Below are 72,089 nucleotides of genomic sequence, written 5' to 3' on the forward strand. Positions count from 1 at the left end.
AACAATCTACAAATTCTAACACTAGCAAAAAGTTAGAAATTCGATTTGGAATCTCATTCGAAAATTGATCAAACGGATTCGTAAAAAGCTGAAACTTGAAACATAACAAGTCTTTGATGTCTAAAATACAATAAAATAGGAATTTCAATATTTGGGTCAACTGGTCAAAAGTTATAACTTGTCAAATACAGCTTCCCAGAATTATGTGCAAAGTGCAAAAGCATGAAAACAGTAACTGACCAACTTTGACGGATTCAAAACCTAGTCAAATGGATTTAAAAAAACTTGAAATCTGAAACATAAGTTCTCAAGTATGGACACTAAAGACTCCCAAAGCGGTGAGTCATTAAAAATGACTGGGTGCGAGATATTGAGATGCAAACATAGCCTCTTGTCGCTATTTGACACTTAGGGTAAAATGCAGATTTGATAATTTCTCAAAACAAGACTTCACGATATGGCTCAAAATCTCAAATTATCATCATGAAACACTTAAATGAACTAAATGGAAGGTGTTAGAAACATTAGACACCTTAGGGGGTTAAAATGGACAGCCGGGTGCATATGCATTAAAAAGCGTTTATAGGCTTTAATTTCTTCAATGGTGCTCAAAATTGACCATGCAATTTTTAGCACCAACAACACCTCCATGAAGATTATTTCTCAAAATCTATCACATCATCCAAGAGGGGTATCCAATGTCCAACAATACAATTTTGCAAAAAACACCAATGTTGCAGAGGATATATCACCATATGCATCTAACCTTTCTCAGAATCCTTCAAATTTCATTGGAATGGTACAAAATTCTCAGGATGATCAGAAGGTTACAACAAATGGACAAATATTCCACCACCAAAAATGATTAGAGATAATTCTCTTGTAGTGCAAAGTTTTGTGACAACACAAAATGGGAGAAATTCTATACATAACAATGATACATTTGATCTGAAAGGGGAAAAGCCAGTGGTTTTTTATCAAGGGAAGGAGGAACCTGGACCTTTCCTAGTATCTGGTAGAATTTTTGGGAAAATGTTACATAATTGTTTAATTGACTCTAGTGCATCAAGCAATGTAATGTCTTTGGACACATGTAGAAAGTTGGGATTGATTCCACTTTAGACTGACAAGAAGGCTAAATAATTGGATAAAATAGAGGTCCTAGTTGTGGGAGAGTTGAATGATATTCACATGCAATTAGCCTCTGATCCACATGTTCATAGTTGTATTGACATATCTATTGTGGATATTCCTGAGGGATATGGCATGCTTCTCAGTAGAGATTGGGAAAGGAAATTGAGGGTTATATTGCACTAGACTTTTCACACATGTGGCTTCCATGGAAGGAAATTCCCAATCAGATAAGGATAGAGAGCACTCCAAGGCTTCAATTTTTGATTACTGAGTATGGTGAACATAATGAGATCTTATTCATGGAAACCACTTTGGGATCATATGTTCCCAAAACTAGAGAGGTTCTAATGTTGCAAGGTTACAATCAAGGGGGATGTCTTGAAGTGACTCCAACTTTCACTAAGGTACCTGTTATTGATGATTCAGAACCATCACTGAATGAAAGAATGTTTGAGAGTTTTAGGAAATTTTTCATAAAAATGATTAAGTAGGAAGTTGAGTTAGGAAAAGATGCATCCATTTAAAGTTTGTTGTTACCCAACTGGTGTAGAATACATAATGCTTTTCATTCTAAGATATCATGCACCATGTGCAAAGATGCAATTGTACAAGTATCCAAAATGGTTCCACAAGAATGGATAAAAAAAAATGTGGCCAAAGTGAACTCATCTTCTATAAAAAATTTAGAGCCACAGTAGGAAAGAATTCGGGAAGGTGAAATAGGTCAAGAGGAACATCATAAAGAATCCAAGGATTCAAAGGTAGAACCACCCACAAAATATGAAAAATGATCAAGTATGGACCCTATCCTTTGATGGGTCCAAATCAAAGAAAGGTAGTGGAGCTAGTGTTGAGCTCATTAGCCCAATTGGAGAAACTTATTTGGCATCACATATGTTGTAATTCCCATGTACTAACAATGTGGCTAAGTATGAATCATTAGTCATTGGATTGGTCCTCGCTATCCAAAAGGGGGCCAAAATGTTACATGTACACGGAGATTCAAACATAGTCATTGGGTAGGTACATAAGAAATATACATGCCATGATAAAAAATTGGGTCGTTATTGCAATAGAATTTGGGACCTAATTGAAAGCTTTTATGCTCTCAATATTAAAGGATGTCAAACAAGCAATCTAGTAGAAAACTCTTTGGCTTAATCTACAAGTTCATTGGAACCATTAGCCATGGATTGTGTGAAGAAATTCACAATTGAGCTAACTTCAGTGCCATTAGTTCTTGACAATGTCACAAATTTTCAAGTGTTTGAAGATGATAAGCATATCCTCAATTTTCTAACAAGCTTGAGGGTACTTGAAGCACAAGTCATAGATGAAAGAGAACAACAAGCTCAATTTGAAATTGATGAGATTATGAATTTAAGGAAAAGTACCATTCCAAGAGGAATTATTGAACTAGAGAGAATTTTTTATGCAGACAGACTAAGTTCCCTCAAGTACCAAAATACCGAAGGAGGGGAATGTGAATAGGTGAACTTAGGAATGAGAGAAAATGTCAAGAATGTATTTATTGGGAAATTTTGTACTCCCACAGAAAAGGAGGAAATATTGAAGCTTATGAAAGAATTCCCTGATGTGATTGCTTGGGGATATGAAGATCTGAAGACATATGATATGTCTCTCATCACACATACTATTCCATTCAAACCAAATAGGAAGCCATTTAGACAATGGCAAAGACCAATAAATCCTTTGTTAGAACCACTAATACACCAAGAAGCGAAGAAGTTATTGTCAAGAAAAATTGTATTCATATTTCAACACTCAATGTGGGTCACCAACCTTGTTCCTGTTAGAAAGAAGAATGAAGAGATAAGGTTGTGCTTGGATTTCATAAATCTCAATAGAGCTTTAGAGAAGGATAATTATCTGATGCCATCATTAGAAAAAGTGATACAAGTTGTTAATAGTTCTCAAATGATGTCAGTTTTAGATGGTTATTCTGGATATAATCAAGTGATGGTAGAAGAAGAAGATAGACTAACTACATGCACAACTATATGGGGTACATTTTCTTACAGAAGAATGCCTTTTAGTTTGATCAATGCAGGAGCCACTTTTCAAAGGGCCATGGATTATGCTTTTAGAGACTTGGTAAAGAAGTGCATAATCATGTACATGGATGATCTCATTGTGCTCTTTTGACATAGGGAAGATCATGTTAGTGATTTGAAGAGAATATTCCAAAGATGTAGAAGATATGGGATTTCCTTGAATCCAAAGAAATGCATGTTTTATGTCACTGAGGGGAAATTGTTAGGACATGTAATATTAGGATGAGGAATCTCAATTGATCCTTAGCACATCGAGGTAATATCAAAGATATGATTACTAGCTAGTCAGAAAGAATTAAAGTCATTCTTTGGGAAAATTAACTTCATAAGGAAGTTCATAACTAGATTTACAGAGATAGTAAGACCATTAAATGACATGTTAAAGAAAAAGGAAAGGATAGATTGGACTACACCAAGCCTTTATATATATAATCATATATAATGGATGCTCCTTTTTTGTTGAGTCAAGACTAAACCAAGCCTTTATATATATATATATATATATATATATATATATATATATATATATATATATATATATATATATATATATATATATATATATATATATATATATATATATATATATATATTCCTTTGCCTGAGAACATACCTATGTAGCTATGCTCACCTAGAAAGCAGATGATCAGAATGAAAATCCTATTGCATTCATGAGTTCACCCTTGAAAGACATAGAATTGAGATATCTAAATGTTGAAAAACAAGCTTACACTTTGGTAAAAGCAATTAAGAAATTTTGACATTACATCCTAAGAAGTAAGGAAAGTGGATGGAAATTATTCAAGAATATGAGATGGAGATACAACCAATGAAGTTGGTAAGAGGACAAGCTCTAGCTCAAACCCTGTCTACAACTGGTCCTAGGTAAGTACAAAAAATATATGTGTTAGAAGAAGTATCCCTGGATGAATGGTATGATGATATTGTTCATTGTACTTGTTGAACCATAAGTCTCCATCACACTTGAATTCTATTCAAAAGTGTTCATTAAGAATGAAGAGTCATGCTTCAAGAATCTATGCTATATAGAAAGAACCATGATGGGTTTTATTTAAGATGTGTTGGAAAGGAAGAGGCAAGACACATAATTGATCATTTTCATAGTAAATATGGAAACCGTCATGGAAGTGGTTTGGGTATGGCTTGTCAAATATCAAGAGCAGGTTACTATTGGACAACATTGTTTAAAGACACTTATGAACATGTGAAGACTTGTCACACATGTCAAATAACTACGACACATGAGAGAAATCCCACTATGCCACTACAACCTATTATCAAAGTAAAACCATTCACAAAATGGAGATTGGATTTCATTGGTCCCATCACTCTGCCATCTTCAAGACACCACCAGTATATCCTAATTGCTACAGACTATTGCACTAGATGAATTGAGGCTCAATCGGTAAAAAATTGGTCAATGGAGGTCATTATCAAATTTCTTGAAAAAAATATCAATATTAGGTTTGGATGTCCCCATGCATTTGTATGTGATAATGGGCCAAAATTTAAATCCCTGAAGTTCTCAAACTGGGCATCGGACTATGGGATCATATTGAAGTTTTCATCAAACCACTATCCACAAGGGAATATATTTGTAGAATCAAAAAACAAAAATCTATTGAGTGTAATGAAGAAGTTATTAGACAATAATCCTAGAGATTGGCATACATAGCTAAGATTCGCACTTTGGGCAGGTAGGATCAGAATAAAGAGATCTTTGGGGACATCTCCATATCATTTGGTCTATGGACAAGATCCAACTTTTCCTATCCAATTGAGGATTCCAAAACTACGATTCATCCGAGAGTTTATGGAAGGAGAAGATAGAGTGCAAACACATTTGACTCAATTATTGCACTTGAAGGAAAAGAGAGATGAAGCATTGGAAAAGTTTGCTAAACATCAAGGAGTTGTCAAGAGATGGTTTGACAAAATGGCAAAGGTGAAAATTTTTTGAATTTCAGATCTAGTACTTTGCTGGGACAAGGCACATGAAAAGAAAGGTGGACATGATAAGTTTGACAATTTGTGGCAAGGTCCTTATCAAATTTCTGAAATTTTGGGAGATAATGCATTCAAGATTAAGACTCTAATAGGAAAGGAAGTCCAATTTCCTATCAATGGGAAATTCCTCAAGCATTATTTCTACCCTTAGGTTTCCTTTGTGAAGCCTAACTTGTACATAGTTAGTTTATGTTTTTATTCATGGTGTGTTTTTTCTTTCCTTTTAGTTAAGTGAGGGTTTTGGTTTGTCTCCCCTCTCCTGTTTAGGAGTTTTGGCTTTGCATAGTTTACGTTTCTTTCCCTTGTTGTTGGGTTTTTGATTTCCTTGAGTTTTCTTCCTCGGGTGGTTTGTTTTTCTTTTGGTTTTGGTTTTAGTTTTGGCTTTTTCTAGGTAGTTCGTAGTTATGAGAATCTCTTTTTGCAAGTGGAGTAGTGTAATGATTTAGTTACTTCATCTAAAGATTTCACTGAGTTTTCTTTATTTCATTTCTTGGATAACTATTATGAAGAGCATTAGAATCTTGTCCATCCTTCATATATTTTCATTTGGTTAGAAAACATATTTGACTTGGAAGGTTAATCATAGTTTATGTCTTGACACCTAAACTTTGAGGTTCCAATATATTTCACACTCTTAACTATTGCTCTAAGTCCATTTATGTTTCTTGTGGAAAAGTCATGACTTGTGAAAATTTTAAAATCTTGCTTCAATTCCACTATAACTCCTAAACCCATGGTAAGCTTCATTGCTTACAAGCCAAGAGAAAAGAAAGAAATGAAATACCAACTCAAAAGGAATATAAAAGAGAAAAAGGAAAGGCGAAATATTAAGATTGGCTTTGGGGGCATGCAAAAATCTCCATAGGTGTTCGAAAGAATAATTTTCTAAAAGTGGAGCAATCTCCGTTGGTTTTACAATGACAACTCTATCAGGGCTATGGACACTTGACTGGTAGCGGGGCAATGTCTGAGATGCTTTTGAAGTCAAGAGGAACCAATAACTTGTCATGATCAATCTTAGGATTTCTAAGTGGTCTTGTTGAGCTAGAATTAATATATTTGCACACACTTAGGTTGTCATAGAGTAAATGTGTTTTGATCCAATGTATGATTATTCTCCCCTTTTGAGCTTGTTTTCTCTCTTATTGGTGACATAAGATTGAGAAACCAGAGATTCTAAGTTTGAATTAAGTTTTATCCTTGAAATGTTTGTAACATTTCACTTGTGGAGTCGCCAGATGTTGTAACCAAGAGTCACCATCGCCCATGCCTAGGACCCTCACTTTTCAAACTAGGCTAGCTGTTGATTTCCTTGTTCCACCGTGGATTGATTCCTGTAAATTTTAGAGTGCAATTCTTAACTCACAGAAAGTTGAATGCATTAAACATCACAACAACTTTGGATTTCTTAGGCATGCAAATAAATAGGGGAGAAACCCTACATCCATCAAAGCATAATGTATGTGGAATCCAATATAAGTGGAGGGTGTCCTAAAGCGGTAAAGTCTCTCATTATATGCAAAAGATGCTAAGGGAATAAGGCAAATGGTACAAAACCACTTTAAAATAGAAGAGTTGACAAGAGTATTCTATAGGAAATAGTGAAAAACACCTATTGTTAGACATCGCAGCAAGGATGGAGCCCTTGAATCACTAATGGCCCTTTGCTTATTTGTGCAAACTATTTTGCATGAGACAAGCCAAGCTAGAAGATGGGGCATGAGGAAGAAGACACCAAGTAAAAGGGTTTCAAAAGAACTTGTTCAAATACCCTAAAAGCAATGCTAGATCCGTTGAAGTAGAAATGATCCTCTGCAAAAAAGATGATACCAATCATGCCAATCTTTTGAAGCAAAGCCAAGCCTTCCCTCTTATCTCTTCCCCTTGGCTCTATAAGATGTTTTCACCACATATTCTTCTATCTATCATAATAGCCTGCAATTATTAGATATGGAAGTCGTGAGAAGCTTGTTGTGACCAAGCATGGATTTCCTTGTTTGGTGGAGCAGAAGTCAACCATCTGTAAGGAATGGTCAAATCGAAAATCCCTAACTACTATGAATGTGCACTTTCCACACTCCATGGAGCGGGAGTTTGTGATGGTGGGGAAATATTGTGTAAAGGATAAAATCCTTTGTTCAATGAAAACCTCGCTTCCCACAAATTCTAGAGCACACATTTGGGTTGCCCATGGAATGTCTACTGTGGAAAATTAATCCATTGTCATATTAAAACTACATTGAGTGCACTTTTCACATAATGGAGGATTCTTATTAACATATGAATTTGGAAAATCCTACTCCTTGAATATTTTGGAAGAAAATTTTGATTTTTTTTTGAATCCTTGACAAATAGGCGAGAAAAGTTTTGGAGAAATCAATAAAATTTGGAAAACTTGGAATAATTCTAAAATTCAAAAACATAATAATAATAATAGTAATAATAATAAATCATCCAAGTTTCCAAAAATTCAAAAAATTGAAAAATGTGAAAAATTGTTAAAATGTGGAAAGTGTGAAAATCCAAGATGTCCCCAAAATTCCAAAGGAAAGAAAAAAGAAGTTTAAAATCCAAAATCTGGCAGAAATTCAAAATTCTTGGGGATGAAAATCCAAAATCTCGCAAAAAATCCCAAAAGTATAAAAAATCACGAAAATTTGAAATATTGGAAAATTTGAGAAAAATCTCAAATTTGAGAAGAGAATCGATTAAAAGAAAAACAAACAAGAGGAAAAAGAATGGAAAATTCTTCATGAATGGAAAAGTTGGATTTGGGAAAGAAGAAAAAAATGATTTTCTTTCAAGGAGATTTTTTTGATTTACATGGAAAATTAAATATTAGTTTTATTGATATTTAATGTGGTTGCTTAAGCAATAATCCAAAAAATATATATTGGAGAAAAGTTGGAAAGAAATTTGACTTTTCATTAAAACATGGAAATTAAATAAATATTGATTTTCATCGATATTTAATTAATAATAATAAAATTTAAAAATCAAAATGTGATAAAGGAATACTTAGTTTCATCTTGAAGCTAAAAGCATCAATAATGGCAACTTTTTCAAACAAATAGTAAAAAGTGACAAGTGGCACAAAAGATGGAAACTTTGATGGCTAAGTAAAGAAACTACCTAATTTTAGCCTACAGGTTTAAAGACATCTTTTTTGAGGGATGATTTATATACGAAACCCTCTCATTCATTCCTTCTCAATAGGAATTTGAAGACAAAGTTGAGAATAGGAATGAAATTCAAAGAGTTCCAAAACAAGATTTTTGGGGAAATTTGTGAAATAATTGAGGAGTTTCCTTGAAATTTGTGATAGAGGATTTTGAATCTTATCAAAAAGGAACCTCTTCTTAGTGAGTTGTGGAAAATTGCATATTTCTCATGGAAATATTGAAAAGTGAATCTCGAGAGGAGTATGGAAATTTTGGCAAATATCCAAAATCTTTGTCTTATGGACAAGTTGTATCTATTTTTTTATGCTTTCAATGCATAGTCTTATGTGTGGACATTTTCTATTTTGCAGGAAAGGAGAATGGAAAAACCTAGGGGAATAGGAGAAATATGCAAACAATTGATAAAGAATGAAAGGAGAGGATTCTATCTTGAATCCAAAATTGTGTCATAGTGGGCAGAAATCAAAGATACAAGCCTCAACAGCCTCGATTTGAAAGATTTTAATCAGAGAATGCTTGGTTACAATGCCCATCACCCAACACAACTAGCTACAAGAATTGTGAGAAGTGGAATTGTTGTTGCAACTAGTTTCCCTCATTCTTTTTAGCATCCAATGTTAATTGTGAAATGTACTAAGCACTACAGTTCTAGGGATAGAACCATCAGGAATTCAAAATAAAATATTCTCGCAAATTTTTCTTTGGCATCCATTTTTGAAATGTTTGGAATTCCTTCTCACCCAAGGATGGTCACAGAAACATAGGAGCAAGCATTGAGAATCTACAACTCTGGAGTTCATTTTTGTGATGAAATAATCAATAGAATATGGTTGAAAAAGAATAGATCACATCATTCCAAGATTCCTAAGGAAATAGTATGGTTTCACTTGCAGAGGGAATATAGTGACATGATCATGATGTTGAGTCACATATTTGGCATGCCTCATTCTTATAGATTTGAATCTTGGATGTGGTATTTTGTTCAACAGGTGATGGAGGAATGCAACATAATAGATTGGGTTGGGCTCATAAGTGATAATTTGAATGAACGCTTGATGAACCTAGAACATACAAGAAAATTTTACATGAGCTCATATGTCATCTACATGCTAGCATAGAGAATGAATTATGATGGACTTTGATGCAATCGATCGATTGGAATTAGAACCCAACACCTCAAAGTTCATGAATGCTACTTGTCATTGCAGTTATATTCAAAGGATGATTACATGATGGTTAATGACATATTTTCCATGTGCATAGTAAGAACACTATGAAAGAGACTACATATGAGATTGTCAGTGGGTGTGATGAAGTTGGTTGAAGAATATGGCACCTACTTCATCCAGTTTCCCACCTTTTCATACATTCGAGTTCAAGGATTCTCCATGGAGCCATAAAAACTTCCCAGGTACCAAATGGAGAAAATGGTCATGTTAGAGCTTACTCAACAACTTACAACCTATGAAAAAAATTAGAAAGGGAAGAAGAAGTTGGGATTATAGTTCACAATTTCCGTAGGAGAAGGGAAACTTGATGTATGCCGATGCCTAAAGGCTGCAGAGTGATCGTCAGATGAGCTCCACTTCTTCCTTCTTCTGCTTTATCTGAAGAGGAATGATTTTGATTCTTACAACAAGATCTAATCAAGAGGAGGATCAAAGCACCAACACAAGGTTCACCTTGAAGACTTTTGGGAAAATGTAGCAGATGAGAATGAGATTAGAAAGAAGATGCATTCAAGATTACTATTGAACATTATTAGAACATGCAACATATTTAGGGTTCCTAATCAAATGGAGGACGACCCAAACATGATGCAAAAGGGATTCAATTTAGAAATGATAGCTCAACCATATGATTGGAACATGAAAGAAGTTATAGATCTAGAAGCTCTATCAAAGCTAGTCTTGGAGTTTACAAAGTGGTGTATTGAGCATAATCTTGAAAAATTAGTTGCAGCAACTAATGGATTCACATATAGGTTGCGTGGTCATAGACCAATTAGGGATGAAAGATCAGCATAAATATCTAAGGGGACTATTGAGGAAAGATGAACTCCATCTGAGGATGTAGGAACCAAGAAAGGGAAGGAGGTACCTCGAGAAAAGCATACTAGGATTGAGGAAGTCATCCAGGAACCTCACAATAAGAAGTAGAAACATGGAATTGCTCCCTCTTCTCCGAGTTGCACTCCAAGTGTTCAAGAGATAGAAACATTTGAAAGGCAAGATACAGGGACAAGTATAAGGAGATTTATGTGGGAAGAAAGTTTGAAGAGGGAGAGATCAAGTTATCACTATAAAGGAAAGTCTCGCTACAATCATAGAGTGGGAAATGATTAATGATGGACATGGTCCACTAGAGGAAGAAACTCCAGTAGTAGCTATGCATCCTCCAAATGTTGAAGCCCTAGTTCCTAAGGTTACAATGGATAGTCGAGGAGGTGACAAAGAGCTCAACATTTGAGTAGTCCAAAGGAAAGAGAAATTGGTGATTCTAGGAGACTAAAGTATACCCATTCCAGAATGGTTGAGGCAACGCATTCAATTGTGTCAACAAAGGGAGGTTGATCCAGCAATTGAATTATAGGAAATTTTGGACCAATCAAACCAATTGAAAGAACAAGGGAAAGAAAGAAGATATACTAAATTCATCAGAGGAGAATTAGGATCCAGAATCTTGCAGATTGCGACTCCCGTGGTTGACAAAGGCAAAAATTAGATTGCTCCATATGAATATCATGTTACAGAAATAAATCTTGGTCGGGCCTCCCAAGAGAAAATATTAGAGGAATTTGATGACTCTACACAGGCTTTGAAGGATAGGCTAAAGAAACTGGAAGAAGGGTACACAAAATAGAAAAGAGAAATTAGGGCCTTATGTCAGTACATCAATAACTTGCCTCATCTAGTAAGAGAGGAAGGTCCATCATTTGTCCCTCGAGTAGGTGTTTCCATTGAAGTGATGGGTGATATTGACAAAGTCAAGTACATTGCTCAAGGTGCAAAAGTTTGGGTCGAAGGAATCTAGGAGGTAGCCTTCAAACATGCAAAAGAATTAGTGCAAGTGCACAATAGGGCATTAGCTGCACTCTCCAAGATCTAGTGCATGGATGAATCATGGGTGGATGAATATACTTAATAAGAAGAAGTAATTGCCGATATTAAGAATCTGATGGAGACCCTAAAGCAAGAATTGATCGATAGTCAAGTTATCAGTGAAAGGGATGTCTATGATTTTATTCGATGGTATAGTGCAGTGATCATAGTTAAGGAAATGTTTGAGAGCTTCACCAAGGAATCCACTTGATGGAAGAAGATTGTTGACAACATCAAGCAAGGAATATCAAATGCAGTTGTATCCTTGTTATCGCAAAGATTCATGGATGAATAAATGACAACTAATAATTTGAAAGTCAATTTAGAGGAATTCTTTTAACTAAATGTCTATGAAAGAGATGATTTTGAGAACTTCTCCATCTTCTCGAATACAATGCACACTACTAAAGACTTACTACTAGATTGGGATGAAAGCTTGCGAAAAGCATAAAGAGCAATTGTTGGTCTAGAATTCAAACAAGAATCTACACCAAGCATCAGTACAGAGGAGTTGGAAATAGTGTTAGTTTGATTTTGGTCCTTTAGGTAGGGGAATCAAAGACAGATGCATTTAATTCATAGTGGGTGTTCTTAGAGATCATTTATTACACCCCACTCCTTCCTAAACAAGCATGCATAGTGGGCATTTATTATCCACTACAATATTGGATTCCTTGTTGCATTAAAGTAGATTCATTTCCTTTACCCTAACCCTAATTAGGGCTGATGTGGCACAATCTTGGCCATCGGTTACTATGATCATTTGGGCTACCTGTTGTAATCAAGGACCTATATAAAGGCCTCATTTCTCATTTGTAAGGGGAGATTTTTATTAGATTGTTTCTATGAGCTATTGAGATAATTAAATTTTCATTGGAGCTTAGTCAATACTTGATGTATCATAGTGCTTGCTTGTTCTCTTAAATTTCTTCAATTAGATTAAGTTTAGCCTAGTTAAGGTGAGGTGATTACAATGAAGAATATGATGGTGTATTAATGTATTCCTCTAGTTCATACTTTTGATGTTTTAGTGATTCTAAGTCATTGTGTAAAGTTAGCTTGGACTACTTTCATGCATATGCTTAATTTCTATTATTCGTATACATTGTTCTTTATGATGGCTTCTATGGTGATATGAAAATCTTTGGCATAACCCTTGAAGATTGCACCAGTTCATGCGTAGTTGTAGTATAACTTGGCAAAATAGAATTTGGTAAATTGAGGAATTTGTCCATTAGAGTACTATTTATTGTCATCACTACCCTTAAGATTAGAATAGAATTCATGAACCCTATCTTATTGAATTTTTACATATTTTGTGAAAATTCCAAAAAAATACTTCATTGAAAAACCTTAAGATAGCTCCCACATCTTGTATGGCTTGAAATGAATCTGAATAAACATGTAAGGCCCCTTGTGATCATCAACAAATCACATCAATCACCAATCTTATCTACAGTCAAGACCTAGCATTAAATGAACCTTGAAGTCATTGTATGATCTTCTAGCAATCTTAGCATACTCGAGACTTTATTCAAGAGAGGATAAGATATTTCGGTATTTCGTTCTACTGTTTGGTGGGTCATGAAACACACATCAACAGAAGTTTTCCTAAATGTAACCACATTCGATTTTATCATATATATTTTTTAAACAAAAGAAAAACAAGCTAATATATTAATATTCAAATGAAAAATTACATTATACTATTGTACATCAACTATTCCAGAGTCAAAATTGTCAAATGCCATATATATATATATATATATTCAAAATTTACTATTAGATTGACCATTTCAGCCAATACAACAAATTCATGTTACCACTGATATATCAAAGCCAAAACCTGTCAATGTTCAAAAATGAAAATGTGGCAAAGTCTAGAACAAACATGCAACCACCATAACAAAGACTCAGCTCTAACTTATGAACATATCTCCCAGACAGTAGAAAACATTCCATGGCAAACAATATCACCAGAACAACTAGTCATTCCTCGTCCATTATCTCCACATCAACATCCACGTTCATTGTGGCTTCCCCAAATTCATTAAAAGATGCCAAAACATTATCCAATTCAGAGCATCCACATAAGCTATTCAAAGAAACCTAACTCACTTGAAGAAAATTGGTGTTAAATATGTTAGGGATCAATACTTATAATTTAACCATTTTGATCTATAAATAGAAGAAAAGTGAGGGAATGGACCAAAGTTTCTTTTGACATATCTTCAAAAAGAAATGGCACCTTGAAGCTAAAGTGTAATTTTTGCAATAAAATACGACTAATGGATAATTTTCCTTTATTTCCTTCAAGGAAAAAGACGAATGGAGGATGAAATAAACCTGGCTGAGAATTTTTGACTAACAGAGATAGAAATACTTTTTTGTTTCATAAATTGGGCTTCAAACATAATAAAATGAACAATATTGATTTTCTTACTAAAAAAAAATAGACATTTATAGAAAAAGATAAAAAGGGGAATGGGTGGCCAACTATCTTACCCAAGCTTATATGGATAATGACAAATGAAATCATACTAAATCTAAGGAGGAGCTTCCCTTGTGGACCCTAGTACTATTGAGGAGGCTAAATATGTGTAGTTAATGAAAAAGTTGATAGAAGAGGAAGTAGGGAGGTGGATTTAACTATGAACTCCCATAAGATACATTAATTTGATAGTCTTTCCAATTTTTCTTCCAGGAATATTTAGAGGTGATATGTATGATGAAGAGCTTAAGGTAGCATGTGGCTTTGTGAGAAATGGAAAGCTACATAGTATTGTAAAAAATACCTTTTTTTTTCTTGTGTCTAAGACTTGAAAGCCTGAATTTTTGTAGGACTTTAGGTTCATATGTGCATGCAACACTATCTATAAAATTCTCATTAAGGTGGTGGTTAATAGATTCGTTTTGAATGGCGCCCAAAATAACTGTTTCTAAACCATGTGATAAAGTAACCTAGAACTTTCTCTTTCAAATTCTTACTAAACTAGAATATCATCCTAATTTCATAAGAGTAATACAATTCATCCTTATTTCATAAAAATAATACAAAACGAAAGTGGGTACCATACATTTCTCAATACTTGTGAATGGAACTCCTTAGAGTTTCTTCAAATTATAGGACGTTCATCTGAAAAACCTGTTCCTTTTTCCTTTTTCATATTAATGATGGTAGAAGTTCTTAATAGAAATATGTTGAAAATTAAAATTACTTGGAAAAATAAAAGGGATTAGAGCAACTACCTCACATCTCCTCAAGTGTTACATCAGTTTGTAGATGATAAAATTTTCTTTAGGATTTCATTGGTAATTGAGATAAGGAGCGGAAAAATCTCCTTTAAGAGTATGAGATTTCCCCTGCACCAAAAAAAACAAAGATTATGGTAAAAGTCCATTCTATCATCCCATATATCAATCCATTCCATCATTTCATAATCGTTCTATAAATCGAATGTTAATAGTTCGCATGATTGATATATTGTTCAAAATGTCATAAGTAAGAACTATGAAAGCGATACGTGATTACAACTTGATTCTGCCTTGTAGCGTCGGAGCAATATGGAGTATGCGCTCTGCTACGTATCCATATTTAGAAATTTTTTTTCACTCTTTTCAATGAAACCCTAATCCACAATAAAACAAAATAAATCTTCGATGAAAGTGAAAACAGGCTCACATTCCTGGATGCAAAGGAAATAAATCCAATGTTCTCATTTCAGACGGACGAACGGATGAATTCCTGCGAGCACCGCTATCCATATCCTCTTCCTGCATATCAGTACATACTAATCTGAAATCATATTCATACAACGAATATTCTAAGGCTGCATTTAAAAGAAATAAGTCCAATGTGAAGGAGGTGGATAGAGTGGATAAAAGACAAATATGAATGCAATGATAAACATTCAAATCAATAAGAAAAACACAAAGACATCAAGCTGTGCTACAGCACTTAATATATAAGTAAAATGTATTACAAGTCATTAGAAATCTTTAGAATGCTACAGCATTCTATCCACTCATGATCCCCAATGAAAAACCCAAAATGGGCTCTACTGATCCACCATGATCAGATAAACATCTGATACTCAAATCATTACATAATGCCTCTATTTATAGAGGTCTGAGAGCTCTCTAGAATATCAAACACATATATTGCATGACATATAATATTAATATAAATCAATTAATATATGCAACTACTGGTAGTTGAAAACTGATTCTGAAATGACTTTGGGCGGCTGTATGCGGCTGTTTGTTTGCTTTTAATGTGGACGGTGCTGGGTTGGGCTGCTGACAATAGTTGTTGGATAGAAATTAATTCTTCCAACACTCCCCCTTAATTTCTATCACTAATGCTACTGCATTTATATTGTTTTCCCTCATTATAATTACTTCGAGTTTTACGGCTTACCCCTAACCAATGCAATTCTGAAGTGGTTCCAAGCTCACCACGAACTTCACAAATATCACATAGATGGTTTCAAGATCACCATAAACTTTGCACTCCAATGGTTTACAAACCAAGCATTCACTGGTTCTATTGACCATGAATCATCACTATAGGGAAACTATCATCACTCTAAGCCTTTCTCTTTTGTATCTGCATCAAACTAATTATTGAGTCCATATAAAAAAAAATCCATCTACCGAGATACATGGGTGCCCAGCCGCTATACTCACCAGTTCTATAGGAATCCTTTTCAGATAGATGGTTCATCAATACATTCAGTCAAACTCTAGGGTGTCGGGTACAACCGATAATGCACCCCTTACAATAGATTATTAACAAGCAATTTTCATTCAATCTTCGTCACTTGATTGGGGGATATTGGGGGATATCAATTCAGCAATCTGCTATTACATGATCACATTTGATATGACAAAGCCTTAAACATTTTCTCATTCAGATTCCAACACTTAAACTCCAAATCAGCACACACAGAGACCTTTGCACTATGACAACAAGCTTTAGCACACCACCTCACCTTTTATTACACCTAAGATAACTAACTTAACTTTAACAACTAATGCATAACAACTAACACACATATTTCAAACAGAAACATAATAAAAAATTTCATGATCAATATCTTCCATGTCAGGTGTATGCATTCTTTGGCACTCCCGCTTGCACAAAGATGCTCCACATGCTTCTAACGCACACTTCAACTTTGGCTTCTTCTTTTTTTTTTCACAACTTTTTTGTTTCTCATAGCAATCTCTTGACTTGTTCTTCTCTTTATTCTTGCAGAAGATAACTTCAAATGCCATTGCTTGTTGGGCTACGATGCCACAACCTTAATGACAAATACTCAATGGCTAAAACTTTTCATTTGCCAAAAAACACTTCAAGATCATCGACCTCTCCATGATCTCCAAGATTATCTCCCATTAGCTCTGATACCACTTGAAGTTGGTGGATAGAGTGGATAAAAGACAAACATGAATGCAATGATAAACATTCAAATCAATAAGAAAAACACAAAGACATCAAGCTGTGCTACAGCACTTAATACATAAGTAAAATCTATTACAAGTCATTAGAAATCTTTAGAATGCTACAGCATTCTATCCACTCATGATCCCCAATGAAAAATCCAAAATGGGCTCTACTGATCCACCATGATCAGATAAACATCTGATACTCAAATCATTACATAATGCCTCTATTTATAGAGGTCTGGGAACTCTCTAAAATATCAAACACATATATTGCATGACATATAATATTAATATAAATCAATTAATATATGCAACTACTAGTAGTTGAAAACTGATTCTGAAATGACTTTGGGCGGCTGTATGCGGCTGTTTGTTTGCTATTAATGTGGATGGTGCTGGGTTGGGCTGCCGACAATAGTTGTTGGATAGAAATTAATTCTTCCAACACAATGTTCTGATTCAAAAGGGGTCTACCGATGAATTCCTGATATATATTATTAATAAAGATGCCCTATTTTTATCTCTGAAACACGAGTTGAAGGACAGAAATGCGGGTTCATACCTGTACAGAGCTCTCATCAGATGGCACCTCAGCTACTGAAGGCCTCTGCGAGGCTGAAATATATTGCACTTTTTTGTTAGAGAAAAGACAATGTAAAAATCAAATTCATAAGAAGTTATCCGGCCGCTCACATGATTCTGCTTTTCCTTTCTTGTATTTATTTCTGGCAGCGGTATTCTGCAACCAGTAGAAGACATTCCTGGCTTCCACAGGACCATGGAGCCGCAGCTCTGCAGAAATTCGGTTAATAGGCTCCCTTAACGTCCATCTCACTCCACTAGCGAAAACAGATTCCAATATTCTTCTTTGAGTTTCCGTCGGCTTCCACCTAATGAAAGCTCTCCAAACTGTTCCGCTTTCAACACTCTCAGTAGATCTGGTAAGCCTGGATTCTGAGGAAAACAACAATGATAAAATTGCTACAAGAGAAAACAAAGAGATTTTAACAATATGTGAGCAATCCGATCCGTTTTACAAAATCTGAACGGCCCATTTGGTTACCTGTATCATTGCTGCTATCCTTTCCGTCCTGCGGCCCCAAACATGAAATGTCTTTAGCAACTACTGAAACCCTAGAGGGATTACCCACTTGACAATCTCAGTTAACTTGAAACCCAATGCTAGGAACGGAAAGCATATGTTTGGTGAAAATAAGCAAGAATGCAATGGAGCTGGATAGCTCTTTTGGAGGGAATAGTTTTACACCGTCTGATGAATAACAGAATTTTGAATGAGTTCCGAGGTATGTCATAGTGAGTAGGTAGGGTGCAATAAACTAGATTCATTTATCGGTGAGCTCTTTGAAAAGTGAAGATTAAAACTTAAGTTGGTTTAAGAATTGCTTTGATTCAAATTAATTTATTGGGTAGTGTTCAGCTCAAGGAAAGACTTCTACATAGGTAATTAATAAGAGAATTTTGAATGAGTTGAGGTAAGTTGGGATCACAAACAAGGTACTATGAGATGGTGGATTCATTTGAAACTATGTAACATTTAATATCTAAATTTGATTTCTTTTCAACTACCTTTTAAATTTAATCACCCTCTTAAGCTAATTATAGTCAAGTTTCTTAAACATTAGAAATTGTAAACTAAATATTGATTTTCATAGTCCGTTTGATAATGATGTTTAAATTTTATAAATTTAGTCAATGAATGAAAGGTGTCAATTAAGATGATAGTTAATTTATTAAATAGTCTATGATTTCCTACATAACGTTCTTTTAGTTAGATCCTTTATGCAGAAATAATCATTATATAGTTCTAAAATGTATTTAGAAAACTCAAATGTGTATAATTATTAAGTATATTTTGATCTAGATTGAACTTTGTTCTAATTAGACTTAGAAATTAGTTTTTACAATATGATTATAGATTCATCTAAAGTTTAATAAACCTAATATGACCTTAGTAAAAATAAAATATAAGTTCTTGTGATATGAAGAACACGTATCAAAATTTATTTTAACATACCATTTCAACATTAGAAAAATGATAATTATAAAGTTGTAATCAAATGTATCATAACTTGCATTGAGGAGGATGGAGATGTTGAGCACACAAAAATCATTGTAATGATGGGGAGGATGAAGACATAGAAATGGGAGAAAATAAGGTGCACATTGAGGTTGGTTTAAGGAGTGGCGAGTCCTTGTTAGAAGAAGCCCAATATGGACAAACCAGGAAATGGAGGAGTCATAGTGAAACCATGGAATTGAAGAATAAGGGGATGAGATAAATGGATGTTCTTTGGGTAGGAATAAAAGAGATGGAATCCAATTTAATTAGCTGTTTGAATAACACACAGAGCAAGATCGACTACCTAGACAAAATTTACACCCTAAGCCTATTAGTAACATTGAGCCGGGAGTCATGGCTTCAACACTATGCAAATTCAGTGTGAGATCTTGGAGATAGTTATTTTCATGTGTTGTCACAAGGAGAAGAAAGATGAGCTCTTTTATTTTTGTTAGTTTCAATTATTTCTTGATCCTTTATGGAGAAAATAATCATTGTATAGTTTTAACATGTATTTAGAAAACTCAAATGTGTATAATTATTAAGTATATTTTGATCTAGATTGAATTTTGTTCTAATTAGACTTAAAAATTAGTTATTATAATATGATATAGATTCATCTAAAGTTAAAAAATTAAAAAAATAAGAAATTAGTAAAAATAAAATATAAATTCTTGTGATATGAAGAACACGTGTCAAAATTTATCTTAACGTATCATTTAAATATTATAAAAATGATAATTATAATTTTATTATTAAATGTATTATAACTTGCATTGAAGAGGATGAGAACGTTAAGGAGACAAATAAACATTGTAATGATGGGGAGGATGAGGAAATGGAAATGGAAGAACATAAGGTACACATTTAGGTTGACTTAAGGTGTGGTGAGTCCTAGCTACAAGAAGCCCAATATGGACAAGCCAACAAATAGGGGAGTCATAGTGAAACCATGGGAGAGAAGAATAAGGGGATGAAATAAATGGATGGTATTTGGGTAGGGATAAAAGAGATTGAATCCTATTTAATTAGCTAATTGAATAACATGGAGAGAAAGATTGACTGCTTGGACAAAATGTACAAAGAGTCTATTAGTAACATGGAGCTTAGAGTGATCTTGGAAAGAGTTGGTCTCTAGTGTTTTCACAAGGGGAAGAAAGATGAGCTTTATCAATTGCAGAAGGAATGAAACACCATAAAGAATGCTTGAAAGTTCTTATGTTCTTTTATTTTTGTTAGTGTCTGTTATCTCTTGATTTAAAGATGTTTATATTTTCAAAAAGTATCTAAACTTTGTTATGTTTATGTTATGTTTATGTCAGTTAACTATTACAAAAATGATCTTTTCTAGTTGAACATTTTCAGGTATATCTCATGATTAAATTATACTTTACGTAAGATTCCTAGTAGGCATTTCCTTATATAGTACGCTGTCTATTTTTACAATGGAATATTATAATGTAGATTGGTTAATTTTTCTTTTTGTTTTTGATTAATTTTGTAGAAGTTTTAGGATGTATAGCTACATTATGATGCTATAGCCTTCTACTTTTCTATAATTTCCTAGGGGAGTGCTATCTTTTTGTAATATTTCTTGAGGGTCCAGGGCCTTATCCTTAGATTATTGTAATAATCTTGTATCTCGCGACCTTTTTTGTGGATATATATCTTTAATTTTTAATTAATAGAAAATCATAAAAAATTAGACATTCAATAATTCTTTAAAAAAAAATAAAACTAAATTTTGTAACCATTTTTAAATAATTAATTTTAATTCACCCAATATTTTAAAATTCTTTGTCTCTAATTTATTAATAAAATTAAATACAATAAAATAGTTATGTATTAAAAATATAGAAATTTTTTATGTACACAAATAGTTATCATTATCTTATATACATCACACAAATAATTGACTACAAATATTAAACAATTCTATAAACAATACTTTTCAACACACTGTATTTGTTAGCTATAAATATTTCTAATCAATCAAATGAAAAAAAGCCTTGAAAGTTTGACCCATGAACAATTAATGTAATCTTGAAAATATAAATACATCAAAATCTTTGGATGTAGATTAGGAGCTATATAATTATGCCTTTGATTGAATTCTTGTGTAAACTACCTTTAAGAAAATCTATTTTATTTTAGTAAGCTATATTAGGCTTATCCATATAATTATTATTTTAAGAGTAATTTAGAGATTAAAATAAACGTATATAATATTGTTGAAATTTGGTTGGGCATTTAAATAATTTATTTTTATAAATTAAGTTTGTTCTTGTTTAAAATATTGTTGTAACTCATTGTATTTTTTACAATTCTACGATATTAATGCTCTTGAATACTAGTATATCATGCATCCAATACTCATGTACTTGTTACACAAAAAAATCATGTTTTTCTACTTATTGATACATACAATGATCCTGAGAAAGCTTTTTAAAAGCTTCTATAGCAATGCATGATATCCTAAAAAAGTAAATCTTTCATTGCTTCAAACATTGTAAAGAACTTGAGAAAACAGACTAGGGAAATCAATATTTTCTTTACAACACAACACCTATTGATCAAATTAATTTTCAAGAAATGCATCCTATTATCAAGACATCACTATGAAGAATTAATATCTCAAGAGAAACTATTCAATCATCTTGAATCTAAAAGATGAAAAAAGGGATATCAAATGTTTCACAAGAAAGTACACAACATATGATTATAGCTGAAGGAAATGAGGATGAAGGTGAATTTCTTAACACATTTATTCCTACTTGGTACCTTAATGCTGCACATTATGACTTCTTTTGTGAGGAAGACCTTTCTATTAATTCATCATTGGTCATTGATGAAGAATCAAAGGTTAATGAAATTCAAGGTATGAACTTAACTGTTCCTTCTCTTCATGTGTTGCTAATTCATGAGATTCATATGATCTTATGAAATATGATGATAACACCAAAAAATTCCTTCATCATCTAGATTTAGAAGAAATCCTTCCAATGAAAAGCCTACAATCTATAGATCATAGGACTGAAAGTCATCTTGCCAACAAAGGTGATGATATTGAGGATGACATAATAATTTGGTGAAAGCATCACCCTTGATCCTTGTCTTCGTAGTCTAGACAATGCATTTTCTAATAGTGAAGTATTCTTGAAAATCTTTTAATCATTGAATGTGATACATACACCCAAAAATAAATATGTTCCCAAGGCGGTTAAACTAATAGACGTAGATCATGTTGTGTCACAATACCTAGAAGAGGTCAAAAATGAAAAAGATTGGTATCTTACCTCACCAAGGAGTCAAGACATTAAAAAATGCATTATGCTTTGGTGGTGGATAAACATGGACATGAAGATTTTATTTCTAATGCTCTTGAATACTAGTATTTGATAAATTATCCTCATTATGGGTGCTTGACAGATGTTTTTTTTTTATCAAAGAAGAAAAGAATATCTTTGATTCCACTCTTGAAAAGGATCAAAAGATTTATTGACTAGGAGAGGAAGAGGAAATGCATCATGCAAAGATTCAATATGATGGGGATGTGCATCCAAGTTGGAATAATTTAATGGAATGTTCAACCATTATTTTGCCAATGGAAAAGAAAGAGTGTTTAGTGTCAAAAATGAGTTTAGGACTTCATGATGACCAATCACTATAAATTCAAGTTGAGAGCTTGCCAAGTAGAGAAGAAGATCATAAATGCATTCAAAAACATGAAAGCATTATACTTCAACTCTTTCAAAATGATTTCATCAATGATGGGAAACAAGAAGTAGAGTTGATTATGAAGTCAAAGAGTTTTGATGAGGCATAATTATTTGGATACATTCCTTTATCTAGAGATGTGGTGCATACAAGGAATATCATAATTAAAATTCAAGGAGTGAAATTATATTTGAGCCTAGATGAACTTGAGAGTTTCTACATGTTAGTATTCCAAGGTATTTATTCTCCTCATCTAGTGAATGATTTTTCATGATTATATATTGAGTCTTTTTAGGTAAAGATTTGTACCATGCACATATTCTACTTAGGAGTTTTTTTTTTGTGCTCCACTTTTGGCTTGTTTGTTCCTCTGGTTCATCCCATTTTTTTCTTCCTTTTGGGGTGATCTATAGACCATTGAGAAATAACTACCCTCTACTACCTCCAGGTTCATTCTACATCCCTTATAGTCCTTGTCCCAAGTCAAAGCCAACTATTGTGTTGGTTCATTTGCTTGCAGGATTATGAAAATTCTACATCTCTAAGTCAGTACAAGATAAAAATCTATCAACTTCAGGATTTAAAAGAGTCAATAATTGATTGCCTTTTTAACAATTTCATGGTATTAATTCTATTGACATACATCTAGCACTTCTCAATATGTCAATTTTTTTTCAAAATCCAGCATCATAGTCTCAAATTGTGATAGGTCAATTAGACACATCAAAACACATATTTTTTATGGAAACATTAAACTTTAATCTCTGAGAGGTTAAAGTTTGTGGTTTGGAGCACATTTTTCCTCTCCAAATATTAACCTCTCCCCTCAAAAAATTGTTAAGAACCACATCTCAAATGTGCATTCTGAACCTAGAATCTTAACCTCCATAAACTTAAGAGGTTAATATTAGAGCTCAAAATGCTCATTTTTGATATGGTTATTATCCTTTTGTGACATAGTGCAAGGCATGAAAATTCCCAATGGAGGTGTCCTTGCCTCTAGGAAATAATAATCCATCATAAACACAACAATAAGCAACAATAATGTAAGATCTAAGCCCAAATCACAACTCTTTATTCATAAAATAATAGATTACATGCAATATGCCTAGTTGTAAGGCCTTTTGTGTTAGGGTCAAATACAAACAACAATTAAAATATGAGTTCTACAAGATCCCACAAGATTCAACTTAGAAACCCAATCCTAGCTAGTCCAGATCCATAATTGGACATGAGCACCAAGAAGGATCCACACTTGTACCCTCAGGTCAACCAAGAAATCTTCTAAGATTTAGCACATAAATCTCAAACTTGTTCTTCATATTCATATTGTTGAAGTCCTCAATTTGTATAATCTTTCTCTTATTTTTCCTCTACTTCTTTACATCCATCTTTAGTGTGCTATAGTTATACTTTCCATGCTAATCTCCAATCCTTTCAAAATTTGCAAACTCAACTTAGCTACCAATACTCTGGTTCCTCCCACTAAGCTCTTCAATACATCCTACCACCTTTCACAATAGTAAACATGTTCTTGACACAATCATGCACAACTCTGCAATCATACTGCTAAGGTAACACATGACAATTGTTCATGTCCACAATATTGTGCAACACTTGATCCTTATACTTCCCAATATTAAAATCAACAGGCAATGCTCCCTCACTTCCAAAGCATGGTCACTTTGCAACCAGCCAATCCTATAAGTATAAGGATGTCTCACTCTCTTCAAGTCAAGTGTCTAAACTATCTCCTCAATAACAAGGTTATCAGTACTACCACCATCCACAATCACCATGCAAACTTTACCACCCAACCTACAAAAAATCCTAAACAAACTAGTCCTCTGACAAGAATCCAACATTCTCTAGCCACCTAGTAGTCAACAAGTTAGTAAAATCTCTCCTTTCTCAAGTGGACTATCATGGACTACAACCTCATTCATAACAACAACTTTTGTACCATTAGGACATTCAAAATATCAATGCCCTTCTCCACCACGTCTGAAATAATTATCGCTAAACCCACCTCCACTTGTCCTTCTCTTTCGCTCAATAGGTTTTGGTTCACCTTCAACACTTTTTTTAACCATTTCCAAGTTATCTTACTTCTCCCCTCTAGCATTAGCTTGACTTTTCATCTTCAGCTTATCTTTTGCCTTCAGAGCATATTGATAAGCATCCTCAACTGAAGAAATATTTAGCATATTAACCTCATCTTGAATATTGAATCTCAAACCATTAATGTGTTGAGCTAATTTATCCTTTGACAATTGTTTATGTCCAAACCAAATAGTCAACTTGTCAACTTGTAGAGCTCCTTGGTATAATATTTCATAGTCATATGTTTTTTATTTAGATTCTGCAACCTCTTAAACAACACAAGTTCATAATCAGTAGGAATGAACTGTTAGAAATTCTTTAGAATAATTGAGGGGGGGAAAGGGGGGGTGAATCAGTTATTCAACATCCAAATTTCCTATTCAAACTTTTCACTAAGTGTAGTGAGCCCATTCAACCATTCATTCATCCAAGCTTTAACTTTCCTATTCAGCAAGTTACTATAAATCAACATTCAAGCATAACACATAAAAAGATCAAGACATAGCACAATGATTTACATGAAAACCCAATTTGGAAAAAACCACTGGTAACATGCTACTCAATTCTCACTCTTCTGAAGTGATGCCCTATGAAAGGCCTACCCTGTTAAAAGCTTACAACACACTATTAAATGTGACCTAGTTAAAGGATTTAACCACCCTATTAGAAGTGGGTCTGGTTAGAGGAATTTAGAACATTCACTTGGAATACCACCCTATTAAAGGATTTATAAATGGTTGTTAAACCAACCTAAGTTCGTAGGATTTTCCTTCTACCCTAACTGATACGATTGCTAAAGAGTAACAATAAGCAATTTTGACCTGAATGCATAATGCAACTCAACTTGTAGATCTTAGATCACTTCTCAGATCATAACATTGCTTGGCTTTCAGTTTCTGTAGCTATGATAGCTTGCCCTCCTTTGAAGCTTAGTCTCCTTGAGTCTTCATGCTCAATGTACTAGTGCAATCATATCTCTCTAACCACTTTATCAAAGTAGAGTCTCAGTGCTCTATTCTTCCTTCTCCTAGATGTCTTCTCCTTGACACCCTTTAGCCACTTTGCAATTTGGCACTCTAGAAGCTCTTGCTTCTTGGTCTATTGACTCCTTAAATAGAAGCTCTAGACTTTCTTTTCCCACTCAATTCTTCCATCCTTTAATTTTAGTTCGTATGGATTAGGCAAGATTCATTGAATCTAACCCATATTTTGCTCCTTCAAGAAACTTCTTGAATAATCCTTTTGAATTCACCCAAAAATAGTTTACATGGAATTTTGTGCCACTAGCTCATCATCCTTATCCTCCAACTAGTTCAAAAAATTTAAGGCAACAACTATGTTGACTTAGATTTGATGAATCTTTGACATTTTCGATAATGCAGTAGCTCAACACTATTGAAATATTGTTGCTTGGCACATACTATGTTACTCGACATCAATTACATTTTACTGATGCTCAACACCTAAAGTTCACTCACCACCTATAAAGATGTTTTGATGCTTGACACTTGAAGTTCACTTGGCATACATTAGATTTTACATTTGCTCAGCTCCAATAGAAAATTTTGTCAGCTTCAACTAGCTTGCTCAGCACCCATTGTTGAACTTAGTTTAAGCTTTCTAATCAACCTTGTTACAACTTATTCCTCCAATGTTTCTAAGTGTGACCAGTTTCTATATCTTCAAGTATGTTATCAATACATCATTTAACCATTCTCTTAACTGATCCTTCCACTTCATTACAATATCATAACTCAACCTTTCCCTTAGGTGCTCTTGTTACATCTTGTTGATCAAATCCTATTCATCAATCAACTAAGTGATAGTACTTGGATCTTATAAGAAATTTTCATTCCTACACATAGCAGGTTTGACATCAATGACAAAAAAATGATTGAAAACATTCTTTTAACAAACTTCTTTGCAGCAATCTCCCTCTTTGATCTTCAACAATGATTTTTTTAATCATATTTCCAACATGAACTTATCCTTAAATTTAGTCATTATCAATCTCCATCTAGTGATCTTCATTTGGCCTTCTTCCTCTTTGCCACTTTGCAATTATTTCCACTAGAGAGCAGCATGTCCTTTCAGCTTATTTTGTGCTAACCTCACTAGGTAAAAGTACAAAGTTGTGTCACATTTTAGGCTGACTTATCAGGATTATTGAATTTGAGTATTTCTATCTAAAATTTATTTTTTTCAAAATATATGATCTAGATAAATTCATTCTACCTAAGTTATAAATGGTCTCATACTTTTCCAATTGGAAATGTCTATTAAATTCATGTTTTATACTAGTTTGTATACAATTAAGTTAAAGAAATAGAATTATTTCAAAAAAGTGGTGTTTCAATAACTCTTATATTTTTACAGAGCTTAGAGTCAAGAATATTCTCATATAGAGTTTATAGTGTTTTAATTAGATATAGTATATTGAAATTTTAAAATTCTACAACCATTTATTTTAACACTCAAAAATATGTCAATTTTGAGAAAGAAAAAAATATTAAATCATATCAAAGATATCTAATAATTATATGAGGTTCTATAGGAGAGTGTCCTCTTCTAGAATGTATAATTTTTCTCCTAATTAGAATATATTTCATTAGCTTAATTCATTTCCAAATTCAAAATAGTTTAATACCAATTTTATTTCATTGAAGGTGAACAGTTATACTTTTGTTAGCCTTTTTCTTTAGAAAAGGGTGACACAGGTTTGTTCTTTTACCCAACTTTGAGTGGATTCTCAACATCCTCAAGCTCAAAGTAGTCTTCCAATTCACCAATCCATTTAATTAAGTCTTTATGAGTCAATGTACCTTAGAAATTATAAACCTCCATTAGATGCTTCACCTTCAACTAAGATCTAGGTCCAGCAAACTAACCAACCCTAATTCCAATAGGTCTATCCACATGATTATTTTTGTGCTTACCACTAGATCCAGTAATATCAAAGTCTATAGGTAGTTCCTCATAGCCATATTTAGGACCCACATGCCTAGGTATACCACCTAAAGCATCACAATTTCAACAATCATGCCATTCTTCATCAATGCAATCTCAAATCTGAGTTCTTCTCTAATCTTCTTTGAGATCCTTTCCTCAAAAACATTACAAAGATCATCAATTACCCTATGGTTCAATCTTCTTGAAGAAATCTTCACAAAACCAAAGAAATAGATCCACCAATCTAGAAGACCAATTAGCTTGATAAGATCAACCTTCTCCAACCCAAGATTCTGGTGCATACCTCCTCAACTTTGGCAATTAGTTCACACACTCAAGAATAACCTTTTCTCTAATACCCCCTTACATAGTACAAGGCAAGAGAATCCCCAATGGAGATTTCCTATCCTCTAGCAAATAACCACATAGTAGAAACACACCAACAGGCAACAATAATGCAAAATCTGATCCCAAATCGTAAATTTTTATTCATAAAATAACTTATTACACATAATATTCTCGAATGTAAGGCCTCCGAAGTCATGGAAAAATATAAATAATAATTACAATATTAGTTCTGAAAGATTCCACAAGATCCAACTTACAAACCCAATCCCAGCTAGTCTAGATCCAAAACTAGATAAAAGAACCAAGAAGGATCCACACTTGTACCCGTAGGTCCATGAAGAAATCCTTTAGGTGTCAAGTCGCAACTACTAGCTCTTCAAAATTACATCTAGCCTTCATACTCTTCTCCAAGTTGGATCATCATAATACCTAAACACTCCACAAAACCCCCTACTTATACCCAACGAAGTCATAAGTCAGCCTAGTTCATTACAAATTAAATTAAATCCATCACATTAAATATATATTGAGCCACAAGTCAGCTGCAAAAAAAATTAAATACCCAAAGTTGGCTCACAAACATCTCAACACCAACAAGAACCAAGACCAAGTCAAGTGTCAGAAAGACTCAGCTGAATGTTAGCATTCTACTAGACATAACCAAGTTCCTTCACTAACCAAACCAACTCAGACATCGCTGCAACCAAGACTATTTAGAGAGAAGACACTAAGCTCCAACAACAACTGAGCACCACTCTTTAGTGATCAAGTCCACAATGCTGAGCCAAATACCTCCAACTATGCAAGGTTTCAATCAAGCCTTGGATGCTCTTGCATCATCTTGTCAAATTATTTAAAGTTAAGAACTAAAGGAGTACCATCCAAAAGGAATGTGTTTAAGGAACTATTGTATTTACAAAGTTCCTAAAGAAACTAAGAGTATTTCATACCAACTCCCATCTTTCGGTGGACTACATGGTGATGAAGAAAATTGATATATCAATTTTGTAAAAATTTAGACTTATCCTCTAGCCATGAAACATAACATGATTGAAGGAGTTAGTTAACATGATCTATAATTAATCTCATTATTCTATGTGTTTGAAGGTAATAAACCATTGGTATATTGCCTAATGATATCCAAGCACACAAACAACTAGGAAGATAATAGTCACCTTTAACTTGCAATTGGATGTTCAAAGAAATTGGGAACATCAAGTTTTGAAAAACATGGACACATCTTATCCATTGAAAGGGAGCATCGAAGAAAAATGTACCTAGATCACCTTCCATTGTGATTTTGCATTGCAATCATAGATAATGTTGGCACACAAATGAAGTTAGAGTTTCTATTTTAGTAGATTTTAAGTCTTAAAATAGTGAGAACTATGCCTGATGCCTCACTACTAGTCCAAAGTACTAAATATAAATAAAAAATCTATTAATCCACATTCTAAGGGGTTTGAAATAACAATGCATGAGAACTATTTGATATAATACTCTAAATAGGCCTCTCACCCACATCATATTAGTCTCTAATGAATGAATGCTAACATCACCAATGGGAAAAATAATGCCACAATCCTAACCTTGCTATCAAGTTGTTATCAAAGAATACTTCATTACAAGAATTGGATAGTTTTCAAAGCATTGGTGATTTATCTTTTTCAATTCCCACCCATATTGGATATTGTGAAAGCATTTAGTGTAGAATATTTAGACTCTTAGGGAGTCTAAGGAGCCATCCTAACCTTTCCCTAGTGCAATATAAATATTCTATTGTGATGTTACATGGCTTTCATCATGCTCTAGGTTATGTCTTATTTAAGTGTCTTTTCAATTAATTCGTTTCTTTCTCTAAAATGCAAACAATATGGAAGCATAGACAAGCATGTAGATTGTTTTACAAAATTATTTGATCTCTATTATATGGCATAGGAAATAGTTTCATAAACTATAGGAGAGAAGTGTATTTGATGAAGTGGTGGAATAGAAGGTTTTAGTTTCCAGTTGTGCAAAACATGCCACAAGGAGATATATCCATGCTTCTATAGCTCATCATGCCAATTTCCATATATATTCTTTGGTCATGTGCAAAGGAAGATACATTGTCTATTGCTATCACTTTATTTTTTATGCGTTAACAGTTTGTCTCCTTATCTTTTGAGTTATACCTAGAGTCTTAACTTTTTCAATCGACTATGGAGGACAAATAAGTTAACAACATAATTGGTCAATATAGTTATCTATCAAAGTCCCCTGAATTGAAAGGTACAAATCCCTTTTGGATTTAAGATATGCAATGATTTCTTTTTGTGGGTTTTGGGGGTATGCTCTTAGCCAAAGAGAAGAAGAGGATCATACCAAGTCACTCAACACTTTAAACAACTTAGGCAATTGAAAGGGTAATAAATCGCAAAATGAAATCTATTCTAACCTACAATGAAATGAATGAAAACATGCATAACCAGCTATGAAAACAAGAAGAGAGGAAGAGATGGCAAAATAAGTAATTCCTGGATTACACTATTAGTTGATTTTTTGACAATACCCATATTGTTTATCTCTTAGCTACTACACACACTAGTGTCTAGCTTCCTTATGGAATAGACAATACTAGACACACTAAATATGACATACAACATAGTAAACAAACTATATTCTTGTGCTAAAGAAAGTAAAACAACAATCTATTGAATGAAGGAAACAAGACCGATTTCGTTTGCATTCATTCAATTATCAACATTAGAAAATTCATTTCATACACTATACTTAAACTAAATGAACAAAAAAAATAGAAATGGACGTAGAGTCACACATAGTAGTCCTAGTTACATAGTTTTTCCAAAAGTCATTTTGCCAATGTTATCAACTTCTTAAAAGGTTACATTGGATGATTGTTTCACAGAGCATCTCTGAACATAATAGAATAAAAATAGGACAATCTTGAATCATTATTTGTTATAGAGAATGATAAAATGCCAAGAATAGCTATAAAAGAAAAGAGAAGAGGGAGAATGATAGGTGTCTATAAAAGCACCAGAACATCATGTCTTCTTAGGAGTACCTGATTTGGCTCTATAGGATTTCATGGTGTATGTTACTTTGTCTAATTCTTTGACATCTAGGATGTTGATGTTATCATCTCGAACCATCTAATAGTCATGCATCTTTATCATTTCATCTATCCTGGCCACCCTTGACTAAGACTTCTCTAATTCTCTCCATATGATTGTGTCTACTCTCGAGAGTTCCTGGATCTAGGACACTTAGAAGCTAAGTGGGTCAAGGGACTCATTGACAAATGCCAAGACCATTAAATTCATCCTCTCATCATCCACTAGCTTCTTATTAGTGGCTAGAAAGGACTCTATTTCCAATATCTTTAAGTGTTGAAATAACTTCGTAATGACCTTTTGCACTAGTTTATGTATATTCTTGAGCTTATTTGTTGACCTCATGGTGTTTTCTATAATGAACTCCAAGGATTGTTTCTAGTGAAATAGTGAATTCTTTCCACTTTTGAGGATCCCATGAGTAATGACAACATTAGGAGTAGTTTTTTTTCTCCTCTAAAATTTGGGTCAAATTGACTTGACAAAGTTCCCCTGAGTGTAGACCTTATATATTTCACCAATTCTCTATTTGAGGTCTTCAAGATTTCCTTCTCTTCTCTATGCTCTTCCAAATTATCTTTAATTTTCTCATTGGTGGACTTCCACATGGTCACCATGGTCATGAATAGAGATTCCAAGATCTAGCTTTCTAATCTACAAATCATCTTTTGAAAGCTCATGAAATCGAGCATCCTTCTATGGCTCAACTATCTCTATTGGCATATGGCTAGTTGATGAATCTGTAGCTAGTGTAGCAATTTTCTTCTGCTTCTTTGTATTCTTAGATGGTTGAGATAAGGAGAATTGTTTGATCAATTCCTTTGATGGATATGCTTCCTCATATCTCCCCTTCTTCCTATCAATGGTCTCTTCAAGTCATGACTCTCTAGAGAGCACATTGATAATAGATTGCAAGGCAGTGGGATCAAACAAATCCCTTGTAATTAGTGGAACTTTATTTCTCTGAAAAGGGAATCCAAACTATCTTCTTCACATTAGGGAAGGGGATCTCAGCTAGGGAAGGTAATCCTAGCTATCTTCTTCACATTAGAACACAGGTTGTTCACTTCAAGAATTTGTCAACATAGTTTGACTAGAAGTACCTTATTTTCTTGATATCTTGGAAACCTCTTAGGAAATCTATTGTAAGTTTCTCTTCATAAATAGGAGAAACTTGGAAACTAGATGAATGAGCATCAAAATTGGCTTATGTGTTAAATTTGCACTGGTGAAAATCTCCTTTCAAGGCATCCTTGCAATTCTTGGCATAGTCACATTATGAAAGAATCCTTAACAACCTTATACTCCTCATAGCTTCTTTGCAACTACAAATGTGGGTAAAATTCAAATTCTTTGGTGTCCTCATCATAGCTTAGGATACTAGGGAGGTTGGGCCATATATGAGGATGTGTAAAATTTCTTGAATCCTCTGGCTAAATTCAACCACGAGGCGAGCTCATTAGAGATCATCTATGCCTAGTCAATTTGCATACCCTTGACACAAATTTATTGCACTAGGAAGAAATGGTGCTCAATGAACTCCAAAATCTCCTCTTTTCCTTTTAGTTTGAGGATGAGTGTGAGGATATCCATTATTTCTCTTTTCAAATTTGTGCCAAAAAGGGTTTTCAACATTTTTGTCTTCTTTGAGCTACCAATCTAGAACTGTGTCCTCTACATATCTTCCAACTTGAGGGTCTTTTTCTCATTGAAAATAGATGTGGAAGAAAAAAAATCAAAATTACAATATTGCTCCTTCATAGAAATGTCAAACATAGACTGCATCAGTGCCTTATTGATTGAGATGAGAATAGATTTGTTAGGAAACAAAATCTACTTTTTTTTTAGGTTGTATCTCTTGATTCCATTATGGGATTAGGTGCATGCACTACCATTGGAAAATTGGTTGCCTCAACCTGTCCTCTCTCCTTAATATTTTGAGTTATTGGTTTAATGTGTTGAGAATTGAGTCTTTTATTAAGATCACCCAAATCATATAATTTGAAATATGTGTATGTTAGCTCTTTTAATTCACACTCCAGGACAAATAACATATCATAAATAGAAACTCTGATTGTCATTTGCTATGATTGTACAAGATATAGTTCTCAATAAATAGTCAATTTAAATATACTTGAGGAAACCAATTTCAGGAAACTCCAATGAAATAGCTATAGGAATCAGAATGTTTGTGCCACACAAGTAAAATTAAGCTTAGCCAATGAATATACTAGTAGGATTTGCATTTAATTGCATGACCAATGACTATTTTAACTTTATGTTTATTTGCATGTAAAATAGTAAATTCCCAAAAGCTCTATTACTTTAATTAAAGTAAGTGATATGAATAAGAATCACTTAGCAATAAAAATGAATTAGCTTTATGGAAAGTTCCTTAATTTACTTCTAAAAATTTATAATATTAACATATGCATGCACGAGAGAGAGAGAGAGAGAGAGAGAGAGAGAGAGAGAGAGAGAGAGAGAGAGAGAGAGAGAGAGAGAGAGAGAGACTCATCTTTTCTGCAATCTAACCTTCCTTGTATTTGGGATCACAACATGTAGAGTAATTCTTTATTAGCTTGCACACTTCATTCTTTTAATTTCCATGTAAAGATTTAAACACTACATTTCCTTTATATTGGGGTCACATTCCCACTTCTAAATTCTTTGGAAGTATCATTCAAGCATCTTTAAATAATAGTTGTACTTTAAATTTTCTTGTGTTTCTATATCCAAAACCTTTAGAAAAGTAACCTTTGTCATTAGCTTAGGGGAAAAAAACCCTTTCTTAGCACCAATTCCTAGACTAGAGTACAACTAACAATATTTTACCCTTAACCTCAATCTGATGGCTTTAAAGCTAGGTCTTTGAACATCATTTACTAATTATGAGCCGAAATGACTCATTCAACATCATGTTCACATTATTTAATCATTGAGATTGGGATATGGGTCAAATTATTATAGCTTCAAAAGAAAAAGAAAAAAACTTCATTTCCATGATTACACAACAAAAAACCCATAGACCCATGTTCCCTCCTAGCATTTAATTTTACCCCCACAAATTTCAATGGGATTCATTCTAGTTTTGATCTACAACTTTGTAGGCCTTTCCAACATGATATAATCATATTAGTAGCTTGTTAATCATTTCCATGGCTTCATCCTTTGGATTCACACTCAATATAGTTTTCTCAAGTGCAAAATTAGCTTAAAAGCTTAGAATCCATGAGTCATGGAATGTTAGGGCACCCTAAGCATGCCTAGTCACCTAGATCCTACATGCACTAGAAAATAGGAAACCAACTTAGATGGTGGGTAAAGGTAATGGAAGGGGAATATGGAAAATAAAGACATAAAATCACTTGGCATAGATGAGAAGAAAGTGACCTAAAAGATACTAAGATGACACACTTGGACACACACTCACATTCGTATCAATGACCTTAATCTTTAAAGGGTAAGACTAAAAATGGGCAATAGTTGGCTCTAACTAGGGACATAGGCATTACAAATATCTAAGAAGGGACCCAAAATCTCTAGTTTCACATAGAAAAAATGGAAAACTATAGTGGGTGACTAAGATAAGCACACAACAAAAAGGAAAGCTATGCTAGGAAAGAAGGAAAACAAATAAAGGAAAGATACAAAGAAAACCTACATAGACTAACAATAACTGTAGCGGTTGCCAAATTTTCAATTATGAATTTGATACAACTTTAGATCCTAGGCATTATAAGAAGGTGGTAGAATCTCTTCAAAAGGATATGCCAGATTGAAAGAATTGTTTTGGTTTGCTTGCATAATCTTGAAAGGGCCCTTCCAAAGTGAGTCAAACTTGTGATGCATATGTTTGGGTTCGTGCCTTCTATCCCACAATAGGGCCAAATTAACCTCCATGAACTTTTTTGGTCTAGCATTTTTATTGAAGAATGTCTTCACATGGTTTTGATGTTTTATAATATAATCAACCATCCTTTCATGTTCTTCTTCCAGTAGTTAGGTACATAATGCACTTCTCCAATCCATCTTGGAAAACTAGACCCCCAATCACTTGTAGTTTAAAGATGGATAACACTAATGGGAGTGGAAAACTAGATTCAACTACATATACTAGCTTGAATGGGGAAATCCCAATTTCCTTGTTAGATGGTACTCTGTTAGCCCAGAGCGCATTGTGAAATTTCTTGTGGCACTTCCTCTAGCTCTCAAAAATGAACTTCTTCATGACATTGATCAAGTTCTTATTTCTTGATTCCTCTTGACGATTTGCTTGAGGGAAGTAGCCTAATGAATGACTAAGGTGTATATTGTTGTCATAGTAAAATTCTATAATCTCCACAAAAGAAAAGTAGGAAGTGTTGTCCATTACAAGCTTGATTAGCATTCCAAACCTTATCAAAATGTTATCTTTGATGAGCTCGCAAATGAAATTAGAAGTAGTTTTCTTAGTAGGCTTGGCTTCCACCCATTTTGTGAAGTAGCCCATAGTAGTAATGATATACAAATGACCAACATAATAGAGCGGATTGATTGGTTTGATAAAGTCAATTCCCCACTTCTTAAAGGGGCCTTCTATTACAACTAGTTTTAGAGGTAGAGAGGTTAATTAAGGCTTGCTAGAGAACTTCCTATACTTTTTTCACTTGGCCACCCACTTATAAGTATCCTTGAACATGCTAGACTAGAAATAGCATTGCCTCAAAATCTTGTATGTTGTAACTATTGATTAAAAATGACCACCACAAGCCTCATTGTGGAAACTATGAAACAATATTTCTTGTTGACATCTATCCACACAACTCATGAATGTTTTATCTATTTCTCTCTTTTAGAGTTGGTCATCATTTATGAAATACTTAGCTAATTTAATTTTGACGTCTCTTTTTTTCTTGTATTTTAGTCCATTAGGGAAATCCTTGTAAGTTAGAGAATAGGAAATGTTTGAGAATAAGGAATCTTGAAGATTGACCATTAGTGCCCTTGAAGATTCATTTTCTTGGCTCAAGTCTGGATTTTTTTCAATTATCCTACACAAGCTATTCCTTCACACCAATTTTGTTGGCTTTAGGTCAATGTTATACTCTTGAACTTTTTCTATCCATACACCTTTAGTGTTGCAACCTATCTCTTGTTGGGTCAATATGCTTTTGATAGCCGAATCAAGTATAAATACAACATAATGAGAGTGCAATACATAGAATCTAAAAAATTTGAGTGCTCTTGCCACTGCATAGGTATGCTTTACCATTTAAGAGTATCTCAACTCATGCTCTTTGAGTGGAGTACTCATGAAACAAGTTAGGGCTTAGATATCTTTCTTGTTTTCTTGCATGAGTATTTCAAATAACATATAGGTTGAGGTGTATTAGTATAAAATGAACTCCTTATTGTAATATGGATCTACCAACGTGGGTACCTTGGCTATGGTATCTTTAATTTTATCAAAATCCTATCTTTTAGAATCATTCCATTTAAAGAATTTACTTCCTTTATTCATATTCGCTATGCATTTGGTGATTTTGGAAAAATTAGGGACAAAGATTCTCCAAAATTTCACCTATCGAATGAATGATTTAACTACAAATTTCCTTCCTAGAAAATTCAACTACTTGATGGCTCTAACACATTCTGGCTCAATCTTGATGCCTTCCTAGAAGACTATGTGACCCAATAGTTTTCCTTTTGTAATATAGAAGACCGATTTCTTGGCACTGATTGAAATCTCATGCTCCTTGGATCTTTTCAACACTTTCTCCATGTCCCTTATGTGATTTTCTCTTTTCTTGTAGAAGACTATTAGATCATTTAGGTAAATAAAGATGATTTTATGTTTGAGATCAGAAAAGGATGAATCTATAGCCTTTTGAAAGGTGGCTCCAACATTGATGAGCCCAACAAGTATCCTATTATATGTGGATTTTCCCCAAGGGGTGGTGAACGTTGTCTTGAACTAAACTTCTAGGTTTACCTCAACTTGGTTGAAACCCAAAAATCCATCTAACATTGACATCATTTCGGAGCTAACCACTATTTGTAGTAAATGATCCATATTGGGAAAGGTGTAGTTGTCCTTTAGAGGTTCTTGCTTAAAATTCCTAAAATTCTCACAAATTCTAATCTCTCTACTCTTTTTCTAGACTGGGACAACGTTAGCTATCCATGTCAAATGGTTTATGGGGTAGAGAATTCTTGCTTCCCACATCTTGTTAACTTCCCTAAAGATGGCATCTAAGACCATAGGGTTGTAGTTATGCATTTTTTCCTAAAGGGAGATGATTTAGGCTTAAGGGGATTTAGCACCTGAATTCACCATTTCTAATGTTCTTTAGGTTTGCATATCCCAAGAAAATATGTCTTGGTATTATGATAATAATCTTTATTGAACTTGCTTCACCATAAGCTTAACCTCTCCTTGAGCTCTTAAGAATTTGACTCCTCTCTACTTTGTAGCAAAGATACCTAATAACAAGGCTTCATACTTTGTTGTACTATTGGTGTTTTTGAATTGAAGCTTGTATGAAAGTTGAGTTACATCTCCATTTGGGTATAAAAGCACTACACCAGCTCCAAACTCTAGGGTCCAAATTTATGGGTCGCTAGAAGACTCTGTTGGTTCCTCAAAACAATTGAAGTTGGAGAACATCATGTAATTTCTAGAATCCATCACTTGATATAGGATTTTTCCTTTAGAAGCATCGGACTTAAAGACTATAAACATCATCTTCTCCTCAAGTTCCAACTTGATTTTCTTATCACCCAAACTAATCTATCTTGATTTCCCCTCCCGTGAACCTAAAAAAGCTTCTACTCAGAAAAGTATTGTAGTTGGCTAGAATATCTGCTACGAAGATGGTTAAGTTAATCATCTTTGTAGAATGAGTGGCCAATGCTACTTGCGCATCTTTTTCTTGACTTACTAGAGGGACCTTCTTAACATCCATGGAATAGAAACATCCAAAAGTTTTGGTAAGGGTAAAGCCAAGAGCATGAGAAACAAAAGAGAGCATCACATTATCAAAAGCTCTAGAATTAGTTATAGAGTTACTAAGCTTATGACCATTTACATATAAGGAAACATAGAATGGATTAGGCTTCTAACTAGGGGAAGTAGCCAAAACTGATGCTTCTTCCTCTTTGAAGAGAATAGGCAAGACATGCTCTTCATTAGCTAGTGGGCCACTGTCATACTCAAGTTGGTCATTGCTAATGGTAGACTTGACATCAAGTTGATTTATAGCATTAACATCACTTTTACAACAATCCACTAGCTTTTTCAATTTAGTAACATGAGTTTTGAGATAATCAAGGGGAGAAACCTCAATATGAGCATCCTTATAGTATTGTATTATGTCAAATGAGGATTGAGGCTAACCTTTTGGATCAAACCTTGACTGCTCTTTCCTCTAAGACATGGAAGTGGATGCTCTAGCTCTAGTTGGAGAAGGGCTAGTGGCTATGTTCTCGGAAGGCATAGAGTTCATTGGATTCTTCTCTCTTTGACTTCTCATATCCACGGTCATCTTAATTCTATCTAAGGTGTCAAAGCACTCACCTCCAATCTCTGAATCCACTTCATACTCCAAAAAGAATGTTCTAGAGTCACCATGGGGAGCAAAATCATCTTCACTTTTGGCGTACTTGAAGGTTAGCTCATTATTAGTAGGCAGATGCTTATATCTATTCATTTTTGGATAGGAATCCCCATCATGATCTGCTCGTAGATGAAAATGTACATATTTCTCTTCTCGAGAGGTACCTCAATAGAAAGATATTGTTGAATAGATGACGATTGTAATGGTCTAACATCATGAGGCCCTCAAAAAACATCTTGATATGGTTTTTGGAGTGAGGAAATGGACTTTTCCATTTCTATCTTCCTATAAATCATTTCATTAGAGAGATTTTGAAGAATTTATTCAATATTATTAGCTACACTAGGGGTAGAACTTGTATAGGCTCCACTCTAAATCTCTCTTATCCATTTCCTGGGTGCTATTAGATCATCCTCTAATTCAATTGCCAAGGTCTGGATAGCAAGTAGATTAGCCACATGTAGATACCTAGTTTAAAAACTTATGTTAGAGGGCATGGAGTTGATGAAGAATATTTTTTGGTTAGTAGGCCTACTTGTAGTAGGGATCCTATTGACCAACTTATTGAACTTTCTAATGAAGTCTCTCATAGAAATATTAGGTTCCTTCTTTATCTGGGTAAGTTGAGTCAATAGATTGTGTTCATCATTTTTTCTTTTCTAGAGTACTTCAAATTGATTTTGAGTGTCATCCTAGGTTGTGATGAATCCTACTAGAAGGTGTTGAAACCATTTAGCTGCATCCTCAACCTAGGTTTTTGCAAACATCCTTAATTCTACATCTTCATGCTGAGGACAAAGGACACTGCATGTGGAAAAGAAATTCATGATGTGGTTATCTATATAGACGTTACCATTGCCATTGAATTTGGGAAAATCCTTTCAAGAAACTCTAGGGAGGTCTTTATTGATAGCAAGTCACAAAGGGACAATAGCATTAACCAAGGGAACAACCATTGCGGTAGGGAGGATTACTAGTATAGCCTGAAAAGTGATAGCACTAGAGATAACTACTTTGTTAACAGTGAGGGTGTTGCATAATGATGGGATTTGAGTGCAAAAAGTAAGAAGTGAAAATAAAAGGTTATGCATATGAGAAATAGGGTGAGGTGACAGAAAAAAAGCACAAAAAATGCCTTGATACAGTGGATCCCAAGAGTGGATTCTCCCTCTTCCTATAGGATCTTCAAGTATAGGGAACTCAACTTTCCATAATTCTTCAAATATAGGGTCAACTTTACCCTCATCATGAGCACTACAAGTATATTAAGAATTTAGGGTGAACTACCTTGGTTCACAATGGATGTGCTTCTCTTAATCTTCTTTCTTGTAAAACTCCCTTCCAATATTCAATATTGGCTTCCTCTCTTTCAAGGGAGAATTTTACTCTTTTCTATATTCGTGAAGGGACTTTTGGCTTTTCCAAGAAAGGGTAATGAATTGATTTATTATATCCTCTTTTTCATCATAGAAACTATGGTTAAGTTGCACTACTAGGATTTTTCCCTCGTGAGGCAACACCATTTATTCTTATAAGTTGATATGAATGACTTAACTACTTGAGTGCCACAGAGATAATCTCTAAGTTACTTAGTAATGGCATAGAGAAACTTACTTAAGAGAACTTAGGATGAATGGGTTCAATCCCCAAAAAAGTGACCAAAAAATATTGGTTAATAGTTTGTCTCCTTATTTTATGGCTTATACCTTGAATCTTAACTTGCCTAAAACACTATGGAGGACAAAGAAGTCAAAAATAGAATGGGTCAATTTAGTAATCTATCAAAGACCCCTAAACTGAAAGGTACAACTCCTATTTGGATGCAAGATATGCAATGAATTTTGGTTTTCATGTTTTGGGAATATGCTTTTAACCAAAGAATAAAAGAAGCAAATAAATAACAAGTCACTCAACACTTTAAAATAACTTAGGTAATTAAAAGGGGGAATAACTCACAACATGAATTCTATTCTAGCCTACAATGCAATGAATGGAAACATGAATAACCAACTACAAAAAAATGAAGAAAGGAAGAGATGGTGAAATAAGTAATTCCTTGATTACACTATTAGCTGATTTTTTAACAATACTACGATTTTTTGTCTAATAGTTACTCTAGACACTAGTTTCCAGATCCCTTATGGAATAGACTATACTAGACACACAAACTATGATGTACAACATAGAGAAAAAATGAGATGTTTATGCTAAAGAAAGTAAAACATACAATCTATTGAATGAAGGAAAGAAAACCAATTTCATTCACATTCATTCAATTGTCAACATTAGCACATTCATTTTATATGCTATACTAAAACAAAATGAACAAAATGTTTAGAAATGGACTCAAAGTCACACACAATAATCTTAGATACATCAATTTGCCCAATTTTTTTTTGATGTTATTAACTTCCTAAAAGGTTACATTTATAGGCCTTCTCAAAATGGTTGGTTACATTGATGATTTCTTTGTAGAGCATCTCTAAATAAAATAGACTAAAAATAGGACAAGATTAAATCATTGGTCATTACAAAGGCTAAAAAATGCCAAGAATGACTACAAAAGGAAAGAGAAGAGGGAGAATGATAGGTTTTTGGGAAAACATCAAAACATCATGTCTTCTTAGGAGTAACTGATTTGGCTCTATAGACTTTCATGGCATCAGTTACTTTGTCAATTTCTTTGACATCTGGGATGATGATGTTGTCAGCTCGAACCATTCAATAGACATGCATCTCTATCAATTCATTTATTCTAGCCATCCTTGATTGAAACTTATATGATTCTCTCCTTTTGATTGTGTCTACTACTAAGAAGTTCTGGATCTTGGACACTTCAAAGTTGAGTCGTTCAATAGATTCATCAAAAAATGTCAAGAAATTTTATTTCATCCTCACTACATCCATGAGCTTGCAGTTAGTGGATAGAAAGGAATCTATGTGCACTATCTTTAAGTGTTGAAATAATTTTTCAATGACCTTTGAGATGAGGTCATGTATATCCTTGAGCTCATTTATGGACCTTATGGATCTATCTATAATGAACTCCAAGGATTTTTTCCAGTGAAATAGTGAATCCTTTCCTATCTTGATGATCCCATGAGTAATGACAACATTTTTCTTCATGTTAATTAGTTCTTGCACAAGGATCAATTGATCTATCAGCTTTTTTGAGACCTTTTTTATGGTGGTTTTGTGATTTGAATTTGCTTCCCTAAGCTTGTGAGAATCCAACATTAGGATTCCCAAGTATTCAACTAGTGGGGGACCTTGGGCCTTCATCTAATCTACCCACACTTAGCCAACCTACATGAACTACCTTTCTTGTTCTAGCTTTAGGAGTAGGTTTTTTCCTCCTCTACATTTGTCTCAAATTAAATTGACAAATTTTTCTCATGTACAAACCTTATATATTCCTCCAATTCTATATTCGAGGCCTCCAAGATTTCCTTCTCTTGTCTAAGCTCTTCTAGCTTATCTTCATTTTTTTCATTGGTGGACTTCCACATGTTCACCATGTAGTCATGAACAAGGATGCCAATACCTACCATTCTATTCTAGAAATCATCTTTTGAAAGGTCATGAAATGTGCCTTCCTTTTGTGGCTCAACTATCTCTACTAGCATATGGCAAGTTGTTGAATTTGTAGCCAATGCAACAATCATCTTCTGCTTCTTTGTCTTCTTTGATGGATGAGACAAGGTGACTTGTGTGATCAAGTTCTTCGATGGAGCTTCTTTCTCATATACCCTATTATTCCTATTGATATTCTTTTCAAGACATGACTCTATAGAGAGAAAATTGATAGTGTAGTACAAGGCAATAGGATTGAACAACTTGCTCAAAACTAATGAAGTTTTTTTGCTCTCAGAAGTAATAGGGAAGGCCACAACCTTAGTTACTGAAATGGATAAGGTATCATTTTGATGAGATGCATCTTGTTCCTGGCTATCCATGGGTTTGCTGTCACCATAAAAATTGATGACTTGGATAGGGGAAGATGGCTTGGCCTCTAATTATTCTTTTCCTTTCCATTTATCCTTGTCATCCTACTTCTCCCCAACTTTCTTGATGTTCAAAAGAGAGCCTACTTCACAGGTAGGAATGAGTGGAACATTATTTTTGGAGGTTGGTCTCTACATTGGCCAATGGACTATAATGGGCCTACAGATGTTGATGTAGTAGCTATGGTGGTTGTTGTTTTAGTTGACTATGCAGCTCTAACTCATACTATAATAATAGAACCAGTGCATCTAGTCCTTTTCTTCCTTGCTTGGGTGCACTTTACCCATTTATTTGTTCTCTTGATTATATCATACATAAGAACCTCCATAGTGTCAATGACTACACCTGGATGTGGGGTACAAAAAATAGGGGGGCCTCTGATCTTTACATAGGATGTAGGGTGCATGTAGGCCCCATTGTCTGCAAGGTTAGAAATGTCAACATAATCATTATACAATTTAATCTTGTTAATGGTTAACCATGACCAAAAGCTCTCCCAATTTTGTACTTGTCGAGACACCCAGACCATAAGTCTTCAATATTTGGAACATGCCTATAGGCATATTCCAACTTCAAGTGATTCCTTGCAAAGTGAACTAACCATATTGAGGCCTGAGTACCTCATAGTCTAAAAATTTATTTTTTCTCACAAATATCTTCACCAAATTATGAGCATCTAATCTAGAAGTACATGAATACAATCCAATATTTATAGGGAAGGGAATCTTGGTTATCTTCTTCACATTAGAACATAGGCTGTTCACTTCAAGGATTTGTCAACATAGTTTGACTAGAACTACCTTATCTTCTGAATATCTTGGCAACCTCTTAGGGAATCCATTGTAAGCTCCTATTCAAAAATTGGAGAAACTTGAAAATTGGATGAATGTGCATTTGAATTGGCTTATGACTAAAATTGCATTTGGTGAAAATCTCCTTCTAGGGAATCCTCACAATTCTTGGTAGTGCCTTATTGTGAAGACATCATTAACAACCACATATTCCTCATATCTTCTTTGTAGCTATAGATGTGTATAAAATTCATACACTTTGCTGCACTCATCATAGTTTAGGATACTAGGGAGGTTAGGCCACCAGTTGTGAGTTTCCAAGGCATAGATTAGATATGGAGACATGTAAAACTACTTGAATCCATTGGCCAAATTCAACCATGAGGCAATCTCACCAAATATAATTTGTGCCCAATCAATCTACATATCCTCACCACATATTTCTTGTACTAGGAAGAAATGGTGAATGAAAAACTCAAAAATATCCTCTTTTTCTTTCAGTTTGAGGAGGAGTATGAGGACATCCACGATTTCTCTTTTCAAATCTGTGCTAAAAAGGTCTTTAGTAGTTTTCTTTTCTTTGAGTGAGTAGTCTAGAACCATGTCCTCTTCATATCTTCCTATCTTAGGGTCTTCTTCTCATTGAACATAGATGTAGAAGAGTTGAAATCAACATCACAATACTTCTCCTTCATGAGAATATCAAATGTAGGCTGTATTAGTACCTTGTTGATTGATATGAGAATAGATTGGTCAGGAAACAAAATCTACTTTGTTTCTAGGTTGTATCTCTCAATTTATTCCCTTACAAACTTAGGTGCATGCACTTCCATTAGAAAACTAGTTGCCTCAACTAGTCCACTCTCCTTAATCTTTTGAGTGATTGGGTGAATGGTTGAGAATTGAGTCTTCTATGAAGATTGTAAGATTAGGTGAAAAACTAATCTCCCAAGAACACCTGCATGCATAAACCTGTCACATGGATGAAGCACAGAACAGAGGCAAGGAAAAATCATTGAGGCCAAAAAGCCAGATCCATCTTATGGACATGCAAAGAGCAATATCTCATATAATCCAATAAGTGAATGTTTAAAATACAAAGAGGTGAATCCTTATAAATGAATCACAAAACCCGAAAAGGGAAACTAAAGCCTAAAAAAGCTAGGGTTGCACAATATAATTAATAAAATATTAATTATATGCACCTACAAGATAGCTTAAGAAAACTAGAGTAATAGGAAACTTAATTAATTAAATCAAAGTGATTTAATTAATAAGTTAGAACAAATAATTACTCTAACACCCCCCCTTAAGTGAAGCTTGGGAGGAAGCTAACCTAGCACAGCTATGAAAGAGAATTGGGTCCTGGCAACAAGGCCAGATCAGGTACACAATCACAACAAAATCTCTATAAAGAGGAGAAATAAAGAAAACCACATGGGAAAAGCCATACTCTAGAAAGAGATAGCAGAGAATGTTCCAGAAGAAGGAACAAAGAGATCAGAAGAGAATCATTGAAGCATGAAGAACCGCAAAACTCTGTCAAAATGTTGATCTGTAGAACCTCCATGGAAATAGAAGGCATGAACCATCAACCAAAGGAACCTCCATGGAAATAGAAGGCACGAACCATCGACCAAAGAAGCATAGAACAACAATATAACCTCCCCTCAAGGCAGGTGAGGTGACAGGCAGCTAAAAAGATGGGCCAAAAATCTCCTACAACACAGGAGCCAAACACATCGAGAGTGAGGTACAAACAAAAATAAAGGCTTGTGTCATCGACACTACATGAAGAATTAGAGAAAGAGGGCCTATAAGTGGAAAACAACTATCCCCCCCATGGCACTTTATAAAATAGTGTGACTACAATGAATCACAATGATGAAAAGGATCCCGAAACGCAAGAGTGGCACTTTATCTCAGTGTGTTGCATAAAGATGCTTACAATGAATATCAACAATGATCAAAAAATATATATAAGGCTGAAACAATAGAAGATAGAGCCCAAAATGAAGCAACTGAAGCAACAAAATTGATCTCTGGACCTGAAACAATCAGGATATCCACCAGAATGCTAAAATACAAAAGAATGAATAGGATGTGCCTAAAATAGAATCTAGAACAACAACCAGCATCACTGGAAAGAGCACAGAAAGAGCTTTCTAGTGATATAAAGAAGTCCAAAATCAGAGATCAGAAGCTCAAGATACGCCTCCCGGAGTGCAAAATAGAACATCCAGCTTTGACTGCCATAATAGGCAACCAAACTACATCAAAACCCCAAAAAACCTATACTAGAATCTCCGTCTTGGAACCAGCTTTCTGACGCATTTTTTGGATTGAAAAAATACGTCCGTATGCTCAAGTTACGGAGAAAAAAACTCCAGGGCCTCTGAAAATGCAAAACATTATTTTTAAAAAGAAATAATAATAAAAAACAAAAACCTTTTAAAAAATCCCTCCACCGCCGGTGGAGCGGCGGCCGGGCGGCGGGAGGTTGGAGGGCCGCTGTGGAGCAGCAGCGGTGGCCGCGCGGCGGAGCCGCTGCGGTAATCGCTAGCGGTGGCCGTCAGCGGTGACTGCTAGCGGCTCCACTACAGTTAAATAACCACTGGCGGCTAAGACAGCCAAAAAAAGATTTTTTTTTTGCAATTTTTTTTTATTTTGACGCCTCGTACTGCGTGCAAGGGGCTGTAAGGCCCTGTCAGACAAAAAAATTTGCCTCCCAGACCAACGGTGTCCAAAATGGACAAATTTTATATGGATTTTGACTGCAAATAGCCTTTTGAATCCAATGGAAGTGTCCTTTTGAGCCCAAAGTGCTCCAAAAAAATGCAGCTTCTGAAATGCTTCAACAAACCATGAACAGCGAGCAGCAAGCTAGCTCTTATACCATGTAAGATTAGGTGAAAAAATAATCTCCTAAGAACACCTACATGCATAAGCCTGTCACATGGATGAAGCAAAGAACAGAGGCAAGGAAAAATCATTGAGGCCAAGTAGCCAGATCCATCTTATGGACATGCAAAGAGCAGTATCTCATATAATCTAATAAGTGAATGTTTAAAATACAAAGATGTGAATCCTTATAAAGGAATCACAAAACCCAGAAAGGGAAACTAAAGCCTAAAAAAGCTAGGGTTGCACAATATAATTAATAAAATATTAATTATATGCACCTACAAGATAGCTTAAGAAAACTAGAGTAATAGGCAACTTAATTAATTAAATCAAAGTGATTTAATTAATAAGTTAGAACAATTAATTACTCTAACAAAGATAACCTAAATTTTAGAATTTGAAATATGTATCTTTTATCTCTTTTAGTTCACTCTCTATGGAAATTAACTTATCATAACTGACATTTCTAATTTCCATTTGCTATGATCACATAGGATATAGTTCTTGATAAATAGTCATTTTAAATATACATGAAGAAACCAATTGTAAGTAATTCTAATGAAATAGGTATAGGAATTAAAACATTGGCATCACATGAATGAAACTAAGCTTGACCAAGAATTATAATAGTAGGACTTGCATTCAATTCCATGATCAACAACTATTTAAACTTTCTGTTCATTTGCATGTAAAATATTAAATTCCTAAAAGTTCTATTACTTTACTTAAATTAAAGTGATATGAGTAAGAATCACTTAACAACTCAAATTCTTTAGCTTTATGGGAAGTTCCCTAATTTTCTTCATAATTTAGAATGCAAATATACTTGATAATATTAACATGTGTGTGTGTGTGTGTGTGTGTGTGTGTGTGTGTGTGTGTGAGAGAGAGAGAGAGAGAGAGAGAGAGAGAGAGAGAGAGAGAGAGAGAAACATAGCTTTTTAGAAAACTACCTTTCCTTCTATTCAAGATTGCAACATAGGGATTAATCCTTTGTTAGCTTGCTCACTTTATTCTTTCACTTTTTCCTAAACCTTTTAACATTGCATTTCCTTTATATCAGCATCACATTCCCACTACTAGCTTCTTCAAAACTATCTTTCAGCTATCTCTAAACAATATTCATACTTTAAAGTCGCTTGTGTTTCTATAACCAAAGACTCTAGATAAGTAACCTTCCTCATTACCTTAGGAAAAAATATCCTTTTCTCAGCACCAATTCCTAGATTGGAGCATGGCTAACAACACTTTACCCTTAACGTTGATCTCATGGCCTCAAAACTAGGTCTTTGAACATCCCTTAATGATTATGAGCCCAAAATGGTTCATTCAGCATCATGCTCACATCATTTGATCATTGAGACTTGGATTTGGCTAAAGTTATTACAGCTTTGGAATTGAAACAAAACAACTTTGTTTCCATGAATAGACAACAAAAAATGGGCATAGACCATGTTCCCTCATAGAACTTAATTTTACCTCCAAAAATTTGAATGGGATTCATTCTGGCTCTAATCCACCACTTTGTAGGCCTTTCTAGCATGACATAATCATATTCTAAACTTGTTAATCACTATCACAACTTCATCATTTTCATTTTCACTCAGTATAGTTCACTCAAGGGGAAAATCAGCTTGAAAGCTTAGAATTCATGGGGCATGGAATGTTTGTGAAACATAGTAGAAACTGAAATATAGAGAAACTTACTTCTCATTAGGAGGATTCTAGAACACACCAAAACCATGGCTAGATCACCTAGACCCCATGCACACCCAAAAAATAGGAAACCCATTTAGATGGTGGGTAAAGGTAATGCAAGGGGAACTTGATAAACAAAGAAAGTAAAGCACTTAGGAAAGATGAGAAGTAGGTGACCTAAAATATACCAAGGTGACACACTTGGACACACACTCATTTTAGTATCAATAACCTCAAGCTTTAAAGGGTAAGACTAAAACTTAGCAACATTTTGGTATCCCAAAACTAGATTTTTGAAAGTCAGTAATTATTTCAATCATATCACAAGAATAATATTGCATGATTTATTTGATAGGATGGATTTGAAGACACTCCAAGAATTCTTTAGAAACTTATAGCTCTTTATGGAGGAAGGCCCCACAAATAATTTTTTTTATTGTAGTATATGAATAGGACATTCTTGATCCAGAATGACTTCACAATATTCCAAGAGGGTAATTGTTCATCATGGTGATTGAGGATTCTTGATGCATACACTATTAATATAGTATATCAAGAGTCTATTGGAAACTACAATTGGAATAATTGTTGTATTTTCATTGATATCAAACCTATTTAAGAGACAATTTTTTATTTGATCTAAGTGTCATATCTATTTGATTGATCCAAAGGATTTGAGAAGCTACTCATACCAAAAGCATCTAGAGGAAAGGTCGAGTTATGAAAAGGAAACCACAAATGGACATTTGATCAATTGGACTTTGACAAGATATATTGATATTTTAAATCATGTTACAAGAGGAGAAGATAGTAATGTAAAATACTTGAAAGTATGAACATGATAGATCAAGTGTATAGGCTTGACTGAGTAACATAGTAGAACACTAAAAAAATTTGATACACATGTTGAGTGATGCTAGTGTCAACTAATACATAGTAAGTGCCAAAAAAATTTAGTTTCAACTGAGAATCACTATCAAATGAGTGACAGTGTGTGTGTCAAACATGAAGTTTAATAGAGATTGAGTAACTGAGTGATGAACGAGTGTCGGAACTCAGCTTTTGTCAAGGAACAACACTTTAACTATTTTCAAGGAATCACAATTTTCAATTAACTAAATTCATTTCTTGGGATATGTAAATCATGTTGAAGATAAGGATTGATGAGTTGTATCATTTAATTTAATGAGAGGATTAGGTAAATTATCTTTACGAGATGTATTCCAAAAGAAGTTTCTAGAAAAGAGGATAAAAACAAAATGGCGAATAAATACAACATATTTGATGGATTTAATCCTAAATCCTAATATATATGGTAGTGCTTAAGGGAAAAAAGATTATAATTACATATTTAAGGAGGTATTCATGAAAACTTATAGTCTCTATGTCTATGTGTGTGCCTATATATAGATTCTTGTGAAGTTAAAGTTGTGACTGATGTTGTTGATTGGAAAATCTAAGAAGTAGGCTTAATCAAGTTGAAAAGGAGTGAAGGTTGATTTCTTGAATGGTTACCAAAAAATTAGAGATTGAGATGAAAATAAAGGAAAGACAATGATCTATCATTCAGATTGACCTAACAGTCATAGTGACTTAATAGTCTATGTAAATCCTTTAATGAGGTGGCATTCTAATGGAATGTTATAAAATCCTCTAACAAGGCCGCTCCTAAAAATGTGATTAAATCCTTTAAAAAGGTCACATTTGAAAGTGTGTATTATAACCTTTAACATGGTTGGCTTATAATAGGGCTCACTTCAAAAGAGTGAAAATTGGTGACATGTTGCTCATGTTTTATTCAAAATTTTATTTCCAAATTAAATCCTACTTTCAAAATTTTGTCTATGTTATTATGATTTTTTATGTATTAATGTTTACATTCTTCAAGTGAGTTAGTTTGGAATAGTGAACAACTAGTTGATGTTGTTAATAGTCTACAATAGATATAGAGCAATGAAATGATAAGATCCAAAGTTGTTTAAGTGTTTGTTTTTTAAATTGGTACATATTGACCTTAAATAATTGATTCATCTCCCTCTCATTTATTCTAAATATTTTCATAACTAGTATCAAAGAATTGGTGCTTGTGGGGAGAAGTTCGATAATACTCCAAGCTAAATATCATATCATACAAGAGAGAGATACCAAAATTGAACAAGGAAAATTTTGTGCATGGAAAATGTTGATGAGGATACATATATCTAGTATTCATGACATTGCATTAGATTTTTTGGACAATGCATATGTGAAATTAATAGTAGTCCTTATGACTTATCAATAACCAAAAGAAAAAAGAACACAATTAGACAATGTTGGAGATTGCTTCAGCCCTAACATATGTAGAGTTTGATGACAAAAAAGAGTCTAAGAATATGAAGAAAATGTGGGATAAATTGAAGACCATTTATGGAGGATATGATAATTTCTTAAGAGCCAAATCATAAAGCCTAAGAGGAAAATTTGATAAAATGAGAATGGAAGAAGTTGAAAATATGGTTCAGTACTACACAAGAATGAAAGAGGTTGTAAATGCTATTTGAGGTTCTAATAGAAATAATTTGGATGAAACAATAATAAGAAAGGTGTTGAGAATTCTGCATCCTATCTATGCAATCAAGGTTTTTGCAATAGAAGAATTGAGATGTACTCTAGGTAGTGGCCTAACTCATCAATGTGTAATTGGTAGGCTTACCTCTTTTGAAATGTCTAATTTTGATAATTACACTTATGTTACTATTGAATCTTCTTTAAAATCACAATTTATTCTTATTAATATTGGATAAGGAAAATATTTTAAAAGTGATAGTGATACTTCTGATGATGAACTCAAAAAACTTGAGGCACTGATAGCTAGGAGATTTTGAAGAGGCAAACAGAAATACAAATGTAAACTTCCCATAATTTATTTTTCATGCAACAAAGTTGGTCTTATAAAAACAAGGTGTCTTGATAGAGGAGACAAAGTAAAAAGGAAGATGAGATGACTAAGACTTCAAGAAGAATAAGGACTACAATAACACGAATAAGAAATCTTGTTATATTGCAGAAGAAGAAATTGGTACTAAATTTGAAAGTAATGATGACGAAGTTTTATATGTTGCTATGAAATATCATTCTAATGAAGATGAGAAAATTTCATTAATTTCTTGTGTGAATACAAGTGATAGATGGACAATTGATAGTGGTTGTTCAAATCACATAACTAGTGATAGAAGTAAATTTGAGGATATTGGACCATACAAGGGTGGCTGTGTTAAATTTGGTAATGATGCTCCATGTCTTGTGAAAGGTAAAGGATAAATTCAAACAACTAATAAGATCTAATGTAAAAAAATTTATGTTGACCCTATGGAAATGCATATTGTCAATTAGTGACAAACCACTTAAGCTATCCATGAAGTTTCGTTAATACTGCAACTAAGCTTTCCACCATAGAGAAAATTTTAGTGTAGCATGAGTATATAAAAGTATATTGTGCTAACTGAGTTCACAATATAATTTGAGTTGTTTAGTTTTACCAATCAGAAACAAGGTTCATGTGTGAACTAAATTCAGAGGTAATTGATCTCTTTGTGTAAATCAAGCTAATTATATCATCCAAGTTCCACATTCTCACATGAGCGTCCAGTGCTAACCAAGTTTCAATGTCACCCAAGCTTACTACATTACTCGAGTGAAAGAAGATCACCAAAAGTAGTGTATTTCCTAAGTATTAATATATGTGCCAACTTAAAGCTATATTTTGCTTTTAGAAAGATATCTACTATAGAAATCAACTTGGTATAGAGTTATTATTCAAAGGTTATATAAGGAAGACAAATTCAATTGTCTAGTGTGTGCAATTTAGCAAGAAAATAACATACATGATTATTCAAAGACAAGAAGTGAATATGGAGAAGAATATGTAATTAGGCTACAAGGCATTATAAAGAGAAAAAAAAGACTCATCTATCATAGTTAGGTGACCATTTTATTCAAAGGATCTATTTCAAAAAATCAAGTTCCAGAGCAAAGATCAACATGTTGATTCATCCTAATAGGTCCATAATTTAAATCATTTAACTAGGTAGACCTATGATGCAGGAGCATCCTAGGTTTCCTTGTAATCCTACACCTTTTTGTTTATTATACTAGTTGTTGCTGAGTTTCCAATTACTACTGAGTGCCAGTTTCTAGTTACTGTCAAGTGCCTATTTCTAGTTGTTGTCAAGTTCCAATTTGTGCCGAGTTGTCCAGTATGTGCCAAGTTACCTAGTGTATGTTGAGTGACCCTTCATGTGTTGAGTTACCTAGTGTATGATGAGTGACTCTTCATGTGTCAAGTTACCCAGTGTATGCCAAGTGTCAATATTTGGATGTGATTTCTATGACCCAACATGAGGGATTTACTTTGATCGTGACATTTATGTTAAGATATTTTCTTGGGATGTGCCCAAACCATTTTTGGGTTGGCCTTCATCTTATGTAATATTCTAGAATAATCTGTAAACTATTTTGGCAACTATATATAGAGTTTTTATGCTTAGAGTTAGGCAAGTTTTTGGGGGAAGTTTTTGGAGAAGAAGATTGTAGAGAAGAACTAAAAGTGTGAATTTGAAGTTGGATCTTTGAATGAGAATTTATTTGTAATTGGTCATAACCGAGAAGGCCTTACAGTTGGGCATGTATGAAGATATTTTGATGAATCAAAAAAATTATTTCACTCTTCTTCCACCTTTGGTTGTTGTTCCTTGGGTTTGCTTCCATTGTGTTAACTCTTGCAAGGTGGTTTGAATAGCTGGATAAGCCTTTAGCTCTAGTTATTCATCCTTTGCCTACATCAATTGGTATCAAAGCTTGAGGTTCATCCTTGTGGAGATTGGATCATGTAGAACCCTAGTTTGGATTTGGTTGTAGGGTTGTAGATCTGCAAATTTGACCTTTAACTTGAAGAGGGTTACGATCTTCTAGGAACTTGATTTTTAAAGATGGTTTGTGGTAGAGGAAATAATTTTGATAATGCTATATTGGATCAATTGAGATGAATTGCAGCCAAATTAGATGCCATGGAGATAGCCTAGAGGAAAGAAGCACATCTTGTTAATGTAAGTGATGATGAAGTAGCAACACCAAACCATAATCTAGAACCTAAAGAAGATCAAGATTAAGAAATATTGTTGAGAGTATTGTCTAGAGCTAATTCAAAGGCTATTGTGGAAGTTTTCCCTTATGATGGAAAATTGGATACCAATGTTGTGTTGGATTGGACCTAAAATATGGAGAAGTTCTTTTAGTATGAAAACACTCCTGATAATAGAAAGGTGAAGATTGAAATTATAAGATTGAAAGGTCATGCCTCACTATGGTGGGAGAATTTGCAAATTGATAGACAAAGGAGAGGAAAGGAAAATATTAAAACTTGGGTGAAGATGGTGAACAAGATAAATAAAAAATTCCTCCTTGTTGAGAAAGATGAAAAATTTGAAACAAAAGGACATGACTGTGAAGGAATATACTGAGGAATTTTATAGATTGGACATCAGATCTGGACATGTAGATGACGATGTTGAGAAAATTGCAAGATACATAGATGGATTGAGATCTGGAATACAAGATTAAAAATATGTTTTGTGTAGTTGGAAAGTGTAGAAGAAGCATATCAATATGCCTTGAAAGGTGAGGAGATCTTGAGAAAGAAGCATGAACAAAGACAAAGAGTTAGAGGTGGTAGATTCCAAAGAAGAAGAGGTAGATATTATGGTAAAGGTGATAGATCTAACAATTTTATGGAGGATAAAGGAAAATCTGAATGGAAGAATGATGAAAAAGGCAAGATCGAATGAAAAAGTGGTAATTCTTATCGAGGAGGAACTAATTCTTACCAAGGAAGAGGTGATTCTTATTATAGAGGTGGATTTCATGGTAATTCTTTTAGATGTGGTTAAGAGGGATATTGATTTTTTGAATGTAGATCCTTTGAAAGTGGGCAAGGTAATAGAAATGCTATGATTCAAGGTGATAACAAGGGTTCAACGAGTAAACCTGAGGCTAGAGAAAATCTAATGGTGAGAAGAGCCTCGTGTAATAAGGAAAGTGATGAGGAACCTATTTTAAGGAGAAGTCTTTTCAAGACAAGATGTAAGATGGCTAGAAAATGCTACAAAGTGATCATTGATAGTGGAAGTTTACAAATCTAGCATTAGAGGAGCTGGTTACCAAGTTATAGTTGTAGAAGTTGAAACATCCCAAACCTTATCATGTTCCATGGATCAAAGAGGAGCATAAGATATTGGTAAGTGAGCAATGCATTGTGAAGTTCAAAATTGGACATTACTTTGATGAATTTTTGTGCGATATTATGCCCATGGATTATTGTCATATTGTGTTGGGTAGACCTTGGCAATATGATAGATATCTTATACATGATGGAAGATTGAATCAATATACTCTTTGGGTAAATGGGAAGAAACAAATATTGTTGCCTTTAATTGAAAGTCCAGATGAGGTTAGTTGTATTGCTATAAAAATTTGCATGGATAATGGAAAACAATTTGAAAAGGAAATTTAAAAGAATCAAGTTTATTTTGCCATAGTTCTTAGAGGACCAAGTGTTGGTAGTAATGACTGAGTAGCAGAAGCTGGTAATGATTGAGTCACAACAGATAGTGATAGCTGAGTACTAATAGAAATTGTTGAATTAATGAATGAATATAAAGATATTATTGCTAATGATATTCTTGGTGGTTTACCTCTCATACAAAGTGTAAGTCATCATATGGATTTGATTCCTAGAGCTAGTTTTCCAAACAACGAACCATATAGACTAATACCTAGAAAGAATGAAGAACTTAATAGACAAGTGCATGAGTTGTTGCAAAAATGTTTGATTAGAGAAAGAATGAGTCCATGTGCTATACCTACTATATTAGCACCTAAAAAGAATGGAGAATGTGTACTAGTTCCAGAGCCATTAACAAGATAACAATGAAATATAGGTTTCCTATGCTGAGGATGGATGAGATAATGGATTGTTTGAGTGGAGAAAAGTATTTTACCAAGATTGATTTGAAGAGTGGCTATCATCAGATCAAAATCAAAGAACGTGATGAATGGAAGACTGCTTTCAAGACAAAAGATGGTTTGTATGAATGGTTAGCTATGCCTTTTGGTTTGACTAATGCACCTAGTGCTTTCATAAGGTTGATGAATGAAGTTGTGAAAATATTTCTGGGTAAGTTTGTGATTTTTTATTTGGATGATATTTTGATATTCAGTAACACTAAGGAAGAACATCTTGAGCATATTAGACAAGTATTGCAGAAGTTGAAAGAGGAAAAGTTTCCAATTAATCTGAAAAAATTTTCTTTTATGGAAGAGGAGATTGTGTATTTGGGATTTGTGAATTCAACTAATGGATTGAAGATGGATCTTGAGAAGGTTAAAGTAATTTTGGAGTGGCCTACACCTAAGAATGTGGGTGAGGTAAGATCATTTGATGGTTTGGCTAGTTTTTACAGAAGGTTTATCAAGAATTTAAGTGTTGTTTGTAATGCTATGACTAAGAAAATGAGGGGAGATAAAAAGGAATTCAAGTGGGCACATGGAGCTGATAAGAGTTTTGAGACTTTGAAACAAAAGGTTGCTGAATTACCCATATTGGCTTTGCCTGATTTCAACAAAGTATTTCTAGTTGAATGTAACACAAGTGGTAATTCAATAGCAGCTATCTTAAGTCAAGAAGGTAAACCTATTGCTTTATTTAGTGAAAATTTGAATGATGCTAAAAGGAATTAACTGTGTATGATCAAGATTTTTATGTTATTGTTCAAGCATTGAAGAAGTGGAAACAATATTTGATTCTTAAGGAGTTTGTGTTGTATACTGATCATAAAGCTTTATAATACTTGAGAAGTCAACATAAATTAAATTAGAGACATATGAAGTGGGTTGAGTACTTCCAGAGTTTCACATTTTTTATTAAGCATAAGAGTGGAGTTACTAACAGAGTTGTTGATGCATTGAGTAGAAGATGTTCTTTGTTGACTAAAATGAAGGTTGAAGTTCTTGGTTTTGATGGAATGAAAAAGTTTTATGATGCTGATCCAAATTTTTTTGAGGTGTGGAGAGAGTGCAGAGCACCATATCTGAAAAACCACATAAGTAAGTATGATGAATATTTCATTCAAGAAGGTATGTTGTTCAAAGGTATTTAGTTGTGTATTCCTAGAAGTTCTATAAGGTTGAATCTAATTAAGGAAAAGCATAGTGAGGGATTGGTTGGACATTTTGGAATTGATAAGACATTGAGTTTGTTGAAAGAGAAGTATTATTGGCCACAAATGTATAAGGATGTTTAGAAATTTTTAAAGAGTTGTGGAGCTTGTCAAGTTGTAAAAGGAGTGAATCAAAATACTAGTTTGTATACACCTATTGTTGTTCCTGAGAAACCTTGGACTGATATTAGTATACATTTTGTTCTTGGACTACCTAAGATAGTGAAGGGGTATGATTCCATATTTTTTGTAGTGGATAAATTGTCTAAGATGGCTCATTTTATACCATGTAAGAAGACATCAAATTTTGTGCATGTTGTTGAGATTTTCTTTAAAGAGATTGTGAGATTTCATGGATTACCAAAAAGCATAATTTCTGATAAAGATAGTAAGTTTGTTGGTTATGTTTGGAAGACTTTGTGGAAGAAGATGGGTACTAAATTAAAGTTTAGTTCTAAATTCCATCCACAAATAGATTGACAGATAGAGGTTGTGAATAGAAGCTTGGGTAATTTGTTGAGATGTTTAGTTGAGAATAAGCCAAGCAATTGGGAGATGGTATTGACACATGTTGAATTTGCATATAACAATTCTATGAATAAGAGTACAGGGAAGACACCTTTTCAGGTTGTTACTAGAATGCATCCTAGAGGTATATCAGATTTGAGATATGTTGTTGGTGAAGAAAAGAGAAGCACTATAGGAGAAGAATTTGTTGGTTTTATGGTGTCTTTTGATAAGGAAGTGAAGTTGAGGTTGGAACAAAGTAATTAGAAGTATAAGGAGAATGCTAATCAGTCTAGAAGAGATGATGATTTTCAAGTTGCTGATGAGGTGATGGTTCATCTGAAGAAAGTAAGATTCCCAATTGTAACATACAGTAAGCTAAAGATGAAGAAATTTGGACCTTGTAAGATCTTGAAGAAGTTTGATAGTGGTAATGGTTATGAAGTTGAGTTACCTAATGACATAGATATATTTCCTATAATCAATATTTCTAATTTGTATTAGTATCATGAGTTAGATGATGAAGTTGGTGTATCAAAAGATTATCCTAAGAAGTAGATTGAAGAAATTGAACAAATATTGGATCAGAGAGATGGCAAGAGCACAAGAGGAAAAGATTACTATGAATATTTTGTGAAGTGGAATAACAAACCTATTGAAGATGCTTAGTGGATTTCTCAATCTGAGTTGGATTCATCTTAGGTTATGACATCTCAATGATTCAAGAGAATCATTTCTCCCAACCCTAGTTGAATGATGTAGGAGCATCCTAGGTTTCCTTGTAATACTACACCTTTTTGTTCATTTTTCCAGTTGCTGCCAAGTTTCTAGTTACTATCGAGTGCTAGTTGCCATTTACTGTCGAGTGCCAGTTTCTAGTTGTTTTTGAGTGTCAGTTTGTGCTGAGTTGTCTAGTATGTGCTGAGTTACCCAGTGTATGTTGACCCTTCATGTGTTGAGTTACCCAGTGTGTGTCGAGTGATTCTCATTTGCCGAGTTACCCAATGTTTTCTAAGTGTTAGTATTTTGACATGATTTCTGCAAGCCGACTTGCACGATTTATTTTGTTCATGACATTTATGTTAAGATCTTCTCTTGGGATATGTCTAGACCATTTTTGGGTTGGCCTTCCTCTTATGTAATTTTCTAGAATAATTTGTAAGCTATTTTGGCAAGTATATATAGAGTGTTTAGGCTTAGAGTTAGGAAAGTTTTTGTAGAAGAAGATTGTAGAGTAGAACTATAAGTGCAAATTTGCAGTTCAATCTTTGAATGAGAATGTATTTGTAATTGGGCGTAAGCTAGAAGGCCTTACAATGGGGCATGTATGAAGATATTTTGATGAATCAATAAAAGTATTTCACTCTTCTTCCTCCTTTGGTTGTTGTTCCTTGCATTTGCTTCTATTGTGTTAACTCTTCCAGGGCAGTTTGGATAGCTGCGTGAGCATTTGGCCCTAGTTATTCATCATTTGCCTACATCAACCTAAGAGTCCTTTGTTAAGTCTCTTAATAGGAAAGATACTTCACTCTATTTTCAAATCCTTTTGCAAGGTTAACCTAATAGTCCTTCATCTCCTAACATAGTAGATCATCAGAAGTGGTCAAGTGTAAGCACTAACATGCCAACTTTATTACTTCATTAGTGAATCTTGTGGGTATCATCCCACCCCATCTTTACCTTCTACTTGGAGGGTTTCTAAGTTACCATATCTTGTGTGAAAGGGTTATGGTATTGATTTATTTATTGCTTTATATTCATGCATGGAAATATACTAGATAATTTAAAGAGATAGAGATGAAGCAATTTAAGTGTGAAAATTATTATGGGTTCCTAATTCACCCTCCCCCTCTCAATCTCACTCACTCTTTGAAGAGATTAAAATAATTGGCTATATAGATGAATGAAAATCCCTACATGAAAGAAATAGCATAAGATCTATACAATGAAAGAAGTTGAAGAGAAGCTACAACCATAGAAGATCTATTGCTTAGGAATGTTGTTCTACAAGAAGAGCTAAGAAAATTGAAAAGAGAATAAGAAAGTCACTCAATTAGTATATGTGAACTCATAGAACAAAACAAAAAAGTAGTAATAATAAAGAAATTGATGATGAAGAAAAAATACTACTTCCTACAAGGCTAGAGGAAAATTCAATTGTAGTGTAGTAGTTATCTCAAAATCAAGTAGACACGACTGATTAGCTAGATGATGCAAATCAAGGAATCACCAATCTAAGAGTAGAGAATTAGAGACTGGAGAATGAGCTAAGACATAAAAAATAATCAAATGAGATAAAATTTAGATTATAAGAAAGAGTGAATCATTTACATGAGAAAACTTTGAATAGACCCAATGGAACTATTGGATTAGGGTACACTAATCAATGAGTCATTCAAGAAAGGAGCATTGAATAGAAAGAGGCCTACATGCAACACTTGTGGAAAAATAGGTCATACATCAAAAGTGTGTTGGAGCAATGCTATGCAATCCAAGTTTAAAGGTCAAAGTTACATCTACAAAAAATACAGCCAAAAGCCAAATGAATGTAGAATCAAATCAATGTTTCAAGGAAATTGTTTTACATGTCATAAACAAGGTCACAAATATTTAGAGTGCACATTAGATCAAAACATTCAACACAATAGAACTAGACAAAGAGCATATATTGGTTGGGACTACAATACATGGAGAAGATGTCATTATTATGGATAATATAGGCACATTGGAGTAAATTATTTTGAAACTAACATTAGGAAAAAGAAATACCAATATAAGATGTTATATATGAAAGAAGATAGGTCACTTGGAAAGAAATTGTATGAACAATGATACACCAAATAATAATGAAGAAAATAATGGCAAGTCAAAGATTGAAGAAATAAAAAAATAGAAGAATCAGAAATGGTTAAGGAAATTAGAAGAAACCCCAAGGAAAGAAGCTATCATTATCTAATCCAATGAATTGGGTGTAACATCCACATCCAACTAAGCATCAATGGAGATGACTGGAATTGGGAAATTGAGAAAATCTTACATTAGGTCTAGATATGAAAAAAGGAGAAATTTAATCAACATAGAAAGATGCATAGATGTGTGTTTTAATTGAGTTACAAATTAGTTGTAATCAAGTTCATGTGAAGCTTGAATGACTTAATCAAGCTATTCTAACTACCATTATATGATGGATTAATTTTGGCCCTAAATTTTTGAAATTTTTGATAAAAAGAAAAATAGAGGGTTTTATCTTTACCTTGCATTTAGTTTTCAAAGCAATTTTGAGCCCCAAGCAATTTATAGGTAAATTATTGTTGAAAGGAAAATTTGTAGTAAAAATTTTAGTTGTTGTAAATTTTATCTTTTACTGAGTATCATGGCATCTAGCTTTAGCTTGGAGGTAAAGAAGGGTTCAGGAATATTAGTGAAGAATTTGGTTTGCAAGGCACCCAAGTTCAAGCTTTATCCAACAATTGTTAAGAAAAAGGATGCTATGGGAGTTCATTCAAATTTACCACCAAAGGTACTATTAGTTAATAATATTAGGTCATTCTAGCATTGTACTCTTTAAGAGTTAGGAACATTTGAGAAGAACAAAGCATACAATGCCCTATTGGATAATGGAATACTAAAGCCTGAACATAGACATTTGGAGATTAAGGGTTTAATCCATTCTCTGTACATGTAAAAGGAATTCAAAATAAAGTGGATCAGATTCATTTGAGTACACTGCATGACATGTTCTTCTGGTTCAAGCAACCTATGAAGATTATGAAGATGATGGTTCACCGAGTAATAGGTTATCCTATAACATGGATAGACCCAAAATGGTGAAAAACCTAGTTCGTGATGAATTGGCAAAGAATACCTTAGGAGAATGGGAAGGAAAGGGAATGAAGCTAAAAAATGTCACTAAAATGGAGATCAAATTCGAGATTTATGTCATTGTTCATAGGATATACAACTCAAGCAGGACAAAAAGTGTCCCATGTAAAGCTATTGACTTGGCTTACAAGGTGGTGAAGAAAAACCTATCATTTTACCTTGTCGAGTTGTGGCTTAATCATCTAACCAAGAACATGGAGGGCATCCAAGATTCATGGAAGAACATATGTAAGTTTAGATCCCTCATTTTTTTCTTCTCCTTCTATATTCAAAAATTCTTTCCATCCAAAGGTAGTGTGGTCTAGGGTAGAAAAAATACAAGTGTTGGAGAAAATTTTGATAGCCTAATGGAAGCATATTTTGAAAATTTCAAGTAGAAAATGTAGAACATGTATAGGATACCTTAGTATTTGGTTGATAAATATGCTCAAAATATTTATTTCTTCATTGATTGTGACAATACTCACATTTAGGTAGTCATTCCTAGGACATCATGGGTAAAACACTTGGGATATGTAGTCAACACAGATGATATAAGGGATATCATAGAGGATCTTATTAATGATCTTGTTGACACTAAAGAAAAATATTTTGGCACTTATGATGAAGCAAAGACTTGGATATCTCTAGATATAAAGATTCCTCAAGTCTCAAAAAGAGGAAAGAAGAGGATGGAGACCCTGAAGAAAAAGATAAAAGGTGATTCTCTAATGTTAATTGAGGTTAAATGTGAAGATGAAGAGGAAGAAGAAGAGGAAGAATTTGAAGACAAAGAAGAGGATCAAGAACCTCTTAAGAAGAAAGGAAAAGTGTTTACATGGGTATCCAAGAAGACTACACCTAAGAAGGAAACTACCCATGTATTCACAACTACTAGGAAATCCAAGAGGAAGATGAAGCTATAGAATGAAGATGATGAAGAGGAAAAAACTCCAATCATCCATCTTAAGAATCCTCCACTATCCTTCAAGAAAAAAGTAAAGAGACTAAGAGAAGGAAGTTCCATGGAAGATTTAAAATATATTAAGTATGAAACTAGAAGTAGAGAAGAGAATCAACAGGTTGAAGATGCTCTAAAAGAGAAAATATGCAAATGCAAATATGATCCAAATGTGTTAAAAGGCTAAGCCCTTGATGTCCTACTAAAGGGAGTCTCACATAGGTGGATAATGTTGTTAGAACAAAAAGGGACATCAAAGAGAAAACATTGAAAAGTGTCATTCTTATCTTATCAAATGAAGAAATTAGAAAGGCCATGGAAATTTATGAGAGCAGTTAGACTCCAAGATTTTAAAATTTTGACAAACAATATTGAGGATGTCATGCAGTCCACAAAAAAGTTATGGAAAACCATTTTTAAACAAGAGGGTAAATTGAAGAGGGATGAAGAGAAAGAGGTACATACTATAGAATAGTCTAATACAAAGTTGATGACGATAGTTGTAATTGCATCTACACCCTCCACTTTGAGCCAAGCCATTCCTACAACCAATAAAGAACAATCATAGAAGATGTAATAAAGTCTTCCATCCACCCAAGTAGGAACTAATTTGCAAACTCGATCAGCCTCTTGAACAACTTTAGCCAAGAAGATACCAAAGGATTAAGATAACGTTGACAAAGAAGGAAAATAATAACCTAAGAGTCAACCAAGTAGAGAGGAGAATAAAGATGAAGAAAAGATAAAGTAATCATTATCTCTCCAAGTGATAAAGGTAAGGAAAAGGTAAATATTTCACATGAGATAGACCTTGATAGAGAGATTGTGATTCCAAATTGGGATCAATCTAATCTCACTAATGATTAGATGGAGATCCTTGGTGACCTATGGAGGAAAAGGTAACAACAAAAGAATTTGAAAGAAGAAAGAGACATAGGTAAAGTTCTTGAAGTTATTAACAAAATATTTTTGGATGTACAAAAAATTGAGGGAAATAATGGGGCCTCTTTTATTGATCAATTAGTATATATTGTACATAAATTCAATAAGGATATAGATGGGTAGAAAAATCTTATGCAAAGGATAGAACTAAAGTTTGAGAATAAATTTTTGGAGAATGTATCAAAGATAATTGCTATTGATCAAGTGGAACTTTCCACTCTCATTGGAACTCTTGAAGGAGTTGTAAAGAATTTTATTTCATTATTTGCAAAATTGTTTGACACATCAATTTTCACTAAGGAAATAATACACAAACTAAAAAAAATTAATGAAGATTTGAGGAACAATGCTAGTCAGTTAGCACTTGACCCAAGTACTGGCTCAAATTAGTGATCAAGAGAACTTTTTATTGGTGAAAGAACTTTCATGATAAGTGTTTTTATCACTAATTCCAAGGGGGGATATTTTTGACCCTATGGAAATACATATTGTCACTTAGTGAAAACCCACTTAAACTATCAAATAAGGTCAATTAATACTACAACCAATCTTTCCACTAAGGAGTAGGTTTTAGTGTACCCCGAGTATGTGAATGTATACTGTGCTAACTGGGCTCATAGTATAAACTAAGGTGTTAAGTTTTACCAATATGAAATGAGATCCATGTGTGAGCTAAGGTCACAAAGTTAACCAATTTGTCTTTGTAAATTGAGCTAGCTAGATCACCCAAGTCCTACAGTGTTACTCGAGCATCTAGTGCTAACCAAGTTTTAGTGTCACTCAAGGTCACTATTTTACTCAAGTGACAATAGATCATCAAAATCACTATATTTCTCAATCATTAGTATATGGGCCAAGCCAAAGGTATATTTGGGTTTTAGAATGATATCTATTGTGGAAGATAACTTTGTATAGAAATATTGTTTGAAGGGTATATAAGAAAAAAAAATTCATTTGTCTAGTGTTTGTACTAGTAAGAAAATAAGATACATGACTATTTGGAGAAAAGAAGAGAATATGGAGTAGAATAAGTAATTAGACTACATAGTAGTATAAAAAGAAAAAAATAGAATCATCCGTGATAGTTAGGTGATCATTTTATTCAAATGATCTATTTTAGAAAATCAATTTGCAAAACAAAGATAAATCTCTTGATTCATCATAATATGTGCATTAGTTAAATCCTTTAACTAGGTAGACCTAATAGTCATTCATACTCCTAAAGATTAGATCACTAGAAGTGATCAATTGTAAGCCCTACGAAGCCAACTTTATTACTACAAAAGTGAAGCTTGTGGGTGACATCCCCACCCAAATTTTACCTTTTACTTGGAGGGTTTTTAGGTTACCATATGTTGTGTCAAAGTGTTATGGTGTTGATTTCTTTATTTCTTTATATTCATGCATGGAAATAGATTAGAGAATCTAGAGAGATACAATTGAAATAATCTAGTGTGAAAAGTTTTATTGGTTCCTTATTCAACACCCCCTCCCCCCCGCCCCACCCCCCCCCCCCCCCCCCCCCCCCCCAAACTCACTTGCTTGTCATTAAATTTCTAACAGTCTATTGGGTTGAAGGACTTAACTATAATTTGTTGAGTGTTTCAAAGTTTAAAAAAATTGGGTACAGAGTTCAAACCAATCACAGAAAGGCCAAAATATTTGATGTTGATGGTGAAATGATTACAAGTGGTGATCAAATCAGAGGTAACTTGTTGTATCTAGATTCATCTAATGAGATGTGTTTGTCTACACAACATGAAGATATTTTGTTATGGCACAAGAGATTATATCATGTAAATTTTGATAATTTTTGTAGCATTAGTAAAATGAGAAAATTAAGAGATTTTTCAAAACTAAAGAAACCTAACATTGGTATATGTTAATAATATTAATTGGGGAAAATGAAAAAGTCTAGATTCAAGAGAAAAAAAATACACATCTAATCATATTTTGGAATTGATTCATAATGACTTATGTGAACCTATTGGTGTTCAAAGATATTATGGAGACAAATACTTCTTCTATTTGTTGATGACTATTCTAAATTGATGACCATGATATTTCTTGACACAGAAAAATATGATGCCTTTTAGTTATTTAAGTGGTATTTGGATAGAGTTGAAAAAGAGATATAGAAGAGTCTGAAGTGTTTGAGATCTTACAAAGGTGGTGAATTCATTTCCAATGAGTTCAATATATTCTACAATGATAGAGGAATCAAAAGACAAATGTCTGCACCAAGGATCCCTCATTAGAGTGGAATAATTGAAAGAAGGAATAGATCAATCATTGATTGTGCTAGAACATTGATGGTGGAGAAAAATGTGTGACAAAATATTGGATAGAAGCTATAAGTACAACTATTTATACTGTAAAAAAGTACAAGTAAAGAAAGGTAAAAATGCTGCACCATTTGAATTATTGTATGCCTTGTTGGGATTAAAGATAGAGTAACTGAGAGGGGGGGGGGGGGGGGTGAATCAGTTACTCACAAAAATTAATCCACAGATCCATTAGATGTCTTCAAGATCTAGTTGCTACTAATACTCAGTAAACATAACAAAAATGTTGTAACTCGGTAAATTAAATTGTTACTTATCTTCAAGCAATCATGCATGCAATTGAAAAAAAAATGAACACAAGAGACACCAAATTTAATGTGGAAACTGAATATGGGAAAAACCACCAAGTAACTAGCTACCAATTTTTCACTCTTCTGAAGTGAGCCCTATTAGGAGCCAACCCTGTTAAAGGTTACAATACACACTATTAGGTGTGATCCTGTTAGAGGATTTAGATCACCCTATTAGGAGTGGCCTTGTTAGAGGTCTTTAGAACAATTGAAATGAACTATCACCTTGTTAGAGGATTTACAAATAAACCAACTATGTTAAGAGATTTGAAATCATAGCTTCAATTGTTAGAAAGCAACAATGAATTGACCTGACCAAGATGCAATTGAATTTTCTTGATTATAGGAATCTATTCTGCATCGTTAGATCCTCCTTGATCAAATATGGCTTTTTTGCTCCTCAATGATCTCTGATCATCCTTCAAGTTTGCTTCCACAATAATTAGTCCTCATATCACATTAATTCAACTTCCACACTTAGAATTTGCAACTTGACCTCTTATTTATACCATTTAGATTATCAAGTCAGCTCATTCACATGTTACATTTACCAATAATCCATACATCGGTCAGCTATAAATATTACTTTAAATAAAGAAATGTTATTTTACAAAACAATGAAATCCTTCAGTGGCTAACCCTGCTCAATAAATACTACTTCCAAAAATTTCTTGAGTTAACCATCTTAACTCGATTAACATTGCAACATCTGTGAAATCTTTTGGCTACCGAGTTGACTTAATAAGAACTAAATTCATTCTCTATCCATGAGAGCTTAGTAAGAACTGTTTCTACAATAATTCCCTTTGATGACCGAGTGAGCTTTGTAATAACTAAATTTCTTGATTAACCTTGAAAGCTCAGTAACAACCATCTACTTGGTAGACATTGCAAATTTTCTTTACTAACCTTCTGAGCTCGGTAGACTTTTTCTTTTGCCTTGTTGACCATCTGAGCTTGGCAGACTTTGTCCTTTGCCTTCCTGACTATCTAAGCTCGGTAGACTCTGTCATTTTCCTTGCTGACCATTTGAGCTTGGTAGACTCTATCTGATGACTAATATGACATTTGTGTGACATCAAAGACAACACACAATGAAACAATTGTATCCAGCAATCTCCCTCTTTGGTATTGATGGCAACACAACATGTCATAGCAGAATGAAATTTGAAAACAAGTCTTTACTAATAGAATACTTCACTTTCTTCTTCAAACATAGCAACCTCCCTCTTTCATAATAATCTCTCCCACTTACACAAACTCTTATTATTTTGCAAATTTCAGAAAGATATGATAGTATACTCTCCCTCTTTGATAGCACATGCCAAAGAAAACACAAATCAACTGAATAACATTATACCTGATGTACTGATTCATATGCAATGTCTTCATTGGTTTTCTGCATCAACTTGATAGATCTTTAATTCTATTTTTGTTGATGCATCACTAAAATTGTATTTTAGTGAGCTTCAAATAGGGGAATGACCCCTAACTTACCTCTAAGATACAAGAATGCATCCTTAGGTAAAGGCTTTGTGAATATGTCAGCAATTTATTCCTTAGTATGGACATATTCTAATCTTATTTCCTTTTCTTGTACCAATTCTTTAACAAAGTGATACTTTATAGCAATATGCTTGGTTTTTGAATGCATCATTGGATTCTTTGATATGTTGATTGCACTTGTGTTGTCACAAAACATAACAATGGGTTCTTTGATTTCTTGCTTCATATCGTCCAATAATTGTTTGAAACATACAAAGTTTGAGCAGTTTACTGCTACTACAACATATTCAGCCTCTGTTGTGGATTGAGGTGTACAATTCTGCTTTTTACTTATCCAAGAAAACAACCTTTTTTCAAGAAAGAAAGCTCCTCCACTTGCACTCTTTCTGTCATCAACATTCCCTACCCAATCTGCATTAGTGAACACTTTTAAATCTAGATTTCCTCCAAGTTTATACCATAATCCATAATCTTTAGTTCCTTTTAAGTATCTCATGATCCCTTTGATTGCGATGATGTGATTTTATTTTGGTTTCGCTAAGAATCTTGCTACAATTCCTACTACAAGGACAATATTTGGTCTTGTGTGCACTACATATTGCAACTTTCCAATCATTGATCTATACAATGTCTGATCCACTTCCTTTGATTCATCATCCTTGGTAAATTTCAATCTAGTACACAGGAGTTCTAATTGGTTTGCAGTCTTCCATACCAAAAATTTTCACTATCTCCTTGATGTTTTTAGATTGAGTGATGTAGATTCCATTCTTACTCTATTGAATTTGAAGACCAACAAAGAATTTGATTTCACCAAACATTGAAATTTCAAATTCCTTGTTCATCTATTCTAAAAATTCTTTGCAAAGATCATCATCTCCTATGAACAAAGTATCATCTACAAATATCTCTACTAAAACAATCTTATTATTTGGTTCTTCCTTTATGTAAAAACTACTATTATCATTAGTTCTTTGAAAACCAATATGAATAAGATAGTTATGCAATCTTTCATACCATGCTCTAGTTGGCTTGTTTCAAACCATATAATGCTTTATGCAATTTTTAGACCATGTCCTTCTTGTCTGGATCAAAAAAACCTTTAGGTTGTTCAATGTAAACTTCTTCATCCAATATGCCATTGAGAAATGCTGACTTGACATCCATCTGATAAACTTTGAATTCTTTGAATGTAGCATATACAAGTAAGGTTCTGACACCTTCCAATCTTGCAACAGGAGCAAAAATTTCTCCATAGTCTACACCTTCTTCATGAGAGTATCCTTTGCATACCAGTCTAGCTTTGTTCCTTGATACCTTACCATCTTCATTTATCTTGTTTTTGAATACCCACTTAGTTCCAATCACATTCTTATCTTTGGGACTAGCTACAAGAGTCCATTTTTTATTTTTATCTATTTTTTCTATCTCTTCATTCATAGATTCATTCCAACTTTCATTGTCTAATGCATCTTTGACATTTCTAGGTTCAAAATCAGCAAGTAAACAAGTGCCTTTCAACTTACTTCTTGTCATTGTTGCTTCTAATTTATCTCCAATGATCTGATCTGGTGTATGATGCTTCCCGACATACTTGGCTAACATAGGCTCCTTACCTTTTGAATGACTTGCATTGTTATCCTTTTGTGCTTCAACTTCTAGTTTTGATTCTGGTTGCTTGGGCTTGGTAGATGCTGACTCAATAGCTTCTGATTGCAACTCATGTTCTAGCAACTTAGTAGATACTAACTCAATTTGAACTTACCGTGACTCAGTTAATGAAGACTCAAGAGTTGGAGATTCCTAATTGATCGATGTATTTGGCATTGTATCAAGTTCAATGTAAACAAATCTCATGTAGTCTTCAGGTTTACTTTTGTTTTCTTCTTCTATTCTTCCTACAAACTTGATCCAGGGGATATTTTCACCAAAAATTGAAGTATCTCCAAAACTCCAACAAGCAACATCATTTTAAATTCTTCAAAATTCTACACCTAATGCAATTCAAACAGGCAAAAATGGAGTTCATACGCTCGAGATATGGCTAGTCAAAGTTGGGTCAAACCTTGGGTAGAGCTCATCAAAAAGGAAAAATTTCAAACTCTCCACAATTGGTTGAATTTGGTGCCAAAACGAGGGTCTCATCGAGAGCTTTTTGGAAATGTTTCTTTCGTCAAAATTGGACCCCGTATGCAAAAGTTATGTGGAGTCAAAGGTGGTTGACCAAAAAGATTGATAATGGTGACGTAGTAGATTACAAAGATGACACGTGTCACCAACGTGGCATTAATTAATAAAAAATTAGGTGCCACGCATATGGCAAGAAGCCACATGGCACCTTCGGATTTGTTGGAAGTATATCTATGTGGTGGTGTTCAAATTTTAACATTGACAAGTGAGCAGCGGGGGTCGACCCCGTGACCATTGGGCATCAAAACAAAGCCGATGGCCATTACGCCACCAACTGCCTTCAAGCATATAATGTGCCATGTTATTGATAAACATTCACTGACCCTAGTTCTATGTAAAGGGTGATGCAGTGGTTGGAACCACCGACCACCCCCTTCCTTATGTGTTTTGCAAAAGCTTTCCTTGCCACTACACCACATGAGTGGCATGTGATATTTTTAGCATAGATTTTATTTAAACTTTATCCAAGCCCGATTTCCCCTTTCCTAAATAAGGGCAGTTATTAAAATAAGGAAAAATTATAAAATGGAAATGACTCCCATTCCGAGGAGGGACTATTGTAAGGGTCAAAATATATTTTTCCCTATTATTAGACATTTTTGGGTATAAAAAGAGGGGTTAGGGGCCTTTTGAAGGCATGAAAATGAAGGGAGAAATAATGCAAATGTTGAGAGAGAGTTTGTCTATGTGGAGACTTAGTAATTTTTTCCTGCACATAGAGGAATTTTTTTGTGTGTGCTTGAAGGGAATTGTCACAAATCACTTGTATTGATTTATTAGAGTTAATCGGATTGGTCCCCCTATTGGAGCTAGACTCAAAGACGTAGTCCTTCTCGGATGAACTCCAAAATCAAATGTGTTGTGTCTCTATCTCTCTTTCTATCATCTCATTCTCTATTTTCTTATTTGCAATTATGTTAATTTTTCTTTATTAAAGATTTAAAATTAACTTTATGTAATTGGGTAACATTATCTGTAATAGTCCTAGATCCTAGAAATAAGATCAAATTTGATATCAGAACTTTGTTGGACTAGTATTGCAGATTTGAATGTTAACAATATCCAGGTTGAATCAAGGTGAAGGTGATCTTGAAGAATATAATCCTGAGATCGAAAAACGAAGAGCTAATCCACCATTTCAGATGGAAGATAAAGGTGGTGGGCAAGGTGTAGAAGATCAAAATGTCCAGAAGACTCTCCAGAGTTTGCAAACAATTGTAGAAGTTTTGTTACAAGAAAGAGAAGAGAAGATGCAAAGATGTGCAGCTCGTGATGACAAAGGGAAAAGGAAAGGCACTGATGATGATCTTGATTGTGAGCCTGCATCTCCTCCCTCTTCTCCTTCTCCCCCTTCTTATCCTTCTTCTACAGATTCTGAGTCTTTTAATATTTTTAAGGGTGGACATAAGCCTTGAATTAAGTTGGATGTAAAGTTTGACTTGCCAAAATATTGTGGGGACTTAATTGCTGAGAAATTAGATGACTGGATTCAGCAAGTAGAAGTCTACTGTAGAGTCCAAAATCTTTTAGATGATGTTGATAGAATTCAGTTAGCCACTCTTCGGTTAGGTGGTGTAGCTCTAACTTGGTGGGAGAGTAGGACCCAACATGAAACTTCAAAACATGGTAAGTTAAATATGTCTTGGTTAGAATTTGTTAGTGCTTTAAAGAAACAATTCTACCCCTTAGGCCATATGCAGCAATTAATGATGAGCTAGAAACATTTTAGGCAAGGGAAATGTCAAACAATCCAAGAGTACACCCATGAGTTTCGTAAAAGGGCTATTTCATTAAATGTCCCATTGTATACCCAGGACACTTTACTCAGGTATATAGGTGGTCTTCGTTCTTACCTAAGGCACTCTATTCTTGTCATGAATTCTTGTAATTTGGATGAAGTATGTGTCCAGGCAACACATTTAGAGTCAAGAGGTAAGGGTACCTTCATTGATAAGTTTGATAAAAAGACATCTAAGTCTAAGGAAAAGTCCAAAGGAAAAGGGAAGGGTAAAAAGACAGCTACAGTAAAGAAAGAGGGTGAGAAACCCACATGCTCGCATTGCAAGAAAGAAGGGTACGATGATTCTAAGTTCTGGAAGTTACATCCTGAAAAGAGGCCAAAGTGATTTGGTGGAAATAAAGGCAAACAAAAGACTGTTGCTGTAGCTCAAGAGGATCTTGGATCTGACTCCAGAGATGAAACAAAGATCGTTGCTACCAGGATCCAAGGTAAAGGAAAAGGTATTTCTCTTTTATCAGCTACCAGTTCTTCTAGCATAAGTGAAAGTACAAGTGAAGATTCTCCTCCTAAGAATGATAAGAAAAGGAATGAATTGTTTCACATTCGAGTTGTCATCAAGAAAAATAAGGTTGATACATTATTTGATACAGGTTCTCAAGTTAACTTGATATCTGAGGAAATTGTTAAGAAGCTTAATTTGACTACAACACCTCATCCAAAGCCATATCCTCTTGGATGGGTTTGCAATGATGCGCAACTACAAGTAACGAAGCAATGTAAGTTAAGATTTGCTATCACTACAAACTTTGTAGATGAGGTAGAAGTTGATGTAGTCCCTCTAGATATTTGTGGTCTTGCACTTGGGAGTTCCTATTTATATGATCAACAAGCTATCTTCTATAGGGGGGAAAATAAGTACCATTTGTTTAATGATAAAATTGAATATATTGTACGGGCACATAAGGTTAAGACTAATCTTGCATTAGTTAATGCTGGTCAAATGAAAAGGGTAGTCAAATCTAGTAAGAATTTTTTGTTGATGATTGTAAAAGCCAAAGAAGATGAAACATCTAAGGCATTTAAGGGATTTGATCCAAAACATAAAGATGAAATGGTCAAATTTGTTTCCACCTATGATGACTTGTTTCAAGAACCAAAGGGATTGCCTCCCAAAAGAGAGATACAACATAAAATTTAGTTGCAGCCAAAAGCGC

This window comes from Cupressus sempervirens, chromosome 3 (assembly GCF_028749045.1).
Source record: "Cupressus sempervirens isolate cs-2001-9-10 chromosome 3, ASM2874904v1, whole genome shotgun sequence".
Classification (NCBI taxonomy): Eukaryota; Viridiplantae; Streptophyta; class Pinopsida; order Cupressales; family Cupressaceae; genus Cupressus; species Cupressus sempervirens.